This window comes from Pogona vitticeps, chromosome 4 (assembly GCF_051106095.1).
Source record: "Pogona vitticeps strain Pit_001003342236 chromosome 4, PviZW2.1, whole genome shotgun sequence".
Lineage (NCBI taxonomy): Eukaryota > Metazoa > Chordata > Lepidosauria > Squamata > Agamidae > Pogona > Pogona vitticeps.
The window spans coordinates 18,485,366-18,546,313 of NC_135786.1; the positions used below are offsets into that span (position 1 = coordinate 18,485,366).

At 42.7% G+C, this 60,948-nt stretch overlaps 1 protein-coding gene across 1 annotated transcript; it reads left to right on the forward strand.

Moving 5' to 3' along the window:
* Positions 1-17,564: 17,564 nt before the first annotated feature.
* CYP24A1 (cytochrome P450 family 24 subfamily A member 1) lies at positions 17,565-36,181 on the forward strand. The gene is made up of 12 exons (XM_020779539.3): positions 17,565-18,625; positions 19,484-19,674; positions 20,922-21,015; positions 22,933-23,029; positions 24,765-24,856; positions 25,864-25,975; positions 27,675-27,820; positions 28,305-28,471; positions 29,993-30,071; positions 31,816-32,007; positions 32,778-32,889; positions 34,948-36,181. Exons 1-11 carry the CDS (start codon positions 18,359-18,361, stop codon positions 32,886-32,888), a joined length of 1,548 nt encoding a protein of 515 aa, XP_020635198.3. The 5' UTR covers positions 17,565-18,358; the 3' UTR covers position 32,889; positions 34,948-36,181.
* Positions 36,182-60,948: the final 24,767 nt, after the last annotated feature.

The following is a 60,948-nucleotide window of genomic DNA, read 5'->3' on the forward strand; positions in this document are numbered from 1 at the left end:
GAGAGTTTGTGCAAACACACACACACACACACACACACAAACACACACACACACACACACACACACACACACACACACACACACACACACACACACACACACAACCTTCTCTGGAAGCCATAGATTTAATCTTCGACCTCACTCACTGCACAAGAATAAAGATGCCCCCACCGGTGCTCAGAGAGCATGGAGTTCAATAATCTATATGGCTCATAAGTTTGGGGTTGACTGACCTTGCAGGAAGATGAAGCGATAATTCTGTCAGCCTTTTTGTATTAGTAGTGTTGGAAGAGAAAGAAAGAGGAAAGGAGGGACAGAGGAGGGGAGGGAGGAAAGAGAATATAAGACCTATCTATTTATTTAGGAAACCAAAACTCTTACTCATGAGTTCCCAAACTAAGAGGAAGTAGGAAAGTCTCAAGAAAGTGGAGACAGAGTGGCGAAATTCAGTGATTCAATGATAGCAGAAAAATTATGTTCTTAAATTTCTCACCTGGCAGTAGACATTGCACCAAGCAGAATCCTGGGAGAGGGAAAAATCCAGGGCTGTTTTGTGAGCTCCATGCTAACGGTCAAGCTAGATGATAAGCTTAGGATATTTTTTAAAGATCCACTCCCTCAAGTTGTGAAAGATTCCTGTTTCTCATTGCATTTAGCGTGCAAAATTTGTGATGGGTCACTGGGAGGTAAGCACTGGGTTAATTGGCAAGTATGATTGCCAAGGCAGGTATATTTGAGGAAATCCCACTGGAGAAGAAAAATGATCAGAATTCTATTGCGGATTCATGCTGGTGAAATCATGACAAAATGGTGGTGGCTAACTGCTGCTAATAAATGAGTTGCTAAAGAATTTCTAGTCATATGTCGGTTATGTGCACAACTAGGAATGCCAGTGGCAACTAGCTAATTAATGGCAATTTGCCTTCACACGTTATGCAGTTACGTTTGCATCAGCATGAATCCACAAAAGAATTCTAGCTAATTGGTTAATCAAGGAAATACGCATTCCCTTTTATGTCAAGCTAGCCTGAATTCTTCTCTCAGTCAGCTGTTATCTGGTATCTAGAGGAAAAATTAGAATGTTTTGAAATGTTGAAGCCATTTGAGAAAAAAAACTGTTTTGTGCAAGAAGAACAAACATTTTGTGAAGAACTAAGATATCCACAATTATTTTTTTCATGTCAAAACTTACCTTATTTCACTTCTTTTGCAACAGTCACACAATTCTCTGTTATCTCTATTCACATGAAACATTCAGTTCTCTACATCTTGGTTCAGGTGTAAGCACAGCAACCATGCTGTGGTTCAACTCAATTTTTATCCTTTTTTTTTCTATCTGTAACATTGAACTAGCACTATCTCAGTTTGAAAGAAATTTTTTAAAAAACATATTCAAAATAGCACCACAGCAGCAGTGGTAAGTGTCTGTGAGAGTCAGCAAGTGTGAGGGCAGGCAGGCAGAGCACAAAGGCTGAAATACAATAATTCTAAAAGTCTGTGTAGCCCCCTCGACTGATATACAATACAATTCAAAAACAGATTAAAAGTTTTCCCAAGGGGACACACACACCAATCCTAAAACCACATGACTACCATGTGACTATAAACCAAATTCAAAAACTCTGATCCATCTCCCAATACATTTTCATAGCATAACCTCATTTTCATGGAATATTTTAATAAATCGCCTCTTGTCTTTGATGAGATAACAGAAGAACCTTCTCATTTTCTAGATGGAGAGCCCCATTCCCCTTCCAAATGCTAAATTCAACCTCTGAATTGTCTGTAGTCTGCTCCATATTCAGGTTCCCTGATTCCTTGGATGAGCCCTGTGTATCTGGCTTGTATTTGAATTAAGACTGGAGCAGGTACAAATTATGCCCTGGGGTGCTTTTCCAGCATAAAAGGTAGCCCAAAGCTCTTGAGTACACAAGTATTTCAAAGGCAAGGAGTTTGCTAGCTTATCACCTGCTTTATCATCAGTCTGTCTTTCTCAACAATACCCACAAAGATTGATGATCTCAGCCTGCTGTGGTTGTACAACATTAAAAAAAAATAAACAGGCTGTGTTGAGGTTATGTTTCATGTAGAATAGTGATGGAGAGTAGCTGGTCTTCACGTGAATGTCTTATAATCCATTAACCATGCCACTTTTTTTCCAAAACGCACATCGTCTGATGCAGCCCAGCCATGCATCTGGAAGAAGAAATAAAGATAACACACAGCTATGCCTTATTTATGCTCTTCAGAAACTCGATACTCACTGCAGGCACCACCAGCTGGATTCCAGAAAATGTTTTATGTGTAGTGGTTATTGCACTACTATCTGATGAAAAGTGGATCGAAACTAATCTGGCACAAATTGCCAGAAGCTCAGGTGACAAACCCTGCCAGTCCGTTATGCAACCCCTGGAAGTCAGCCTTGCTGCAACAAAGCATTCACAATTCCCTCAATGGCATTGCTTTTATGTAGCTTATCTTTCAGCAGAGTCACCCAAGAGCACTGAACTGTGGCTGGCAGCAGTGCCAAGTTACAGATAAGAACCCAGCTGAAATGCTCCGGTTATTTGGTTCACTATGGGGAGTCCCCCATTTCCTAGATAAAAGTTCACATTAATAGAAACAGCCTTTGTTCACCGTAACACACCACATACTTTGTGGCCCACCAAATAAAATGCAGCCCACTGTTTACTTACAGTTGGTTTTACTACTTTTTAAACAACAGCAATGTAGTTATTCAAAGTGCTCCCCAAAGGACTTTATAGGTCAATTTGGAGCTTATGAATGGCTCTTGGATCATTTGGGGGTGATCTGTGCCCCATATAATTCAGTTTGTACCACAGCTCCAATCCATTTGTATATTTGTAGAACTCTTGCACTGGAGACCCAGAGGAGCTATAATTTTTTTTTATTTAGTGCTGATATGCATGAAATTTGGAAACAGAATAGACCATAAATGGGGGATAAAGCTGCCAGACTAGCATCCAGGTTTGGGGAGGGGTTGCATAACTTTAGGGGGCATTTTTAAAATGTCGTACTAGACTGAAGTTATTTGTGTTCCATCTGATTCAGTGTGTGTTTGAGAGCTAAATGATTTGGTAATTCATTTCACTTTGCCCTAGAACTCAATGTATTCATTCCACTTTAGTACAGATCTCTATCCAGATCAAGATGATTCAGTTCAGAATTTGTGATATGATGGAATATGGGGTACACCCCTAATTTGAATGAAATCTTACTGAACAGAATTTCAACATTACATTCACAGAAGATTTCGCTGAAGAGGAATTTACCCTCCCCCCCCCTCCAGCTTCCTGGTTTCATCAGTCTTATAGTTATTGTACTTGATTATTCCAAGGCCACATCTACAATTAGACAGAGTGAGGAATGTGAATAATCTCCACAACTCTTTCCAGGCAAATTCACTCAGATCTTCTCTGGCTTCAATGCTTTAGTTGATGGAGGTCTTGTGGAAAGAGTTTGGACCCCTACTTATCCTATGATGATGGATAAATTTTAGTTTCTGCAGCCTGAAGATGTGGACAAGATCTGTAAAAAGGTAAGAGCCACCATGTCTTTTAGACCCCTGCCCTAAAAGCACTGTGGGTGTGACCAATCGGATAAATGGAATTATAAATGCTTCTTTGCATGAGGGCAGGGCTCTAGCATACCTAACGAAAGCAATACGTAGTAAGACCAGTGTTGAAAAAGCCCTCCTTGAATCTCATCATACTGGATAATTCTTAATCAGCCTCCAATATTTTGTTTTTGGGGAATGTACAGTGGATCCTCTACTTAAGGAATTAATCCGTATTGGAATGGTGGCTGCAAGTCGAAAAGTCTGTAGGTCGAATCTCCATTGACCTACAATGCATTGAAAACCGATTAATCCCATAACCAGCGGTTTTTATTCTATTTTTGTTCCATTGTGGGGTTTTTCTGGTCTGTAAGTCGATTCTCCGGCTGTAAGTCGAATCTAAATTTTGCAGCCAGAGAAGTCTGTAACTTGAAAAGTCTGTAAGTCGAGCCGTCTGTAAGTCGAGGGTCCACTGTATTAGAACATGTGATCTCTTCCTGGCTCCAATGGTTTCTACATAAGATGGATGATCTCGTTCATTGGCTCTCAACCTTGGGGAACTTAGATGTTCCTAGACTGCAACTCCCAGAAACACCAGCCAGTCTTTATCTAGATCCATTTCAGTCTAGTTTCAAGTGTGCGACAGAGATAACCTTGGCCACCTTGCTGGGCATCTTACCCACAGAATTTAGACAGATGGAATGTGTCCTGGTTGGTTTTGCTGGACATTTTTCCAGCTTTCAGTATCATTGACCATGGTATCCTTTCAGTCTGTCCCTGTCGGATAGGACTTGGAGGCACTCTTACAGTGGTTTTGTTACTTCCTGGAGAGCTGGAATCAAAAGGTGGTGCTGCATGACTTCTGCTCCTAGGTGCTGGCCTGTGGAGTCCCTCCAGGTTCTCTTCTGTCTGCCATGTGTTTAGTATCTACATGGTGCCTCTGGGAGAATTTGTCCAGAGTTAGCAGTCAGTCAGTATGTAGAGCATACTTAATTCTGTTCTTATTTTCCTTCCAAATCCAAGGAAGCTGTTTCAGTTCTAAATTACAGTGGGGTCTTGACTTAAGAACGGCTTGAGTTAAGAACATTTTGACTTAAGAACCGCTCTCATAGGAAAATATTGACTTGACTTACGTACTTAGATTTGAGTTAAGAACTGAAAAAAAAACCACGTGGGAGGCAGGGAAAGTGCAAAATTTGAACTTTCAGTTAACTGTTGGCCAGTGAAAAGGGTGCCTGTCTGCTTCCTCGCTCCTCCCAGCGTTTAGAGAGTGGATTGGGAGACAGTCTTCAGACTGCCTGGTACTGCCTGGACTGTATTTTCCCTGCCTTCCCTGAACCTTTCTTGACCTGAGAAAAAAAGAAACAAAATATCCCCCTCTAGTGGTCGAAGGCAGAATAGCAGCTTCCCATTAGTTTCTATGGACGGAAAAGAGCAGATACGGATCAAATGGTTTTCAATGCATTCCTATGGGAAATGCAGATTTGACCTGAGAACTTTTTGACTTGAGAACCGCCTTCCAATACGGATTAAGTTCACAAGTCAAGACCCCACTGTAACGTCTGGTGTCACTAATGGACTAGGTAAAGGTAAAGGTTGACATTTAGTCCAGTCATGTCCTACTCTAGGGCATGGTGCTCATCCCTGTTTCCAAGCCGTAGAGCCAGCATTTGTCTGAAGACAGTTTCCATGGTCACATGGCCAGCGCGACGAGACACGGAACGCCGTTACCTTCCCACCATGGTGGTGCCTATTTATCTACTCTCATTTACATGCTTTTGAACTGCTAGGTTGGCAGTAGCTGGGACAAAGCGATGGGAGCTCACTCCGTCGCATGGATTCGATCACGACTGCTGGTCTTCCGATCTTGCAGCACAGAGGCTTCTGTGGTTTAACCTGCAGCTCCACCACATCCCTATACTAGATGAGGACCCTGTACTAATGGACCTGATGAAGGCAAATAAACCGATTCTTACTCCAAACAAAACAGGAGTGTTCCTTATCAGTCTAAAGGCAGATAAGGGAGCAGGGATTCAATCTGTGCAGGATGGGTTTACCCTCCCCTTGGAAACTTGGGTTCACAGGTTAGGTGTGCTTCCAGATTCACCCTGAGCCTGGATTCCCAGCTCTCAGGGGTGGCCAGGAGTGTGTTTGCACAGTTAAAACTAGGGCACCACCTATGCCTTGAGGTATCTGATCGGGCAACAGTGACGCATACCTTTGTTACATTCTGTTTGGATTACAGTACTGTAAATGCACTTTGTAATGTGTGGCACAAACTCCTTCTTTGACCGGGTGGGCATGCTAACACCTTGGTAAGATAAGATACTCTTAGCATAATAAGTATGTAAGCATAAGATGTGACATGCAGTACCTTTCTGTTCTTATGGCTGCTGCTAAACTGGTGGGATGCCATTCACAAAACAGTGCATACATGTATTTTATGCAACACATTTCTATTCCAAACCAGCACTAACTAGGAAAACTTATATATTTTTTCCACTACAAATACTTTAAACTCCCAGGAGTATACCGGGAGCAGTAATTAAAAAAAAAATTCAAGCAAAAGAATATAGATTATTGGTTTAACTAGTATCATTCAGAAAACATATTTTAATATTAGTGGAGGAGGAGGAAAGGCTGGTGTCATGCCTGTACACCTGCATGACATCAGTATCTGCTCTCCACTACTGTAATCAGTTGCCTGGGTGGGTTTTCATTTCATTTCTGTTCTGGTTGTTGGTAATAGCATATGAATAGGATTAGTGTGGAAGTAAGGTTCAGCTGCCAGTCCGGTCAGCGAAATGTACAAGAGTACCATTGCACCCTTATCCAAAAAATGTTTCGGACTGATCATGGCCTGAGAATAGAAGATTCTTTCTTCCATGACTGGTCTAAACCCTCAGCAGACCACTTATAAGTAAAAGGTCCACATTAGTTGTGTTTGTGCAATTAATCCACATCTAGTTTGTGACACTAACATTTGTAGTATAGATTGTAGGATGCAGACTAAGTAATGTCTGCGGCTGCAAATAAATTGGAGCTTTGGCAACAGGTTTTGCAGAAGAGTTTATAGCAGTGGTTCCCAACCTTGTGTCCCCAGATGTTCTTGAACTACAGCTGCCAGAAATCCTGGTCACCACTATTGGTGGGAAAGGCTTTGGGGATGTTTAGTCCAAAAACATCTGGGGACTCAAGGCTGAGAACAGCTGGTTTAAAGCATATATACTCCAAAAGTGCAGATAGAATTGGTTGAATTGTCTACATTTTTCAAGGATCTGAAAGTTGTGCAATTATGCAAAGAGTTTATAATCATTTTCATCACACGTCTTCCTTAGTAACACTCCATAGAAGTCTGATACAGTATCTTGGCCTCCTGTCTTTGTTTACCTTTTTTGTTTTTTGTTTTTTAAAAAAGTCTCCACCAAGGACTGCCTGTTGCAATCTTTATGACTGAGATGAGCTTCTTCTGATTAAGCCACTGCCTAGTGTGTGAGGATTTTGAAACTTTTCTGCACTTTTCAGTTTTTCCTGCTGGAACCTGCTCTGGCTAAACTTAGCCTGTTTGTTCCATCCAATTACAGCATGTCAGAATCCAGTTCTCAAGCCAAAATCCTTCCTAGTGAGAAGGTGCCATGATTCAGCTTTTTTTATACCAGTTTTTAGCATTTTGCTGAGGTTATTCTTTGCTCTGCTCCATGTTGATCCTAACAACAGTAGTGTGAGGTGGTCCTGAGATTAGGTCTACCTCCATAACTGATGCACTGAGCAGAGGGCTGGACTCAATTGCTTTATAAGCTGCTTCCAACCCAGTTATTCTATGATTCTATGATACCTTACGCTGGTTCAGTAATTTCTGGGGTTTAGCATATGCTGGTTTCTATTTCTGTTATCACATTCACGGCAGCTATGGAAAACATCTATATCAGCCTGGATGGGTGCTTTAAATATGCATGTGTGTGTTTTAAATATGTAAAAGAAAGGGCAATTGAGACTTAGAAAAAAAGGCTGCAGTACAGAATGTGCAAGTCAGCCGTGCACTTTTCTACTGCTTTGTATTCCCTCTTACCCAGTGGTACTCAAACCTGGAGCCCCAAATGTTCTTGGACTACAACTCCCAAAAGCTCTAACCAGTACAGCCAGTGGTCAATACTTCTGAGAGTTATAGTCCAGGAACATCTGAGCCCCCAAGTTTGGGAAACACTGCTTTGCCTACCGTTCCCACTGCTCTGCATTTCTAGGGCACTGAGCATGCTAAATCTTCACTAGGCTGCTGAGAGGGCAGGATTCTGGATATTGAGCTGTTAATACCCCGTCCACTCTGTGTCTTTCCTAATCCTGTTCATCTCTGTACCTGTCCTCAGATTTAAAATATTTATTGGGAGTTCCAGTTATGGACATCCTCTATAACTTTTCATTCATTTATTTATTACCCCAAATCTCCTCTCATTTTCTCAGCTACCAAATGATGGCACATCTCCATCTTTGTTTAGGAGACATGCTCCTGATCTAAGAACTAAGAAAATAAAAATTGGAGGATTACAAGTGAATTCAGATTGGTTGCTTGCAATTCCAAGGCTAGGGGGTCAAAGTGCTTGAGTGACAGACCATCATATGAGCAGGTTGATATTTTTACTGCTTACACAACGAGGTATGCAGAGCCCTGCTTCACAAATGGAAGCTCAACAGAGATTACCAGTAGTCTAAAGGTAATATGTGTGCAAGGAGCAGAATCCTATGATATGGAATGGGCAGGGTTTTCCACTCAGTGGAAGTTCAATAGAATCCTGACCCAAGTGAGTATTGCTCCCAACCTTGCAAATTCAGCTGAGCTCAATAAAAGCTTGTTCCACCTTGGTTTCCTCTAATTACCCTACCACACATTTAGAGAGCATCAACAACACTGATGACAGCTGTTCCATAAGTGAGTTATAATGAATCTCCCAAATATAATCCTGAGATTACCCTTAGTTCATCATACAGCAGGCAGGCGAAAAGATGGCAAGATATATTTTCCTTCCGAGATGCCCTTGCAAAGTCTGAACACACCCTTTAAATACAAGATGATTTCCATAATGCTTGTGACTGCAGCAGGCACAGCACTTTGTTAAATTAAATTGTAATTGCCCACAGAGATGATTTGAATTCTTGTTTTAATTATTTATGGTTTTGATGGTGATCTCAGGTCTCAAATACTGCTGACATCTTTTCTTGCTGGGAAAAAAAACACAAAGGATTCTTAGTCCATCACTCTCAAACCAAATAAGCATTGTCCTGTCATTTTGTGCATCAGAAAAACAAGCTGAGGTAATCCAAATAGGAAGGAAAAGTTTCATCTATCAACCCATTATAAAAGGCTAGCATTCAGCTTGACTGGTGAGAGACCCAAATACACCTCAGACACAGCAGTCATTTGTTACACTTAGCATGTTTTTTCCTGCTGATTCAGGGTGACAGGAGGTTTACGATCAGAGCCCTTGATGTGATTTTTTTTTGCCCACTTGTTCCTTTTTATTACAGCTGTCAGACTCTCCAGTTATGGTTGGACTAGCACTGCTAAGATCATGGCCACTGGTCCCATCACCTCCTGGGAAATAGAAGGGGAAGATATGGAGGCAGTGACAGATTTTATTTTCCTGGGCTCCATGATCACTGCAGATGGAGACAGCAGTCACGAAATTAAAAGACGCCTGCTTCTTTGGAGGAAAGCGATGACAAATCTTGACAGCATCTTAAAAAGCAGAGACATTACCTTGCCAACAAAAGTCCGAATAGTCAAAGCTATGGTTTTTCCTGTCGTGATGTATGGAAATGAGAGCTGGACCATAAAGAAAGCAGACCACTGAAGAATTGATGCCTTTGAATTGTGGTGCTGGAGGAGACTCTTGAGAATCCCCTGGACTGCAAGGAGAACAAACCTATCAATTCTAAAGGAAATCAACCCTGAGTGCTCACTGGAAGAACAGATCCTGAAGCTGAGGCTCCAGTACTTTGGCCATCTAATGAGAAGAAAAGACTCCCTGAAAAAGACCCTGATGTTGGGAAAGTGTGATAGCAAGAGGAGAAGGGGACGACCAAGGATGAGATGGCTGGACAGTGTCTGCGAAGCAACCAACATGAATTTGACACAACTCCGGGAGGCAGTAGAAGATAGGAGGGCCTGGCGTGCTCTGGTCCATGGGGTCACAAAGAGTCGGACACGACTAAACGACTAAACCAGTGGTTCTTAACCTTTTTGAAAGAAATGCCCCCTTGAACCATTGAGGAAGTTATCACCCTCCCTGCGGTGATTATTTATTTATTTATTTATTTATTTATTTATTTATTTATTTATTTATTTATTTATTTATTTATTTATTTAAGGCACTTAAATCCAATGACCCCTGAAAACAAAATTAAATTCCAAGAAAATGAAATGCCCCCCAAAAAGTAACATTTAATGATTTAGTTGCAAGTGAATTTTAAGACGCAAAAAGAAATATTAAAAAGGCATAAAAACAAATGCAGGAACTAAAAATTTCAAGACAAAAAGTCTGAAACTAAATTAAAATTGGAGGAAAATATATATTCATGCACACTGTAAAAAGGCTGCAGCCATCTTCACAGGTTTGGCTTGCTCTAGCGCCCCCCTACCGCCCCCCTTCTGCTCCAGCGCCCCCACGCCGCCCCTTTTCGTTCCACCGCCCCCCTGAAAAATGAAATCGCCCCCTGGGGGGCATTATCGCCCACGTTAAGAACCACTGGACTAAACGACGAGCACTGCTTTAGGGGTATATAGCCCTTCCCCACACACTATTTCGCCCATCTAACACACATACACAGAAAAGGAGAGGGAGGTGTTAAGGGATCGGCAGGAGTGGGATAGAGTCAAGCTCCTTGGCTGCAGCAGTATCTAAAACAGAAGCAAGAGCCAGCATGAGATCAAGGACAGAGGGACAGGCTAGGAATCTGGAAACTTGGGTCCAAATTCCCGACTCAGCCATGGAAGCTGTCTGGAAGGTGGCAGCAGTAAAACCATTCCTGAAACCTCACAGACATTGAAAACTAGATCAAGGTGTTATGTGATGGCACATAACACACAAAAACAAAGGTATGTTTTTAAGTTTACTGGTGAGCTGCCTTGGGACCCTCAGGCCATCCATTGCAGCTGAACGCTGGGAGACTCTGGGCATCACATCATTAAACCCCAGAAGTTGGTGCCACAAGATGTAGTGATGACTGCTAGTGTGTGTGTGTGTGTGTGTGTGTGTGTGTGTGTCTGTGTGTGTGTGTGTGTGTGTGTGTGTGTGTGTGCGCGCACATGCGTGCGTGCGTGCATGCATGCGTGTGTATGTACGTATGTATCTATGAGAAACCTATACATGGGACAGGAAGCAACAGTTCGAACTGGATACGGAACAACTGATTGGTTCAAAATTGGGAAAGGAGCACGACAAGGCTGTATATTGTCCCCCTGCTTATTTAACTTATATGCAGAATACATCATGCAAAAGACCAGACTGGAGGAATCCCAGGCCGGAATTAAGATTGCTGGAAGAAATATCAACAACCTTAGATATGCAGATGATACCACTCTGATGGCAGAAAGTGAGGAGGAATTAAAGAACCTTGTAATGAGGGTGAAAGAGGAGAGTGCAAAAAATGGTTTTAAGCTCAATATCAAACAAACTAAGATCATGGCCACTGTTCCCATCACCTCCTGTCAAATAGAAGGGGAAGAGATGGAGGCAGTGACAGATTTTACTTTCTTGGGCTCCATGACCACTGCAGATGGTGACAGCAGCCCATGAAATTAAAAGACGCCTTCTTCTTGGGAGGAAAGCGATGACAAACCTCGACAGCATCTTAAAAAGCAGAGATATCACCTTGCCAACAAAAGTCCGAATAGTCACAGCTATGGTTTTTTCTGTAGTAATGTATGTAAGTGAGAGCTGGACCATAAAGGAAGCTGACCGCTAAAGAATTGATGCTTTTGAATTGTGGTGCTGGAGGAGGCTCTTGAGAGTCCCCTGGACTGCAAGGAGAACAAACCTATCAATTCTGAAGGAAATCAACCCTGAGTGCTCACTGGAAGGACAGATCCTGAAGCCGAGGCTCCAATACTTTGGCCATCTCATGAGAAGAGAAGACTCCCTGGAAAAGATCCTGATCTTAGGAAAGTGTGAAGGAAAGAGAAGGGGACGACAGAGGATGAGATGGTTGGGGAGTGTCACCAAAGCTACCAACATGAATTTGACCAAACTCCGGGGAGGCAGTGGAAGAGAGGATGGCCTGGCGTGCTCTGGTCCATGGAGTCATGAAGAGTCAGACACAACTAAACGACTAAACAAACAAATGTATGTATTTAAATACATACATGACAGTATGTATTTAACCGACTCATTAGTGCAAAAGCACTAGTCTGGGCAGTTTGCAATCAACTAAAACATGTAATTAAAAACAGCAAAATAACAATCAACACACCAAGTGGCCGAAATATAGAATGAAATATGGCATGGGCAGGAAGGAATGGGTCATGCAGGGGTTGCAAAAAAAAAAAAGCAGTGTTTCCAATGATCTTTTAAAGGAGGGGAGGGAGGGGTCCAGGCACAGTAAAACTATGGAAAATTTAGATAGTTTTAAAGAGATATTAGATGAACTATCATGAAAGATGAAAGTGGCTACTACTCAGATCAGGATGGCTATTGCCTCCGCTGGCAGAGTCAACCTGCCTCTACATAACGATTGCTGAGAACCAGGGCAGGGGGGGGGGGCGTGCTGCTGCTGGATTCATGTCCCACTTGTGGTCTTCCTGTAAGCATCTGGTTGATCAGTGTGTGAACAGAATGCTGGGACAGGCTTAATCCGGCCTTGTTGTTCCTGTGTGCAATCTAGTTGTTTCTGATTTACAGTGATTCTATACAAGACTAACTTCCAAAGGGTTCTGTCATTCACAGCCCTGCTCACGTTTTGCAAAGGAAATGTCAGAAATACTGAGTCCATCCATCTCTGCCTCTTTTTCCTTTTGATCATTATGCATGTGAACAATGCCGCCATCGCTTTGAAAACCCATCAATGTAATCATCACCCCTTTCTTCCCATTTTTCCCCATACCTATCCCATTTGCTCTGCCTATATAAACCTGTGTCCTAACTCTTATGTGCCATGTATCTGAAGAAGCGGACTGTGTAATCCAAGAAATCTCACACTAAACCAAATCTGTTGATCTTTAAAGTGCAGCCGCTCTGTTGTCATTGTAATTGTCATACAGGCTGAAAGAGGTTAACCACAGATCAAACATTATTACCAAGAGAGATTGACTCCTTTCCTATTAGGATTTTTGGTGGCTGGCAAAGCCCACACTGTTTGGTAAGCTTTGGGGTTAGGACAGTTCTGTCCTGTATTTTACAGCTGTTACTGTACCTCCTTATTTGGCTTTTGTAGCTTAGAAAAACCAGATATGGAGAAAGTGTAGGTCTTTGAGCCGTGTATGGCCTCCAGCATTTCTATAATGCAAATGCAATGCCTAGCATTTTCACTTGGTCATGTTTTTCACAGGTTTTGACAATTATTGCTTTTGTGTGCAGGTGCAGGTGGGTGTTAACTTTCAACTATGTTTTCAAAAAGTTCTTTTTCCAATTTACTTTAAGTTTCATTGAATTGTTTTAAAGCCACCTCGAGGATTCTGCTCATTCTGATCAACAGGCCAGAGTATAAGTACTTCAGTGGAGAAGTACAGAAAATTATACAAAAGGGCCCCATCATCTATTGTATAACAATCCATTATGTAGTCCGAAAACACCATCTCTAATGTGTCACACTTACAGTCTTTTCTGCATTTCTTGTTCTGCAGATGTGAACTTGCCTCGCAACCTGAGCCCTTCCCAAGGGCTTTTTGTCATTTCATTCAGCTGCATATTTTCAACACATACTGTGTTAATTAACAAGGCTATTATCATACAGATTTTTATCCTCTTCGACCCAGGCAAATGATCCTGCTGCATACATGCTAAAGTTCATCAAGCAACTCCCTACCCCTACGGCGTTTTATTTTATTTTATTTTTTCCTGGAAAACAAATGTTTTTGTCCAGCACATGTTTGCCCAGCACGTGGAAGGATCCGGGATGGATGGGGACTGATTAATTGTGTTTGAAATATTCATCATAGCATTGTTTTAGTATTATTATTTGTTTCAGAGCAAAACTGGAGGCAGATTAAATGCATAACTGAACTAGTGAACAGCAGATGTCCTGACTTTCTTGCCTGTTGAGTAACATCAGAAGACAAAGCTGGATTAAAATTCATTTTGCTGCTCCAGTAACATAAAAAAAACAGCTTAGGAAAATTATGAATGGCACGAACTTTAGGAAAGCAATTTATTCTCCAAATCATGATTCTCTGTGGATAACTACAACCCCTCTTAGCCTACTATATGCTTATTCCAATATAAAAGGAACAAGTCTCCAAACCAGTAACATTTATGTGTTCTCTCCTTCCTTTATACCCTTATTCAGGGGCTGGACTCAATTATCTATAGCAAGGGTCCCCAACCTTTTCCACCCCACAGACTGGATGGGGAAGGCGGGGCACCCCCTGCAATCTCGTGCATGTGCGAACGAGATAGCATGCTCTCACACGTACGCGAATGAGTGCACTCTCTCTCATGCGAACAAGCGTGTGCATGTGCAAACAGCAGCACAGCATTTGTGCGGGTGCACTTGTGCACAAACAGCAGAGCAGCACTCACGTGCTCATTCGCATGCACAAACAGCAGCACAGCACTTGTGCAGGCATGCTCACCCTTGTGCGCAAATGGCGGCGCAGTGCTCACACGCACTTGTGCGCATGCACAAACAGCAGCGCAGCACTTCTGCGGGCACACTCGTGCTTGTGCGCAAATGGTGGCGTGGTGCTCATGCAGGTGCACTGGAGCACAGACACATGCATAAATCAACTGTGCGGGGGTGAGTGCATGTGGGGGGCAGGAGGTCAGGTTGGGGAACCTCTGATCTAGAGGGTCCCTTCCAGCAATGCGGTCACATGAGCCGAATGTTGCCTTCCTATCCCCCATTGGGTTTGTAGCATAAATTTGCAGTCACATGACACACAGCCCTTAGTGAATCATTTACCCCATGAGTGTGTTAACTGCGGATCATTTCTCACTCGGCCAGAGGCTTCCACTTTTGTTGTTGCCAATCTTTTTAGTGTGTTTCTGAGTGTGTGAATGGTCTTATCGCAACTTTTTTGAACTACTGCCACTGTGCAATGTCTTCTAAAACTGTTTTTTAATTTAAAAAACAAGTCCGTGGTGTTCTGTCAATGCATCAGGTGACTTTTGTCAAACAGTGTCAACGAGAAGGTCTAGGCGCTTATTGAAATGTAAGGAAATGATCTGGTAACACAAAAACACATTGGGACACACATTCTGGAATATACACCACGTGACCGCAAAGCACGATTAAAAGTAGCGCAACCACAGGGGGGACATTTTGCAGGTGTGACCCCAGCACAAGGTTCTCTTCACTTCCAGCACTGCAATAACAATAGATTCAATTATATTCAAGTACTTGTAGTTGTATCAAGGGAAATGTTGATTAAACATCTCATGTATAATTTCCCCCCTGAATAATTTAACAATGCTTTTCTCCTAAACTTTGAATTAGACTCTGCTAATTGTTAAACTCTCAGGTAGGCAGTACATTTATTAGAATCAGTGGTCAATGCACTAAAAAATACAATACATTCCAGTCCAAGTCCAGTTCGCATCATAGCATGGAGACAGCATTGGTCACCCTGCAAGATGACCCTTTGAGGGAGACCAATAGGGGCAAAACATCCTTGTTGGTCCTCCTTGGCCTATCAGCAGCCTTTGATACTGTCAACCACAGTATCCTCCTTGGGAGGCTTTCTGAGTTGGGGATTGGTGTCCGGGCCTTGGCCTGGCTCTGGTCCTTCCTGGGCGATAGTCCTCAAAGAGTGCAGCTTGGGGAGATGTTGTCCACCCTGTGGACTCTCAACTGTGGAGTCCCGCGGGGTTCAATAATCTCTCCAATGCTATTTAATATCCGCACAAGGGCTCTGGGGGAAGTCATCAGGAGTTCTGGAGCTTCGTGTTATCAATATGCAGATGACACCCAGCTCTATCTCTCCTTCCACCCTTCCCCAGTGGCTGCTGGTCCATCCCTTGAGCGCTGCCTGGACGCCATGCTGGGATGGATGAAGGACAACAGACTGAGGCTGAACCCAGACAAGACGAAAATCTTGTGGGTGGGGCCCCTTTGTGTCTGCTGTCTGGGTGCCTCCCTTTCTTTTGGGGTGGTTTCTCTTGCCGCAAGGGTTGAGGTGCACAGCTTGGGCGTACATTTGGACCCAGCACTATCAATGGAATCTCAGATAGCATCCATGGTCCCCACCACCCATCTCCATCTAAGGCGGATCACTCAGCTGTGTCCCTACCTTGACACCAAATATCTCACCACACTGGTCCATGCACTGGTAGTCTTGAGATCCAACCCTGAGAGAGGCCCGGAAAACAGTAACCTGAAACCGGGCCTCCTCGGTGGTAGTCCCACAATTATGGAATACTCTCCAGCCCAATATTTGTCTAGTACATTCATTGGAAACCTTTAAGCGATTATTAAAAACATTTCTATTTAGACAGGCCTTCCCGGACGCTACAACATCTGATTCCAAAGCACTAAATAACCAGAATTCGCTAATCTGCACTCTCCACCATGCTTTCTTTCTTAATGTTCTATTGATATTGTTTTTACCTGTTGATATTGTATAAAAGGTAAAGGTTCCCCTTGACAATTTTTGTCCAGTCGTGTCCGACTCTAGGGGGCGGCGCTCATCCCGCTCTTCAAGCCATAGAGCCAGCGTTTTGTCCGAAGACAATCTTTCTGTGGTCACATGGCCAGTGTGATTTAGACACGGAACGCTGTTTACCCCCCCACCGAGATGGTACCTATTTATCTACTCGCATTTGCATGCTTTCGAACCGCTAGGTTGGCGGGAGCTGGGACAAGCGATGGGTGCTCACTCTGTTGCGTGGATTCGATCTTACGACTGCTTGGTCTTCTGACCCTGCAGCAAAGGCTTCTGCGGTTTAGCCCGCAGCGCCACCACGTCCCTTTGATATTATATAGATTGATTTATTTTATTGTCTGCTTATTGTCTTTATATTTTGTTTTATGGTATTATGTAAACCGCCCAGAATGGCTTGGGTTGCCAGATGGGCAGTATAGAAATAAAATTAATACAAATAAAATAAATGTTCTCCTTAACTCTTTATTGGGCTGGATGGCCATGCCCTTTGCTAGCGTCCTGTTTTTTCGCCCTCTGTTTGAGCTTCATGGACAGCTGTAGTGGACCTGCGCCTATTTTGTGCACTGAAGGTTTTCCTTGTACACCGATTTAAATGCCTGCCACTTCCCCCACACGGATGAACAGGAGTGAGCTATAAAGAACCGGTCCTTTTTAAGGAGAAAGGCGGGATGAAAATATTTTAAAGAAATCAGTTCAACAAATGTCCATTAACGATACGATCGCGCGCTAACGATCACGTAACTGGATCATGTCCTTTATACTGTGCTTTACGGGGGCGGAGGGGGTTGTTGTTGTTGTTTTAAGTTGACATTGATCTGAAATAGTTATCAGGCGAAGGTGCAAGGTGCCTTTTTATCACGCGACCTCGACCCGGCTGGTCGCCTTCTTGATCGACTGGCTACAAACCTGGGGATCGTTCAGATTGTTCAGCGCCCAACTTTCGATCTCGACTCCAAGGAAAACGATCGGGACACCTGGCCCGAGGAGAGATCCCAGGCAGGTGGCTCTTTTCTCTCTCGGCCAGGCGCCAAACTTTTTTTTTTACACACACACACACAGAGAGAGAGAGAGAGAGAGAGAGAGAGAGAGAGGCTTTTCCTCCTCCTGCTCTGCGATCCGGCTTTCTCGGGCAGGCAAAGGAGGCGGGAGCGGCTTCGAGGGGCCTCTCGTGGAAGTCCCGGGATCCCGGCCGCGGCTTCCCCAGAGGGCCGCCTCTGCCGGCCCCACCCCGGCCTGCCCGCGGCTCCCCACCCCTCCCGTCTCATTGGCTTGGCGGAAGACTCCGAGCCTTATATATACAGTACACACCTCTCGCTCCCGGCTTGTCTATGGAGAGCCGGAGCGTGGCGGCAATTATTACCCGGGCATCGGTAGTTCAGGATCGCTGCGGGAAATAATCCCTTTCGTGTCCCAGCGGGAGAGCCGCGGAAAGCTTTCCACATCGGATTTTTACCTGCCATTTAACCCGATCCTAAACAGCTGAGGTCCCCACGACCCCGGGCTGGGTCCCCTCGAAGAGATCGATCTGCTCGCAGGCACGTGCCTTCGTCAGCGTTGCAGCAGATTCCTTCATTCCTCCATCTCGAGGAATATCTGTAGCAGCCCCACTAGGGATCGCCCCCTCCCCTTGTGACCTGTGCGACCGCATCAGCCCCTTTGCTTCCCCTATCTCCAGGCGAGATTTCCTTCATTGGAAAGGTAAAATCTACCTGCAGCCAGGTCGATCCATCAGGAGCACCTGGACAAGTCAGGTTATATCGAGTTTAGATCCGTGTGCCGGAGAAAAGTGACTTTCCCGATCGTTTCCCGTGCTGCCTGCAGAAGGGTCTCCTTTCGCCCTGCCGGCGCCAGCGGAACTCCGCGCCACTTGAGGCTCCTCCGCCCCCGCTGGCTTGCAAATCCTCGCTCCTCAGCCAGCTGCGAGCCCTCTTTTCTCCTCGCAGCCGCCCGATCTTCCAATCCCCGGAGTCGTCATGAGCGCCCCTCTCAAGCGCGCCCCTCTGCTCAGCTCGCTCCTCAAGAAGCGAGGCCCCGGGAGCGCGCCCGCGCACCAGCAGCAGCTACTGCCCACCTCCTCGGTGTGCGCCTTGGAGTCGAAGGCGGAGATGCCTTCCGTGTCCCCTGGGCCACCTCGTCCGCACTCGCTCTCCGCCATGCCCGGCCCCATCAAGTGGCCTCTGATGGGCAGCCTGCTGGACATCCTCTGGAAAGGCGGCCTCAAGCGACAGCACGAGACGTTGGTAAGAAACCTCCCGGATCGGTACCTTTCAGCCCTTCAAAGCCCAATCTGACGACAAAGCCAGCCCAAAGGTAGAGTTTGGGAAAGTGCTTCCCTTATATATTTGGATTACAAACCCCAGAATCCCCAGCCAGCCTATAATTTCTGGGAATTGTAGGACAAAACAAAAAGGAATCTCCCTACCTTGCTTAGCTCCATCCCAAATACCCCACCCTACTACATGGATCAGTCTGGCTTCACATTATATCAGCTGCATATATTCATGGGACTGAATTAGGACAATAGGAAGGGACTGCCATGATCATCTAGTCTGTCCCTCTTCCAGGTGGCCACACAGCCCCTGTTGAACAACCTCTAACCAAGGTGAGCCCATCACTTTCCAAAAATGGATTTTTTTTCCATGACTGAATGGTCTTCCTATTTGGTCAAAAATGGTCCCTCCCTATATGTACCTGCCCAAGAACTGTCGTCTGCAGTTTGTGCCCTGTCAGTGTCAGTCGCATCTTGGTGGAGATGGAAGATGAGTCCTTTTTTGCTCTGGCACCCCAATGGCAGAGTGTGGAGGCCCAACTGATGCCAACATGGACTTCAGCTCATTGCTAAGCCAAAATGTAGGCATTCCTTAAAGTCTTTGAGGTTTAGGATCTTGGCTTTGGGGTCCCTTCCAGAGTCTGCAGGGGTCATACAAGTGCAAAAATCTGCAATTAAGGGGGTCCTTTAGCATTCTTTAACTTTGGGGGGGGGAAACCTGGCAGAGGGACTGGGATCTCTCGGATTCTGATTCAGACAAAAGGTAAGAAATCAGCAGCACAGGTTTCTGGTTTGCCTCCTTATCCTCTCCTTGTACCTCCTTCTGCAGGCAGACTACCATCGCAAGTTTGGCAAGATCTTCCGCATGAAGTTAGGTGCTTTTGACTCGGTACACATCGGTGCCCCTTGCTTGCTGGAGGCGCTCTACAGGAAGGAGAGTGCTTACCCACAGCGTCTTGAGATTAAGCCCTGGAAAGCCTACCGGGACTACCGTAAAGAGGGTTACGGGCTACTTATCCTGTAAGTAAGGATGAGATGGAGATGCAGCTGTGTATGTGGGGGGGGTGGAATTCATGTCTCATGCTGCACCATAAGCATTGCAAAACTGTAGTTAGATCAATCTGCCAATGCATTTCAAACAAGACTAAAATAGGGATCTGAAGTCCCCATCCTTATGAATTGCTGGGAAAATGTGCCATTCTCGAGGGTCAATGAGGGGCCCCTGAAGATGTTCTGCTATTTTTACTCCTGACCTTTAAAAACAAGACTCTTTCTGCTGCTGTTTATACCCTAGTTAAAGTGGGGTTGCAAATCAATGGCATTGCATAGGACTTATTGGAGCCTTTCCTTCCATGCCATTTTCCTGCTTTGATTCTAAGTGGGAAAAGGTTCTAAGAGGAAAAAACTGCAGGTACAGCAGGAAGGAGACATTTGTAAATTAAATAAATCTAGACAAGATTTAGACCACTGCCGTACTCATAATTCAAACTGGAAGAAAAGTACTGTATAGACGTGTAAGATCTTTGTTTAAGCATAGCTTATGAAAACAAAAACTGATGCCTACTTTTTAATCACACGAATAGTTAGGTAAAGGTAAAGGTTCCCCTTGACAATTTTTGTCCAGTCGTGTCCAACTCTAGGGGGCGGCGCTCATCCGCTCTTCAAGCCATAGAGCCAGCGTTTTGTCCGAAGACAATCTTTCCGTGGTCACATGGCCAGTGTGATTTAGACACAGAACGCTGTTTACCTTCCCACCGAGATGGTACCTATTTATCTACTTGCATTTGCATGCTTTCGAACCGCTAGGTTGGCAGGAGCTGGGACAGGCGACGGGTGCTCATTCCGTCGCGTGGATTCGATCTTAGGACTGCTTGGTCTTCTGACCCTGCAGCACAGGCTTCTGCGGTTTAGCCCACAGCGCCACCACGTCCCTTATAGTTACACGAATAGTTACCTTTAGACATTTCCTCAGCTTTCCTCAACCTTAGTTCAGTACTTTAACCTCTATTTTGTCCTAGCTTTGATGTGTAAATTTCAAAATTCTAACCCATGGGCAAAGGGGCAGACAAAATATTTCATGAAATGTAACAGCCATCAGATTTTTTTCTCTTTTTTTTACATTTCCCATTATCATCTTATATCTCTGGATCTATCCCTGATTAATTTAAGTAGACAAAAGGTGCCAGGATTTGCAGTCTGTGACATTTTATATAACTTAAAACAAGCTCCTCATTTCATTCATTCCATTTTTTTAAAATCTCAAACAGGGAAGGCAAGGACTGGCAGAGAGTAAGGAGTGCATTTCAGAAGAAACTAATGAAGCCTACAGAAATTGTCAAGCTTGACACCAAAATCAATGAGGTACTCCACCAGAATTTGCACAGTTGTCATCCCATTCAAGTGTTATAGATGAGAGAACACTCACCATGTGCAGAGGGGGACACTGTAGCCCCATCCCCTCAGTTGCTGTTTGTGTTGCTTTCCTGTACATGAAGCATACTCATTTTGAATGCTTTCCCATGTATTTTCAAAGCCCTGCATGTAGAAGTGTTGTACATCAGAGAGAAAGCTAGATTAGAACTTATTTCCTGAAAAGCTAACTTTCCTCATGTGGAAGATCTGTTTGTACAGGTGGAAGGGAGGCCAAAGGTCATCTAGTCTACCCCCTGTAGACGTCAGAAAACCAGCTGCAGGAGAGAGCCGTCCAAATGCTTTCCCTCACTGTCAGTTTCAAATGACTGAGTTTAGGAAGGATTGGACCATTTTATTTCAATGAGTACATAGCAATGTGTTCAGCAGGAGCTGTGTTCCCATCCTTGCCTTTGGCAGTCACTGAAGTGGTGGCTAGAGATTCTGTTTTCATCAGATCACTTACTGTTTCAATTTGATTCCCCCCCCCGCCACATGGCAACTGCAGTGATCATTGATCAATGAAGAAGAAGAAAAAACTCAATAGCCCAAATCAAATTCTGGGTCTAAAGGTGAATTTCCCTAGTTCTTTCCTGGCCTTTGATTTCTGTGCACCTTAAAATTTTTAAATTCTCATTTCACTGAAGGCTTTTTAAAAAATTATGGGGACTTTCATTTTTCATCTTTGAAAGTATACAGCATACGGGCCAGGAGTAATGATCTGTTCCATTTGCTCACTTCTGGACAGTAACGAAATGAACTGAAGACCTGTTTGTGTGTTATATTTGAATATCTGAATATGTATAAGGGACACAGCATTGTATGTATCAACTCTACCTCTGAGTGTAGGTTGTCTTTTTGCTGCTGTTTTTTAAGAAGCCAAAACAGGAAGCCAAAGAAAGATTGGACAGTGGTTTAAGGACGGGAGCTCTAACTCTTGACTCCCACAAGGTTTCGATTGAAATGGTCTGTTCATGAGCACAGAACATCTGCTGTTGACCAGCTGGTGATAGCTGGAAGGTTTTTCCCATTTCAGATAGCAGGTGCGGGAGACAAGCAGTTCAAATCAGGACTAGTGTGAGAATAAAAGATAATCTACAGTGCTGATTCAGCTCCTTGCAACCTCAGCACCAGATTTTTTTTAAAAAAAGGATGCAAAGCAACGGTGAGGTAACCATCTGCCAGGAATTGTGGTTTTCTGCCATCTACAGGGGGTAGACTAGATGACCTTTGGCCTCCCTTCCACCTGTACAATTCGGTCATCCTACAGTTCCAGCTAGACATTACGGGGATAGTTCTTCCTTTCCTTCCACAGTGTCATTCCCTTCATGTCTTAGATGTAAGAAGAGACAAGATGTAGCGTTGACTGCCAACTCGGACGGATTCCAAGGGAGATTAGGCAAATTCATGGAGAGTAGGGTTCCATGGTGGTGAAATACAATACAGCCTTCGGGACCGATGAAGGCACTACATCTTGTAGCAGCACTCTAGATGATTTAACTACATTCTCTTAGGAAGAGGACTTCCTTTCACCCACCACTTAGGTTCAGTGGGTGGTTGTAGGCTTTCCCTCTCTAGATCTTTCGCACCTACCTATTTATACACACTTCTACCGTATGCCCCATTATTTGTCCTTTTTCTGAGCTAGACAGACCTGAATATTGAAAACTTCCCATAAGAAAGTTGTTTTCCCCCCACACACTTTTTGCCCCATTTCTACAACATCCTTTTTGAATGTGAGAAACGGCTATAGTCCAAGTGTCACATGTGTAAAATAACATTGACAGTTCTAGTTTTGGTTCTCTTCCTGCATAGCCATATGAACAAGGTCTATCCTGATACTCACAAATGTTTTGATTCCCTTTACAGGTCCTGGCTGATTTCATGCATCGGGTTGACACACTTTGTAATGGGAAAGGAGAGATAGAAGACCTGTATTCCGAACTGAACAAATGGTCATTTGAAAGTAAGTTTTGCCCACAGTGCATAAGCTGAGGTCATCAGTTCTTTGCCACTGCCTCCCCGCCCCCAACAAGTGGCAGCATCTTCCCAAGGTGGAATTGAAGTGGGGATAAGGGGTTGATACCATCCTTTGCCTTGGGTGGCAAAATGCCTTGGGCAGGCCTTACTATTGCATCCAGTTTGACTTAACTTTCTAATCTTCATCCTCAAACAAAACTGGCTTTATGTGCATATTGTTGGATTTGTTCATAGTTATTTCTTCCTGTTATTCTTTTTTTTTCTTTACACCATTACCTTGCCTATACTGTATATAAGAATGGATGTTGCTTAAACAAGGACCAGGGTGGAGGGACCATATATATGGGGGGGTGTACGTACGTGTACATACAGTGGTGCCCTGACTTACGAACATCCCGACATACGACCATTTCGAGTTACAACCAGCTCCGGCTGCAAAATTTTGCTTCTTTTTGGGATCGGAGCTTTGAGTTACGATCAAAAAAAGGCAGGGAAAAAAGGCGGGGAATTCAAATTGATACCCGTTGGTGGCGAAGAGGCTGCCTCTATGTAGCTCTTTGTCCCCAGCAGTTAGAGAGTGTGTGATTGGAGGAGGCTTTGGACTGCCTGATACGGTGCTGCTTTCTACTTTTTAAAAACTGTTCTGGGTGGGTTTTGCAGTGTGGTTTTGGGGTGGGTGGTGGGATTATGTTTCTATGCTGTGATGGGTCTTACATGGTTTGTTTGTTTTTGGGGTTTTTTTCCCCATTTCCGGTGGGTCTTGCAGGGTTTGTTTGTTTTTTGGTGGGGTTTTTTCCCCATTTCCGATGGGTCTTGCACTCTCTGTTTGCTTTTGGGGTTTTTTCCTTTGCATTTCTGATGGGTCTTGCACTCTCTGTTTGCTTTTTGGGTTTTTTTTGTTTGCATTTCTGAATGGGTCTTGCACTCTGTTTGCTTTTTGCTTTTTTTTTCTTTGCATTTCTGATGGGTCTTGCACTCTCTGTTTTTTGTTTTTGTTTTATGCATTTCCGATGGGTCTTGCAGTGTTTGTTTGCTTTTCTGGGTTTTTCCCCCTTCAGCAGGAACAGATTAATCATGTTTCCAATGGGTCTTGCAGTGTTGTTTTTTGGTTGGTTGATTTTTTGTTATTTTTTTTTCTTAAGCCAGAACAGATTGATTACATTTAAATGCATTCCTATGGGAAAAGGTGCTTCAACTTACAACCATTTGAAGTTACAACTCTAGTTCCAGAACCAATTAAGTTCATAAGTCGCGGCACCACTGTATATATACATATACGTATGTATGTACACATATACATATATGCATATACACATAGATACATATATACATATATATTCCCCTCCCTTTTTTCCCCTCCTCTTCTCCCCTGCCCCTTTCCTCTTTTCACTCTGGGTTTATATGATTAGTCAGTACCATCAGTTTTTTTGGGGGGGGGGATTATTATTGCTGCTTTTAATGTTTCTAATTTTATTTTTGTTCTTTGTTTTCTACTATATGTGTTGTTACCCCTCCCAAAGTAGACTCTCAGCACTAATGGGAGCAGTATAAAAAATGAATGAATGAATAAATAAATGAATGAATGAATAAATGAATAAATAAATAAATAAATAAATAAATAAATAAATAAATAAATAAATAAATAAATAAATAAATAAATAAATAGTATGTGTGCATGTACACATTCATACATATGTATCAATTACTTTTTTTATTGATAGGTATTTGTCTGGTGCTGTATGGGAAAAGGTTTGGACTCCTGGAGCAGGACGTAGGAGATGAAGGCTTGAATTTCATCAAGGCTGTAAAAACGGTATGAATAATGTTTCATTCTGTAATCATGTTAGCCATTGGATCCTGTACAGGAACAGAGCTATTTGCCTCATTTTGATTCAGACCTGTGGGATATCTAACTTTACTACACCAGGGTCGAGAAACCCTACACTTTGGGGCTGAACATGAACCTCTGGACTCCCAGTTTGGCCCTCTTGGCTTCCACTTATGTCTACACGTGCACACGCGTGCGCATACACACACACACACACACACACACACACATACACACACACATACCTTTGATAGGTGTTTTCTGAGGATTAGGGGGCATCACACTAAAGTAAATGGATACTTTTGTCCCCACCCATTTGCCTTTGGCCCCAACCACCACAGAGTTATACAGTTGGAATATTTTAGAACAATGTTCATTATGGGCACCATTCATAGGCACCTTCCTGTATGCATTTTGTACTGACGCAAGTGTGTCACTCATGGGAACACTGCAGTCACAGGATGATGGTTGATGTCAGAGCTAGGTTTTTGACCACTGCAATAAGAATGAGTACTTATTGAGAATGAGTTCCACTGACTGACCCCTTTATCCATTGGAGAAGAAGTCTGTTAAAGCTAAAATGAGGGGGGAAATGCCACAAAGTAGCTGTGTATAATCCAGATCATTGATCTTCAAGTGGTGAGGTGTAACAAAGCTAGGAAAAGTTACTTCTTTGGACTATAGCTCTGAGAATCCCCAGCCAGCATGACTGCTGTGTGTTGTGGTCTAAAAAAGTGACATCTCCAAGTTTTGAGATGGAACCCACAAATAGCTCACAACCTGATGTAATTTATATTGTGCCCATGTTTATGTACTAAGATGGAATCATTCAGTAGTCATGTCAGGTTCTGAAGGCAAGAAGCTTCTATAGTCCAGAGACTAAACTATGGTTCTCTCTTATAATGAAAATATTCAACTCCTTCTCCTCTGTTCCCATTTTACATTTTGTTACATTTAAGAAAACCATTTTATCTGTTCATCTCATATTACAGATGATGGGTACATTTGGGAAGATGATGGTGACCCCAGTTGAGCTCCACAAAAGGCTGAATACTAAAGTCTGGCAGGCTCATACAAATGCATGGGACAATATATTTAAGACAGGTGAGTAGACACCTGTAGGGGCAACAACCATTTTCTGTGAAGCAAACTATTTGTATCTTAAATTTGACAACTTTTTCTTGTATCTCATTTGATGAAAGTAGCTGCTACCATCTTCTAAATGGAAGGGAATTTTAACTTGACTGAACACACAATACATTCATCCTTCAGTCCTAAATTTTTCCAGTTATACTGTACTGAAGATCTTCGTTGCGTTAGGGTCTTAAGCCATACTTTGCTGTAATTTATTAAATAATCTATAATCTATAGTTACTTATATACATTTAAGATCCGTTTATCATGCTTACTCTTCTTTGTCAGTGCAAGAAATAAAGACTGTATCCCCCAACAGCTTCCTGATGACAAAAGGGATTGCACAGGAGCCTTAGGGCATTCAGGGGAGAAATCAGAAATGTTTAATCTCCAAAAAAAAATAAAAAATACCACAGATGATGGCATTATACAGTGTACCGTACATAACAGGATTTCTGCCAATATATCTGGAATTAACCAGCTATACTGACTATTCACAACAATCTTGTGACATTCGTTAGGTTAAGATAACATGTGTAAACTTGGGCAAGGCATCAAACCACATAGTCACATGCAGACTTGAACCCACATCTCCCTGGTCTACATCCAACCTACCCTACAAGAGGCATCACTAGCTTCCTACACTGCTTAGCTCCTTACATACCGCATTATAAAGTGAGAAACAAACTGGCTTTTTCATGCTGTTAGTTATTGATTGTATGGATGAAGTTCACCATGAAAAAAGTGAAACAATATGGTAGAAAGGACAAGCAGGTTGAAAAAAAGGTTGATATCAGATTGCTTGGCTTCTCTACCTCCTATAGCTGACCTTTCTATATTTAGATCTTTGATGTGACCACATTTGCATCCCAGGTTTCCTTCAGGAGTGTTCAGAACAGCACATTTTTAGTTTCACAACAACCCTATGAGACAAAGCAAGCTATGAGATAGTAGGAGACCAAACAGGGTCTTCATAATTGAGCAAGGATAAGAACCATATTTTCCCCTTTTCTTCTTCTTCCTGATCTTCATAAACAAAAAGTAAGGTGGAAAGTCTATCTCTAGACCATAGTATTTCCAAATAATAAACAAATCCCAGAATCCCACATCTGGCATGGCTAGTCTATGTTAGTTGGGATTTCTGAAAGCCATCATTTTAAAAAGTATCACTTCCAAGCTTTGAGCATTTCAGATTGCACATGGATAGCGCTAGGCTAAAAATCTTCCATGAATGATCATTATCCTGTATGTAGCAAAGTTGCAAGTCAGGTAGGGAAGAGATGAAATTTCAACTAGAAGTGTGGGAAATTGTGCTTTTAGACTACAATACTCAACTGCCTGGGGAATTCTAGTGCAAAAAACACAAATATGTACATAGCTCTAGTTTAAATTTAATTTTTTCCCTCCCTGACTTGCAACTTTGCTAGGCTTATGATGATGGTGATAATGATTTTGCATGGAAGATTTAAAAATCAGGCCCTGTCCATGTGCAATCTTCAGTCCAAAAGCATACATTTGCACATTTCTAGTTTTTAACTATTCTCCTACAGTATATGCCAAATAATATGAATATTTATGGAATATCTATCTCTCTCTATATATATATATATCTCACATACAAGCTTTGATTTTCTTCCTTGCTCATTGCTTTCTCCTTTTTGTCCTTCAGCAAAATGTTCAATTGATAGCAGGCTGAAGAAACACTCTGCCAACCCCACAGAGGATTTCCTCTGTGACATTTATGTTGGGAGCCAGCTTTCCAAGAAGGAGCTGTATGCTGCCATCACGGAACTCCAGATTGCAGGAGTTGAAACGGTAAATACAAGCTCCCTTTTCCCCCATTTGTAAAGAGCATTTCCCTGGCTGACATTCATCCAGAATCCAAACCTTGCTATATCCATTTAATCAAATCTCATTGACCTAACTGGGTTTTATCTAATCTAATCTAATTCAGTTCTATTCCTCTTGCCATGTAACCACCACCACCATGGGTAGGGGCTTGCAAAGACAGGTGGAGAAAGCTGCTTTACAATATCTGCAGGATCTTCCCCAGGGAATGGTAATGTTATGAAGAGAGAGCATTATGTCCTAGCCCCAAACCCTTTATGCTCCTCTCTTTTGTTCTATGAAGCATTATTATACATTCCTCTACTAAGGCAAACTTATTTTCATAATCTACAACAGAGAGCTATGAATATATAACATACACTGTTTTCTCATCCGGAAAGATTGTTGGCTTCTTACTCATGGTAATGTAACAAAACAGAAAGAGATAACTTATTATCTGTTACCTTTTCAGACTGCCAATAGTTTACTCTGGGCTCTCTATAACATCTCCTGCTACCCGGAGGTCCAGGCAAAGCTGTTTGAAGAAATAAAGAGTGTAGTTCCAGATGGGGAGAACCCAACGGGCGAACATCTGAAGAAAATGCCCTATTTAAAGGCCTGCCTGAAAGAATCTATGAGGTAAAATACTTTGCATACCTGCAGCTCAAAAGTTGGGAAAGTGAGTTTTGAGGATAGCAGCTGTCCATGTTGACTTGGAGAATTGTGATCGGTAGGTGTGGATTTAAAAGCAAAATAAAACTTTTCCAAACTATACTGAAAATACATAATTTCTCCCTCTCCCTCTGAAGTGATTATCGTAAGCTAAAAGTTATTGTCAATGGAATGTTCGTTGTTTGCAAGAATTCCTTTCTTTGAAGTGAGAAATACTGTTAAGGTTGCTTTACAGGTGAGACTAAAGGAACATTTGACTTCAGAGCAATCTGCTAGTGACAGGAGGATTCAGCATAATTTTCCTCATGGATGCCTCCTCCTTCTCTAGTAAGGCTACTTTCCCCTAGGGTTTGGAAAAATCCAAAGTTATTTTCTTAGTGTTACAAATAAACAAAGACAATCAACTGAGAATTTAACTCCATGTTTCTCACAAGTAACTAAACTAGTTTACTTTTTTTTTTTATCTGAATACTATAAATTGCTGGCATCTGGTAGAAAACACACTCTTGTCCCATCTATTTCATTGACACTTCAGTATCCACAACACAGCAAGAACTAGAAGTTGGAACTTCAGCCATGTTCCTCCTCTACCATTTTAATGAAGCCACATTTGTAGAATGAGAGAAATCGTTAAATTTGCAAAATTGTTCAAACTTTACTATAATGTATTTATGCTTTAATTGTTGGGGAAAGGACTTAGCAGCAAGCAACTAGCTACTTCCAGGCTGTACTTACTGCTGCACAGTTCACTGTGCATACAGAGCAAGGATAAGGATAGTTGTAATACTGTCATCAGACAGTCATTGCTGTAATTGCCTGCAGTGGCCTGGAAGCATTAAGGGTACTTATAGTGGGTCTTTTCAATATTCAAGTGTCCTCACCAGTCAGTGCAAAGAAATTTTCAACAACAGCTCTCTGGGGCAGCCAGAGGATATGGTAACAATTTACTATATTTTTTTAAGCTCTAAACATTAAAGCCATTGTGGTTAATTCCATCACAAGAGTAATGATTAAGGTCTGACTGTGTGACAGTTGCGATGGAATTAATCAGTGCCCATTGTCTGTTAAAGATGTTCTTCACTCAGCACTAACACACCATGTTCTTGTTCTTCCCAACACACCCTCCTTGCCAACAGTTGTAAACTCTTGCCCCCATAGACACGGCCAATCCATTCGTCTGACACACAAAAGCTTATGAAAAAGAAAAACTAAATCAGTCTTCAAGGTACCTCCAAGACTTCTAGTTTCCTTTTTGCTACAATAAACGGAAAACAGCTACTGGCTAGATTAGCTCTAAATATTGTTTGTTTTAATATTGTAAATCACCTTAGATCCTCTTGGATTGAAAGATGGGGTACAAATGATAAAAATGAATTAATGCCAGCTGCTGATGCCAACCAGCTGCCTATTTTATACTCTCTGTTAATATTATGTGCTTCATTGATTGCCCTGCACAAAGAGTAAAGTCGGTTATTCCTTTTGTTTTAGAATAACACCATCAGTGCCATTCACAACCCGGACACTTGACAAAGAAACAGTGATTGGAAATTATACCCTTCCTAAAGGGGTAAGTATAACTCCCACTGACAATAAACTTCCAATTTGTGTAGCCCCCTTTCTAATGGTTTTTACTCACTGGAGGAGCAGGGATTCTTCTTACGAAGAAAAACATTTTTAGTGACGGTTGTTGTGGGTTTTTCGAGCTCTTTGGCCGTGTTCTGAAGGTTGTTCTTCCTAATGTTTTGCGAGTTTCCGTGGCTGGCATCTTCAGAGGACAGCACTCTGTGCTCTGGTGTCGTTGGCTTGGAAGTGGAAAATTTATGGCTGTGAGATGGGCTTTTGTCTTTTTCTGTAGATGGGTGATTAGTGTGTATTTTTAGTGACATTTGTGTGGCCAGGCTGTCATTTGATTGTCTTGGTGCCCGGCCCACTTTTTGCAGTCCTTCAGTGGTGTGAGATGAGCATAGAGCAGCAGTTCTGCAATCACTTTCAAACAACCACACTTCACACATCACAACCATAGCCATCTTTTCAGGATAGTGTGGCACCAGAGTTCTTGGACTGAGCCCCCACTGGGACACTATGAAGCGCAGAATTAAGCAGCGTGTGAGTGCTATAAAGCCGCTATAGCAAGTTGGAGTACTATATGTGTGGAACGGGGTGGGGGATGGGCTTAGATCCTCAAGGTAATTTACAATTTGATCAGTTTTTGTTTTTTTGAAAGAGAGAAGTACTTGAGCACTGTCTTGTTTGGAAAAACAAACAAATCAAAAAAGTTTACTGTCTTTTTTTCCTGACATGGCTCCTGCGCCTCTGATACTGATAGGAAGAAATTCAGCCAATGGAGATTTTTCTCATGTGGGGGGAAATATCATGGAAGGAGAAACAGGAACTGTTGGATCCTTCCCTTTTGTGCCACATTAAAGGCACAACAGGGTAGCTGGATGGAGGAAAGGCCTCTCTTAAGTTCCTTCATCTAAATTCAGATTGCAGGAATTCTGCAATTACGTAAACGGTTCATTGTTTTTGATAGACTGTAACTTCATATGCTGCAGTTGTGAGTGTTGGCATTAAAAATGGGTTGCATACCAATGCCTGTTGAGACCTGGGTTAGATCAAGCTCTGTTTATTTGGAAGCATTCATGGTCCTTAAAATATCTGCCAAGAAAAAAAAATACTTTCCTTTTTCCTCTCACTGAGCTTAGAGGAAATTTATTTGACAAGGTTGAGCCTGCATCTTTTCAGAGCTGTAACTAGAGTGGAGAAAATGGTAACATGCCCCAAGGCACAAGAAGTGAAAGGGCACCAAAAGTTAGAGGAGAATCTGAGTTTTAGAGAAATAAACTGTTACGCTTTCTGGTCCACTTCAGTGTCCTTTTAAAAAAAAGCATGAAGTTTCTCTTTATTTGGGGGTATTCCACATTCACCTCCCCCATTTTCAAGATGTATGTCTTAGGATAAGGTAGAGAGGTATGTCTCAAGAACCATTCCTCCAGTGTCTAATGGGCTAGTTATGGCTCTGTTCTTTTTGCTTGTTTTTCTCAGAAATATTTTTGTTAAAAAAAAAATCCCACTCCAGAATTCTTTCAGGAATCTTTAGGACAGCTGTGCATCAGTAAACTGTTGCTCTCTTTTCTGCCACCTGCGAACCATGGCAGCCTGTGATACAACATTCCCATTCTTACAGAGAAAATTGCCTTTCCTTACTCTGCAGCCCTTTTTTCCATTGACATAATAGGATTTGCTATTCCATCTTCATCAACTGCATCCAACTGACTTTCCCTCCCTGTGCTATTTGTGTGTGTTTATAGACAGTGTTGATGATCAACAGCCATGCTTTGGGGTGCAATGAAGAATATTTCAGTGACTGGAGTCAATTCAAGCCAGAACGTTGGCTTCAGAAGAACATCAATCCTTTTACTCACGTCCCCTTTGGCATCGGGAAAAGAATGTGCATTGGACGCCGTTTGGCAGAGTTGCAGCTACAATTAGCTCTCTGTTGGGTAAGCTTGTAGTTACAATATTTCCCTTCCTCCAGCTCTATTTTAATAACTGTAATTCTCAATTTCATTTTGAAAATGATAAATGTCACTTAGCTTTTTTTGTCCTTTCATGTAGAATTTTATTTGAGTGAATTCAGAGTACGGTGGTAATTATAACCAATGGTTAGGGTTTGGACAGCTGCAAAATAAAGATCATTAGGAACAGCAGGAGCAGGGCAAGCCTCAGCAATCCTGGGCCTTATATGTTTCTACCATCTCCAGTGGGGCTTCAAGTTCCAGTTGCCTTTTGCTGAGACAGATCATTGATCCATTTAGCTCTGCATTGCCAACTCTTGACCGGCAGTCACTTTCAGACATGTCAGATGAGATTAGAATTCTTTTGTAGCCACATCTGGAGATCCCTGGTGGTCAATGGTCCAAACACTACTAAGACCGAACTCTGCTTAGCATCTGAAGTTGAGATCCCATATGGTCTGGTGATCTCATGAAAGCTTATGGTTCCGTTTTACATTAACCACAGTTTGCTAAGTTGTCCAAATCCAGGAAACGATGATTAAGATTAACTACAGTGTGGGCCGGGTATTGGGCAACTTCGACAGGCTTTGAAACTTGTTTTTCAGCCCACTGGGCAGATTCCAAGGATTACCTCTGGTCCAGGCTAAACCTTGATTGAAAGTTGGAAAGGTCTCAAAAAAAACCCCTCCTTCCTGCAGAGGCTGATTAGGACAGAGCTAACTCTTTGCTTCCTCTTTATCATCTTTGCATTACAGCTCATACGGAAGTATCAGGTTGTAGCGACTGATAACAAGCCGGTAGAAACTCTGCACTTAGGAATACTCATCCCCAACCGAGAAGTTCCCATTGCATTCAGGAGACGTTAAGGTAAGAAGAAACGCAGACCAAAAAGTACCTTCTTAAAGTTCTGGGCTGTGATGATCCGAGAAAATGATGATCTAAATGATTAAGATGATTCCTTTTGTATTCGCGAAGGCATTCACGGCCTGGATCTAATGGTTGTTGTGGTTTTTTCAGGCTCTTTGCCCATGTTCTGAAGGTTGTTCTTCCTAACGTTTCGCCAGTCTCTGTGGCTGGCATCTTCAGAAGATGCCAGCCACAGAGACAGGCGAAACGTTAGGAAAAATAACCTCCAGAACACGGCCAAAGAGCCCGAAAAACCCACTACAACCATGATTCCTTTTGTTGGGACAGTTTGTGCTGAAGAAACCACAGCAGCTTTTACATTTCACTTGGGAGCTGCTTGGAGGAAGAATGCTTACTAATTCAAATACTGGCATCTACTTTATCAAAGAGACTGGCCCAGTAGATTTTTCCTGGCCCACTCTTTCTATAGCATTGTGAACTACCGTGATGGGCAATGTATGGCCCCTTGTCACAAATCAGAATATTAACCTGTGCAATGTCTGACTGCTGGATAGCTCACTGGTTTAGTTTCTTGACTTTGGAGCCAGAGGTTAGGAGTTTGATTCCCCACTGCGCCTGCATGACAGGGGCTGGACTTGATGACCCACAGGGTCCCTTCCAGCTCTGCAGTTCTAAGATGATGGTGATTATAGCTCTTTGTGTGTTTTCAAAATAAGTTTCTAGTCTCTGTGAGTACAGAGAATGCTTTTTTAAAAAATTAACTAAAAGGCAGATAAGCAAAGATAAAGCTGCCCTTCACACTGTACCTCAGAAGTATACACAGTAGAGATGGGTACGAGCCACAGGTTGAGCAATTCGGTGTGGTTCGTTTCCTGGCCAAACAACTGATCCATGGTTCGGTCCCCAGCCCCCTCTAGTGGGTGCCAATCCTGCAGCAACACCTGGAGGAGTTAGGGCAGGGTGCTGCTGCTACTGATTGGGTGCCCACTGGAGGGGGCAAGGCGCCAAACTGGGGATCAGCTGTTCAGCCAGGAAACTAACTACGCCAAACCGGCAGTTCATTATCATCTCTAATGGACAAACTATTGACTTGTCCAGATGGAGCACTTGTTGCTTTATATACACCTGATTGATAAGCTGATATTGATACATTGGCAATTTAATAAAGGGTGTCCATAGGTACCCACAGTGACAAAGGGTGTCAAAAACCCTGGCTTTGAAATTGTTGGTGTTTGGTTTGGTTTAGTTTAAAATCTAGCTCCTCTGTGTGCTTTACTTTAAGAAACTGGATTTTTGGAAGAAGTTTGGAGAGGAATTTCAGTGAACTCCATATTCATTCAGCACCGGGCAACAGAGGGAGAAGAAACAAAGGCTTAGTTTGGATGGTCCATATGCTAATTCCATGCATCAGGACCATGCTCCATTTCCAGTGTTGACTTTCATAGCGTCCAGCTCTAAATGCAACACTACACTACTGTAATTCTTGCTAATTTAGACATTTCCCCATTGAACATGAAATTCACAGCACAGTGCTGTGCATGTCTACTCAAGAGTAAGCCTGAATGGCTTTTCAGGAGTCCACTCGGAAACAAGATTCCATTCAACAGCCTCCCAGGCCACAAACTAAAGTTCAGTTCCATCCAGCCGGTCCCTGAGCTTTAAATAGCTTCTTTCTTTTCTCCAAGCCATTGATCAGAGATGGAAGGAGCTTCCAGCCAGGATGGTGATTTAAGCCTCCATGGACCAAATCAGGCTACGAACTGGAGTCTCACTGTTGCTGCATCACAGTATAAATCCCTTTGGTTTCACTAATACAATCCCAGAGATGCAGATATTTAAAAACAACAACTTTAAAACAGGGTGTTTTAAAGATGGTCTGCTTATTCTGAGTTTAAATTGATTTTTCCCCATACGAGATTGCTTTTATGATTCCATTCTTCAAAATCCAAAAAAATAAATAAATCCATAGACATTTTAATAAATAGATTGGATAACAGCATCGCCATCTGATCTTCCCGAGAACTACAGAATTAATAGATGCTCTGTTTGCTTTGGCAGTTACTTCTGAAGGAATCGGGTGGCTTCTTGGCTGCTACTTTTTTTTCCCGGCGGACAACAAACACCTTTGAATGTTGGAAGCTTCGACCTCCAGGCATGCTCTGAGCACTAATGAGTGGAACATCCGAAGCTAGTTCTGACTTTGCTTTGGAAGCCAATCTGTGGTTAGTGCACCTGAAAAATTTCATAACGAATGCTGAAACAGACCTTGCCTGTATGAAGAGGAAGGTTGGCAGGGCTCAAAAAGACGGGGAGAAGACCAGGAATCTTTTCATGCAGGTCTAACAAAAATCTGTTTCTGTTCACCTGCCAACATGCAATCCATCAGTTGCTGCTCAGGAGACATCCCTCCTTTTACAGTGCTGCAATTCTTTAAGTTCCATGTCACAATGTAGGGCATGGGAGCAAGGAAGATGAGTTTTGTTGCCTTACTCCCACATTTTCATGAGCCTGAATGTTTTTTGTGCAATGATTTCTATGCAGGGCTGGCTTATTATTTATGCAGTCTCTCTTTCCAGGGAGATCAGTATGAGTGGGGAAATGGAGCATTCTCTAAGGGTTATTGTGTTTAGATTTTTTAAAAAAATAATAATGGGGGAGCAAGCAACAGTGAACACCACCGATCTGTCTGTCATCGCTGAGAACCCGGGTACAACTACGTGGAAATATTTGCCAATGTACCATGTAGAACCCTGCATCCTAAGGGTTCAACATTGGAAATGCTGTTGGGATAATCCAGTTTTAATGGATGTGCATGTATTCTCCCCATTACTACCACCAGCAGTTGTAATGCAGTCTTTGGCAGACAACACAGCAGGGAGAACCGGAATGGAGAATATTTAACTTATTGGACTTCAGCTCCCAGAAACTGTAGCCACCCTTTCCAGCAGTAAAAGATTGTAAGAGTTGTAGTCTAGGAATCTGGAAGGTTAATGTTGCCCACCCCTGAAGTAGACTGTAAATATTGTATATAGTTTACCAGTATTTTTGCCCATTTCTGTATATTAAAAAGACAATGTTTCCCTTTTTTTAATGGTTGTATTTTTTACATGAATTGTTATTTTATACATTTGAAAATATTTGTAGAAGCCTTTTAAAAGACAGTTGAGTCCTGCATACTTTGGAGAACTGTTGACGACCCTATGTACTCAATTTCTTATTTTTGGAAAAAGTTTAAATTTCTGTTGTTGATGGCTTCTGAGAATTTTCTAATAAAATTATAATAAGAACAGAATTTTCTGATATGGTGTCTCCTTTCATTCGACACATCTGTGCCCTGCATCTCTTTTGAAAACCAGCATCTATTGGGGAGGGGGGGGAGGAGAGCAATTTCTATGCAAGGAGTTCATTGTATTCCACACACACACACACCAGCTTTGGAGACGAGCAGCCACTTCGAAAATGTAGCATTCCTGTCTTCCATTCAGTAGGGCTTCTAAAAAATCAAAAAACAAATGGGGTATGTTTTTAATTAGCAGTGGTTCCCAACCCTGGGTCCACAGATCTTCCTGGACCACAACTCCCAGATATCCTGGCCGGTACAGCTAGTGGTGAAGGCTTCTGGGAGTTTTAGTCCAGGAAGATCTGGGGACCCAATTTTGGGAACCCCTAAATTAGAGCAAGAATTGCTTATCAAGTTCACTTGCTCCCAGAGGCTGCTTCAAAGTTATCCCAACTGATGCTTACATAGCGATAATTTTCTTCACTACTACCATGTCAGTCTCTTATCACAATGCTCTAAGGTAAAAACTCTATTTCCCCTACCTTAACATACATGATTCCTCTGCTAACGTCTTCCATTCTTTCCCCTCTTGAGGTTAACTGCATCTTCAACTCAATCCACCCCTCTCTCTCTTCTCTCTCTCTCAATCTCTCTCTCCCCCCCCGCCCCACCACCACCTCTAATCTCTGCTCAAACCTGGTGTCTCTTCCCTGTTTCCCTTAAGTATTTTGACAACAGGACTATAAAACAAACATAGGGCTAATTACTGCATGCAACCAATAAACATTTAGAATGTGAAACTGATTTTTTTTAATACATTGCATTCTGTCTCTTAATGTCTGATGAAGTGGACGTGTCCACTAAAGCTTACATTAAAATATAATGGTTAGTCTTTAAGGTACCACATATTTTTGTGGGGTTTTTTTGTTTGTTTCTTCAGATTTTGCCTGATATGCTTACATAGCAATGTAACTATATGCTCTCTAAGCTATAAAAATGAAAAATCAAGGTGAAGAAAAGAATAAGCATTGCTAGACAGTGGATCGTTGCTATGGAAGCATTTATCAGCCAGCGTGATTTCCCTCCGCTTGCTCTGGTCAAACTAAACCACTCCAAGAACAATAAATCATTGCTGAGTGATAGGATACAGTTCCAGGATAAAAAGTCTAGATAAAAGAATATTGTTCCTTACATAGGCATTACCCCCTAACTAGTTTACTCAAGCAAACAAATGTTGTGAATTACCCCTGGTTCTTAACGAACTTTTAAAATAAAATCAAAAAGATCAAATATTGTTTTATTTTAAAAAATTACAGGGATATATTTCAACAGTATTCAAATGTTTAAAGTGCCATTAGAAGAAAAGCAGGAACCTGATGCTGGCCCTTGTGCAATTATTGGGCCACAAGCAACCATTTTGAATGGCAGGTAAAATTAGCTAACACCCCATTAGAATGAACAACTGGGATCAGGTGCAAAAGGAATCTCCACCCTTGGCAGAAGCATTCATGGGCAGGTTGCCAGCTAGCTATCCTTTTCTTCGGATGCTAAGGGATTAATCGAATTCCACTTTCTTTTCTGACTCCTACTTAAGGTGAACTTTTTTGTTGTTGTTTAGTTAAGTCGTGTCCGACTTTTCGTGACCCCATGGACCAGAGCACGCCAGGCCCTCCTGTCTTCCACTGGCTCCTGGAGTTGGGTCAAATTCATGTTGGTCGCTTCGATGACACTGTCCAACCATCTCATCCTCTGTCGTCCCCTTCTCCTCTTGCCTTCACACTTTCCCAACATCAGGGTCTTTCCCAGGGAGTCTTCTCTTCTCATGAGATGGCCAAAGTATTGGAGCCTCAGCTTCAGGATCAGTCCTTCCAGTGAGTGGTGAACCTAGACTGTGCTTTTATAGCTTTTTGATGGCACTTTTTGATGGCACCTTAGCTGCCAGAGTTGCATCACGCACAAAATCTTTGGATTTGTCATTTCGTGAGGTACTTGCAAATCCCTACTAAAGAGTTCTACATGGTGTTGAATTACAGCACTATAGCTCTCTACTTGAGAAAATTAAAGCACCTCACTCAACTACAGATCCCAAGAGTCCACTAAGTTGAAGTGGTAATACACAGATTCCACAAGACGTAGTACCAGTTAAACGGGCACCAAACTGCTCACATAGCCACACCGACTGGGTGACAGAACTCTGGCAGATGTCAACAGCAAAAATAAGTTTCCCAGGCTCTGAATAAATAAAAGAAATTGGACTAGGATGACATAACTATTGAATAGCTCACTAGTTTAGTTATCTGGCTGCAGAGGTGGGGAGTTTGATTCCCCACTGTACCTCCTTGATAGGGGCTGGACCTAATTATCCATAAGACACTTTCTAGCTCTGAAATTCTGAAATTATATTATTGTGGTATATTGTATAACTTTAGAGCTGTCCCAAATATTAACTGTTAGAGCAATGTGTTAGCAGCATCGTGCTGTTATTATTAAAAAGTTTTTACATAAGATGTTTTCAAGATTTGTAAACTCTCTTGTGTGAACTCCTGAAATGCATATTTTACAGCACAGGTAGGTACTTGCCTTATTCCTTAAGATAACCATCTCACATTAATCATCTAAGTGTGTTATGGTTATTTGGAACAAAAGCCAAGTTGGTGATATAAAAGATAAATAAACAATCATATTAGCACTTGTAAAAACAACTTCCAAATTTAAATTTTGTCTGCTCTCAAAATGTCTCTCTGAGATAAGAAGCTAGTGAGTAATTGGAATCATCCTGTTATGATCTGTTTTTATTGTTGGTTCACAGACAAAAATTGTATAAAATTGTGGGGGGTTTCTATTAAAATGGCACTTGTTTTTAATCAGATGTTTGTGTTCTTACAACCTTTTTGATTTTCTATAAATTAAAATACATCTTTACTGGCAGAAAAAGGTATTTTAAATGCTGCCATACTTTTATTTTGCTTTTTAAGATCACATTTTTGAGGTGGAGCGTTGTGTATGTTAGCATATATATAAGAAACCACCAGCCTGTGGCCCAACTAAAGTCCTTCATCAAATTATAAATCCAAGGACTCGTTGGGATGGCGCTATGCCAGTTAAAGTAATTTGAAAATGATATTATTCTATAGTACAGCTACAATGGAGCAGAGGTAGTCACCCGGATTCAATCCAGTATTAATGTTTGTGGAATGTTGTGTCTTGTTAGTATTCAAATTTTTTAACTGCATTCCTAAATATATTTTGGGGAGTAAATCCCTTGAACACCCCTGAATTTTTGAAAAAAAATGGGCTTAAAACAATACAATTATATTTGGCAGGGATAAGGATCTTCTGATCTTCCAGTTATTACTGGACTCCAGCTCATATCAGCTCCAGCCACCATGGAGTCAAGGTCCAAGGTCAGGGGAGACAACATCTCCGCTGACCTTGACTCCCCAATAGTCAAGGTCAGGGAAGATGTTGTCTAGCAACATATAGACAATTCAGTGCACCCACACTATGCCCACTTAAGTGCATATTCAGCGACACCTATTTTTGCCAGTCATAGTATTGCTCTGAAAATTATGCTCTTCATGACTGTGGGTATGTCAGGATCTGGGTGGCGGTAGGTCTTTCCCTGCACCACCACCCTGGCAGTTGCCGGATCGGGGCCAGCTTGGTCCCAGGAAGAGCCAGCATTTGCAGGATCAAGTCTTGCCAGGGCAGCAGCTGCCAGGGCTCTCATGCAGTCTACCAGGGAGGGAAGGTCTACTTAAGGAAGGACCCTTCCTCTCAGAAGCTGCCTCAGCAACATAGGACTATAGTGCTCCTGCTCCAGTTTCTGGTCCTGCTCTGAGCCCTGGTATTCCTGACCCTGCATTCCTGCTCAGTGTTCCCACTCCTGCAATCCCAGTTCCAATCCCTGAGCTCCGGTTTCTGCTCCTCTGCTCCTATCCTGGCTAGTTGGTCCATGTGTAAGTTTGGGGATGGCACACTGTGCTGTCATCTGGGTCCTGGTGCCCTTGCCCCCACTGTTGAAGGCAGCTTTGCACAACCTGGACCCTGGAAGAATATTAGAATAGATCATTATTACTGCTAAATAGGTACATCTTGGTTTTACAGCACATAACCTTCCTTATATGCCCCGGAAGAAGGTTGTTCTCCTTTCTCCTCAACAACCTGATATGGGGCAAGATTTGTGCTAACTAGAGACAATAAAACTGGATTATGCTTAACCAGTTGCAACTGTTTTAAAAAAATCAGTGAAATGATTTCAGCTTTCCAAACCTGCCCTTCCCTCCAGCTGTGTCTGAGTTGTTTTTCATTGCTAAGAGTTACTTCAGAAGAATCCCCAAGATGAAATATGCAATGTGTCAAAAACCAGCAACCAGTTGTTTTTGCATATCTGTCGTTCTAATAGGTCCTGACACATGTTGCTCTAAAGCAGTGCTTCCCAACCTTGGGTGCTCAGATGTTCTTGGAATGCAGCTCCCAGAAACCCCCACCAGTACCACTAGCGGTGAAGGCTTCTGGAAGTTGCAGTCCAAGAACACCTGGGTTACCAAGCTTGGGACCCCATTGCTCTAAAGCAAAGGTAGACATCCCAGAGCCCATCAGGGATTTTCTGCTGCAGCTCCCTAAAGCCTCAGCCAGAATGGACAATAGTTAGGAATCAAGGGAGTTGTAGTCCAAAAACTGGATGGCACCCAGATTCCTTGGTCCTGCCCAGAGAGATATGCTCTAGCGATTTTTGCATATTAAGGAAACTTTCCGTTGCCCCTAAGCATGCTAATATTTCCCATTTGTTTCACAGTGGCCCTATTTTAGTTTCATGTCTGCTGATATCCACCAGCTGAGTTTGCTATTAAAGGGCGTGAACTCCCAGTTCTTTATTTTCCAAACAGGTTGTGTTAGCACTAAATCCTGAGAAACTTCTTTTCACCTAAATTGAATTTCAGAGGTGTTCTTGAGGGCAAGAATCCAATGGCTGGAAAACAAGGCAAAATGAAAAAAAGGACAGGACCTAAAATATGAGCACCTTTTAGCTTTACTTTTAGCCAGTAACTAAGGAGAAGTCTCTCAACCTTCGCCTTGGTCTATAAATCAGTGAGTTAGGTGGCTGTCTACAGAGTCAGAAATCAGGAGTTTGATTCTCCACTGTGCCTCCTGAAAGCAAAGCCAGCCTGTGTGGCCTTGGGCAGGCTGTACAGTCCCAAAGCATACTCAGAAGAAAGGAATGGTAAGCCACTTCCGAGGACTTTATATCTAGAAAACCCCCAAAAAGAATTGCCATAAACTGGAACTGATTTGACTTGTTGTTGCAGCTGATGTTTAACTGGATAGCTCAGTAGTTTAGGTATCTGGCAGTGGAGCCAGAGGTTGGGAGTTCAATTCCCCAATGTGCCTTCAGAGAGAAGAGCCAGCCTGTGTGGCCTTGGGCAAACTGCACAGTCCCAAGGTATCCCCAGAAGAAGGGCCTGGAAAACCACTTCTGATTATTCTCTACCTGGGGAAAGGTCACCATAAGTCAGAATTGACTTTATGGCTCATGATGGTGATGATGATGAAAGCCTCAAAAGGTGGTGTACAGAGGATGTGGTCCTCTGGAGAAAGCCAAGAGGCTCAGAACTCAGCCCTGGGGCCTGAGGTACCACATCCATGCATTAAATGCTCCAAAGTTTTCATTTTTCAAAGGTAGTCCTTTCCAACATGCATGGCATTTAGATGTCCATAGACTTCTTTCTAGCTACGTTGTGTCTACACACATTGCTGCTACTGACACAAGACCACTCTTTTAAACAATGAGTGTTCCCACTTCCCTCCCCCGTGATTCTTCTCCCCTGCTGTTTATGATGCTCCCCTGCTGTTTATTTCTGTCTCAGGTGTGAAAATATAGTGCCTCACTATAGGTACTGTACAATATCACCTGATGTTGGGAGAGAGAACTGGTATTCTGCCTCAGGCATCAAAATGGTTTGAGTCATTTCTTCTAAAAGAGATCCATAACAATAAAGACATATTATTTATTATTTTATTATCTGTTTTGTTTATGTCCTACCTTCCTCCAATGAGCTCAAGATGGCATATGTGGTCCTCCTTTCCCACTCAGTCCTCACAACAACCCTCGTGAGGTACAGTATGTCAGGCTGAGGGAGTATGGCTGGCCCAATGTCAATTTAGCTTTATGATCAAGTGAGGATTTTAAATCAGATCTCCTGACTCCGGGTTCAACAGACTAATTGGTATACCACATTGCCTCTTGAAGGAAACTCCAGAACATACCGTGTTTCGCCGACAATAAGACAGGGTCTTATATTACTCTTTGCTCCAAAAAAACACATTAGGGCTTATTTTCAGGGGCTGTCTTATTTTTATTTTTTTGTACAACAATCTACATTTATTCAAATACAGTCCTGTCACCTTCTTCTGGTTGCTGCACAATGGTGGAGGGTGGGGTTTAACTTCACTGGGGCTTATTTTGGGGGTAGGGCTTATATTACGAGCATCCTGAAAAATCATATTAGGTCTTATTTTCGGGGAACAGGGTAGTCACCAGGTAGGTCTACAACTTACATTCTTAAAAACATTTGCCAACTCTCTTTTTTTACTCCCAACTCTGCTGTAGTTCCACTGAAGCAATATTTGGAAAGAGAGGGGGAAATAACCTGGCATCCATTTCCGATTACCGAAATCAGATTACAAGACCGAAAGCTCATTCACACATGTCCCCTGCCTCCCACCTCATCCTCCATAAATCTACTCAGGGAATTCTCCACTTCTCCCCGTAGGCAGACAAATGACGCTACAAGTATGTTCATACAGTTAGCAAAAAAACTGATCTCAAAAGATTGCCCTACTCTACAGCAGCATGTGCCAGAGAGCGTGGGTGGTGCTAGCCATGATGTTTTGAACAAATGAATTCCAGATCCAAGGTCTGGAATGCATCTTTTTTTTTTCCAACAAGTGTTATGAAACTGAACTCAAAACCCTCTGGTTTAGTTTCTGCTCTTGCATTGTTTTGAACAAGTGGTAAACTGTGAGAAAGACAGAAAGGAAATTCATTGTTCTCAATCCATATATCTGATGTTCAGCAGGCTGAGAAAAAGCACACACACGCCCCCAAAAAGGTGCCAGATGTTATTTAAAAGTGGCATAAGGTACACACAACCAAAGTTCATGGACCTTTTTCATGCAAAACTGCTGGAGGTTATACCAGTATTAAGCTACATTTGCAAAACAGCATTCTTGTATTCTGTCCTAATCTAGAATAGTACCTATGTCATTGGTCTATGCAAAGAAGAGCACAAGTCTGAGCCCTAATTTTACTTACAGCTATACTGAGTACCGTGGGTGGCTTCTTGGACTAGGACTGACTCAGAAAGGGTTTCTCGTGCATTCTTCTCTCCATGTTCTAGTTCATCAATCACACAGAAATTAGGACTGGCAGATCTCGGGACACTGGCTGAGGTCTTAAGGAACTCCTACACTTCTCCAGGCAAGGAGACACCTCCAAGGGTGAGCAGTACTGAAAGAGAAGGAAATGTGGGTTTTTAGGCATGAGGTTGCTTTAAAGCCTGGATTTCCATAGGGTGCCAGGGCCCACTGACTCAGCCTGACAGTCTCTGGATAGGCATTGTGCAATGCCGCCATGCCAAGTAACCAAGAGCAGTAAGAGAGGGCTGGGTAGACCATGGTGGGACATGTATTGGGGCCCATTTTGACATCTGGAGCTGCCTTGGGTTCTTTTGAAGAAGAAAGGCAGGAGAAAAAATACTTTAAATAAATAAATAATAAATAAAGGCAGCAAGTAGAATTCCACACTATGATCCTGGTCACAACAAGCCTAGTAAAAAATATCCCATGAGCTACCAAACATTGATCTTTTCCCCTTGGCTTGGGATTGCCATAATAGCAAAGTGGCTTAGTTTTAACCTGGATTCTGAGTCATTTAGCCAGATTCCCCTTATGCATGTTACCACAATCTGCTGCTCAACTCTTGTGTGCCTTACCTACCTGACCTCACAATGGCTTTCACTCACTCACACTCACATAGTCTCAGGTTCTTGAATCTTATGGAATCAAATTCAGCTGAAGGGACAGTCCCAGTTGAAGCACTTACCTCATAACACATGTCATATGGATTCAATCTGTCATGATCAAAGGATAGTAAAAGGATGGATCCTTCCCCCAACTTGTACAAACCTCATTTAAACGTTGGAGAAGGACTGTCAGGAAAAGGGAATCTCCTAAATGCACAGGTTTTTGTGGTCTTGTCATTGCTACCCCCTAACTAATCTGAACCAAAATTCTTTATGGCTAAACCAGGACTGACCCGAGACATTTGCTATCTGAGACAATAGAGTAAATGGTGCTCCCTCCGTGTTATGTACAGAACTGGTTTGAAAGATGTATCCTGCTTTAATACTGGCAATGGGATAGTGTCCTGAGGACAGTGGACTAGTTTATGGGGTGCAGAATAAACTATGGGTGCACACAACTTTGTCCTCCAGGAGAAGAGACTTACTGCTTGGGAGGAGCTCAAAAACAGCAGCTGTAGGGTTGCAAATACTACTTCCAACATCTGTTGTTTTAAGTCACCTCACGTTGCCAGATATTAGGGCTGTTGCTTCTATGTTAGGGCTAGTCCTGGCTAAAGCTTACACACAGTTCCTTACTTGGTGCCAATGCCCACGGCGATCACACTGAAGACAAACAAGCTTCCTGACAAAACTAACCTGCTTAACTCCAAGAAATAGTCTCCAAGAGGTAGAACTGTCATTCGTTCTCTGTAAAACCACACTCAGCTTTCTTGGGCTTGTTCCTGCTGACAAGTTAGAACAGCCTGGCACATAACTATCAAACATGCCCACTGAACAGTTCTGTGATGAAGCAGTGGGGGCAGTTTGGCTGCCGCACAAAACACAAACGAGCAAATAACTCAGAGCTTTGGGTGCAGAAAATTGACAGGATCTAATCATTTGATTGTCCATTTGCAGCTGGTCTTGATGCCCTTTTTGGGAGCATGAGAAATCTGCATGTCTACCAATCACAGAGTCAAGGAAGAAAGTAAATTGTGCCACTTATATGGTGTTCCTGTTTATTCCAAACAGTGGGAGTTAGAGTTGCAATATATTTTAAGCTGCAATTACATCCGTGCTTTCCACAGCTAATGCATAAAGAGCAGACAACAATCTGTGCATGCTTAAGCATCCGTGTCCATGTCTCAATGAGTCAGAGTCAGCTCCAGAAAAACATACCTGGGAATTTAAAGTCATACATCTATCTTTCATACAGTATGAAGCATGGTTAAGAGAGCTGGGCATATTGAACCGAGAGAAGAAAAGACTGAGAGGTGACATAATAAGCCCAATTCAGATACAGTATTTGAAGCGAGTCAAGAAAACATGGAGGAAGCTTGTTTTGTCCAGCCTGAGATGGCAAGACTCAAAGTAAAGGATCCAAATTACAGAAAAGGTTATTTGGACTAAACATTAGGAAGAATTTCTAACAGTTAAAGCTGTTTGACAATGGAACAGACTATCTTATTTATTTGTTTGTTTGTTTGTTTGTTTATACCCTGCCATTTAGTGAACATGCCACTACTCTAGGCTGCTTACAAAATATTATTAAAACCATATAAAACATATAAAAAGAAAACAAACAATCCCTATACCACCCCATAAAATCACCCATCCGAGACATAGGATGGGAGACAATGGGCCGGCATAATTTTATGAAAGGGTGGTGTTTGGGAAGGCTTGGGTAAAAAGCCAGGTTTTCATTAGCTTGCAGAAGCTCAGGAGGGTGGGGGCCAGTCACACCTCCACAGGAAGAGAGTTCCAGAGCGGAGCGGCCACTACTGAAAAGGCCCGGTTTCTGGTTCCTGCCTTCCGGGCCTCTTTTGTAGTGGCCGCCTGCCACATTAAAGACTGGGGTGTGTGGGTGGGATGGGAAGATGACCTGAGGGAGAGGCACTCTGACAGGTAGCAAGGTCCTAAACCGTAAAGGGCTTTACAAGTTAGCATCAATACCCTTGAATTTGGCCCTGAAGCATACTGGCAGCCAGTGCAAGTGAGCCAGAACAAATTTAGAGGTATCAGTGACGAGTCTGGCTGCTGCATTTTGCACCTGTTGCAGCTTCTGAACCACCTTCAAGGTCAGCCCTATGTAGAGAGCATTGCAATAGTCAGTCATTAAGACTACCAACGCATGAACCAGTGCTATTAGGGATCTTCCTATCGAGAAGGGGATGGAGGTGTATCTTGGGAGATGATGGATTTTCCTTTGTGGGAGTTGTTAAGCAGAGGTTGGATGGCCACCTGCCAAGGACACTCTAGCAGTGGATTTCTTATTTCTCGAGGGTGTTGGCATCTATGACCATTGGGGTCTGTTCCAGCACTACAGTTCCACGACTCTATGTAGTAGTTGAAGGCAGCTCTAGTGCAACACTGTTGCTCTGCACTGTGGACATAATTGTCATTACAATTATGGTGTCATCCACAGAAGGGACATAAGAGGGACAGAGGAAATGGTGAAAGATTTGCATTGATAAAAAGGTAAAGGTTCCCCTTGACAATTTTTGTCCAGTCGTTTCCGACTCTAGGAGGCGGTGCTGATCCCCGTTTCCAAGCCATAGAGCCAGCGTTTTGTCCGAAGACAATCTTCCGTGGTCACATAGCCAGTGCGACTTAGACACGGAATGCTTTTACCTTCCCACCGAGGTGGTCTCTATTTATCTACTTGCATTTGCATGCTTTCAAACCGCTAGGTTGGCGGGAGCTGGGACAAGCGACGGGCACTCACTCCGTCGCTTGGATTCGATCTTGCGACTGCTGGTCTTCTGACCCTGCAGCACAGGCTTCTGCGGTTTAGCCCACAGCACCACCACAAATTAGCACCTACATTAACATTTTAAGTTCACCACTCCCAGGACTCTGTGTCATGTCCTCTTGCTTGTCTGTAATCTTGAATACACATGGTAGTCATGAGCAAAGAAGAACATACAGCGGTAATTTGGCCACTCCTTAAAAAGCCTAACCTGGACCCAGGGCTGGTGGTTAACTAGTGACCAGTGGTGAACCTCCCTTATTTGGGCAAGGTGTTGGATCAGGTTGTGGCCGGGCAACTCCAGGCACTGCTGGATGAAATGGATTTTCTGGATTGATTTCAATTGGGTTTCAGTCCGGGCTTTGATACGGAGACTGCCTTGGTCACCCTGTACGATGACCTTTGCCGGAAGAGAGACAGGGAATGTGACCCTATTGATACTCCTGGACCTCTCAGCAGCTTTTGACACCATTGACCATGGTGTCCCTTTGGATAGGCTCGGTGGGTTGGGAGTCAGGGGCACTGCTTTATGGTGGTTTCACTCCTTCCTGACTGACCGTGCCCAGAAGGTGATGCTGGGGGACAGTTGCTCTGCCCCATGGGATTTATGTCATGGGGTTCCTCAGGGCTCAATACTGGCCTCATGCTGTTTAGCATCTACATGAAACTGCTGGTAGAGGTCATCAGGAGGTCTGGGCTGAGAAGTCAGCAATAGGCTGATGACACTCAACTCTGCCTCTAATTTTCCACCAATCCAGGTGAGGCAGTTTCTGTGCTGAACTCGTGTCCGGACCTGATAATGGACTGGATGAGGGTTAATAAATTGAAGCTCAATCCAGACAAGACGGAAGTGCTGTTAGTGGGTGCTTTGCCAGACAGGCTGGAGGGTCATTTCCCTGCCCTGAATGGGGTTACACTCCCCCTAAGGGACAGGGTCCGCAGCCTGGGGGTGCTCCTGACCCCAGTCTAACTCTTGAAGCCCAGGTAGACTCGGTGGCTAGGAGTGCCTTCCTTCAGCTGCGGAAATTATACCAGCTACGGCCCATCCTGAATGAACAGAGTCCCATGACAGTGACATATGCACTGGTGACATCCCGTATAGATTACTGCAATGCACTGTAAATGGGGCTGCCTTCGAAGACGGTCTGGCAACTGCAGCTGATTCAGGATTGAGCTGCGCGGCTGGTGAGTGGTGGGGCCACTCGGGAACACATCAGGCCAATTCTGTTCATTGGCTACCAGTTGCTGCCCAGCTACAATTCAAAGTGCTTGTTTTGATTTATAAAGCCCTAAACAGCTTGGGCCCTGGATACCTGAAGGATCGCCTCCTTCCATGCGAACTTACCCGCAATTAAGATCTAGCCAGGGGGCCCTTTTGAAAGAGCCATCCCTCAAGGAGGTAAGAGGGATGGCTTGTAGACAAAGAGCCTTTTTGGTAGCTGCCCCCAGGCTGTGGAATGCCCTCCCGACTGAGATTCGTCTGGCACTGACGCTGATGACATTTTGGCATCAGGTCGAAACCTTCCTGTTCCAGATGGTTTTTAATTGAAATAATATCAACTGTGGGTCCTGATGGCAATTTTTAGAGCATTGTATTTTTAATTGTATTTTATTTGTGTTTTTATCTTTTTATTGAATTCAAATTGTTGTAAGCCACCCGGAGACCTTTGGGTAGTGTGGGCGGTGTATAGGTTAAATAAATAAATAAAATAAAATAAATAATAAATAAATACAAGGTACCCTGATGGATCAGACTCAAGAACTATCTAGTTTACTTTTTTCTTCCAGAGGTGCCAAGCAGTTGCTCATGTGAAGCCCACCAACAGAACATAAAAGTGCCAGAGCAGAATGCCCCAAGATACTTTATTGCATCAGGGGAAGGAGAGGATGTGCAAACCCCTATTCCATGCATAGAAACCTGTAGCCCTGGCCTGGCATGGGGGGGTGTCTCACCTTCAGCATTGGCAATGAGTCAGTTGCACTTGCGGGCTAGGGCTGCCAAGTTAGTAGAAACAGTGCAAGCTCTCTTGCTAGCCAAGGTGAGAAGAGATGTGCTATCCCATTGCATGGGGCTAGACCAGAGGTCCCCAACCCCTGGTCTGTGGCCCGGTGCCGGTCTGTGGCCTGAGCCAGACCAGGCTGTGGAGAGAGACTTCCCCCACTCCCGCACACACTCCCCCCCGCAGAGACCGTTTGCGCCTGTGAGTGGGCGTGAGCATGCCCACACAATTGCTGCCCTTTGCGCATGCATGCATGTGCACCTGCACAAGCACTGTGCTGCCCTTTACGCACGCACACATGTGCACCCGCACCAGAGCACGCACACTCCACGCATTCGCATGAGCACAGAGGGGTGTCCCATCTTCCCCAGCTGGTCCGTGGGGCTAAAAAGGTTGGGGATCACTGGGCTAGATGACTCCAAATGTTTGGTAGTCAGTCAGGTGGAAAAAATTTACCTAAGAGCCAAGTTATTTATTTATTTTTATTTAGCACAGTAGGCAACAGGCAATCCCACTAACGCCTTTCCCCATCACGGGCAAAGATAACTATTAAAACTTTGCTGCAAGACCAACAAGAAGTCTTGTGACAGCCTAAAGATTAACAGGTTTTATTTGGCACAAGATTTTCTGAAGAAGTTCACCCTGCTTCTTCAGGTGCAGTTTCAGGACATACCAAGCCCAGGGCCTGCGGTGCCCTCCTTGCCGATGTTTAATTGTTAGAACCACCCTTGGCAGCTCCTCTCTTAAAATCTAAATCTTCCTGCAAAGACTGAGGAGAAAACTGACAATCAGAGGGAGGATGAGAAGGTATTGTTGAGTGCATCTGGTTTCTGATATCCCCACGTGTAGAACTTAACCATCTTCCAATTTAAAAAAAACAGAGGATATGTTTGTATTAAAGAGTTCAAAGAGCTGAGGTATCATAGGATCATAGCATCATTGAGTTGGAAAGGGCCTAGGAAGCCATCCGGTCCAACCCCCTGCTCAATGCAGGAATCCAAATCAAAGCAGATCTGGTGGTTGAGCTTTTTTTTCTTGAATGCCTCCAGTGTTGGAACACCAACCACCTCCCAAGGTAATTGGTTCCATTGTCATACTGCTCTAACAGTTAAGATGTAATGTAGATCTTAAACCTGCCATGTTCTCAAACCATCACATAAACCACATAGTAAATTTGGAGTCGGTTTCGAGTTTCCCATTTTGATCCAAACCTTTTGGCTTTTGAGGTTTGGTTTTGTAATTTTTTCTCTCGCTCTTTCTTTTGCTAGCAGTGCAATAAAACACTGTAAGGTGCACAACCTACAGTCCCATTCCAAGGAACTGTATCAGAGCTTCATCAGGATACTCCCAGAAAGCCAAGAGCACAGCATGATTAATCTTGCGCTTTGTTACAAAAACATGCACCTTTATTCCTTTGTACTAATTGGACACCTTAAGCCTATTATGAAATCATTATTAGCAGATGCAAGAACAACCTTGCCTTTCAGGAATTTACAAGCACTTGGCACAACAAAAAGGGGCCTTTTTAATCATTAAGGGATAAATCCAGGAACACATTTGATTTTCCAGCCCTCTAATCCTGCCGAACTGGCATTATTACAAAAATCTCCCAGCAACTTCAAATATTTCAAAAAAACTGAGTCCATCTCTGGGATTTCAGAGTAATAGTGAACCTTTTACAATATCAAATCTTTAGATGCAGAAGACAATTGTGTTGCTACTGCTATACAGCCCCGTAGTGCTTAAAGCACACCCTGGGCAGTTTACAATTTAATTATGCAGGCTGCACATCAACCCCTGACCCCAGTGAGCTGGGTACTCAGTTTGAACTCAGATTGTTAGCAGAGTCTTGATTGCAGTACTGCAGTTTAATCACTGTGCCACAAGTTATTGGATGCTTAGCCAAATTAATTGTTCTCCCTTTCCGAGACGGAATAGATTTGATGCATTGCTCACTATCGCCATACAGAACTAGAGTGCTCATTATTATAGTTTACAATCACAATAATTGTAGCCACACTTACAGGGTTTTATTGTCAGCTGGGTCCCCTCCTCCCCCCAAAAAAATTTGTTCTTAGCATTGCCGTTAGGAACCAACCACTTTGTAAACTATGGGTAGGTAATATTTGGCACTTCAGATATTTGGAGGTACAATTGCTATATTCCTCTGCCATTCACGAAGTTGGGTGGGCTTTGAGGAGTTGAAGTCCAAAACATCTGGAGGTCCAAACATTCTCCACTCTTGATACAGCCATTGGCCATTCATCAAGGAGGGGGCACCACTGAGATCAAGTCAGTTCCTCATAAACCAATCTGATGGGAGTTGGGGCAGGCAAGATCCATTTTCTATGAGCTGCACAGCAGAAGTTCATCAAGCTGTTTAAATGTCTGCATGGTAGCAATTCAGGAGGGAAGGCCAACACTGAAAGCTGGATCTTAGCATCTGACAAAATTCTTCTGCCTTATTATTTTCTTATCCAGTCAGGATAAAAGATGCATCTCAATTGATTACTGATCACTTCTTTTTGCCACACTGGTAACTGACAATTGAATATCTAACAAGCTTAGAACTGCAGAGCTGGAAGAGACCTTATGGATCATCTAATCGAGGCACTGTGGAGGAAGCACAGTGGGGAATTGAACTCCCAACTTCTGGTTCTGCAGCCAGATGCCTAAACCACTGAGCTATGTACACTGGATCCACTGGAAAGTATCACTTGTCACTATGGTGTCATACAGTCAGTCTACAGAGTTAGAAATGCAAAGCCATAATCTTTCAACAAAGTTATTATTGGATGGTTGTTGTGGGTTTTCCAGGCTCTCTGGCCGTGTTCTGAAGGTTGTTCTTCCTAACCTTTCACCAGTCTCTGTGGCCGGCATCTTCAGAGGACAGGAGTCAGAACTCTGTCTGTGCTCTATTATCGGATATTGCACTCCTCAAATTCTGAGAACAGTGGGGCGAAACATCCCCAGGACTGTATTTATATGCTTTCGTTTGGTACATCATGGTAAAGCAACGAGACTGAAGGCTACCACTCCCTGGAAATGTTATGTGAATATATTTTATGGTGAGGAAAGCACACTTAATGGGGCCCCAAGAGACTCCCAGGCTGACTGGATTGCTTAGTAATTTAGATATCTGGCTGCAGAGCCAAACATTGGGATGTAATTTCCCCCTGTGCCTCTTGGGAGAAGAGCCAGCCTGTATAGCCTTGGGCAAGTTGCACAGTCTCAGGGCACCCCCACAAGAAGGGAATGGTAAACCACTTCTGAGTACGATCTGCCTGGAAACTGAAAAGTCACAACTGACATGACAGCACATGAACACTGTATTAGTAAGAGTCTCCCAGATTCCCTCTTTATCAAAATATGTGATTCTGCTTGTGTCTGTCTCCCACTAATTTCAAAAGAAATGTCCGACTGTCAATATTAAAGGCAAAGCTTTCACTCATTTTAATAGAGCTAGGTTACACTCCACAACACACACACACACACAAAGAGAGAGAGAGAGAGAGAGAGAGAGAGAGAGATTTAACCAAAACAACTCATCAGAAAATTTGGTTTTGCAGTCACTGGGTTCTTACCAAGAGAAGGAAGGAAGGAAGGAAGGAAGGAAGGAAGGAAGGAAGGAAGGAAGGAAGGAAGGAAGGAAGGAAGGAAGGAAGGAAGGAAGGAAGGAAGGAAGGAAGGAAGGAAGGAAAGTGGAATTCTTTTACTTGCATTTCAATATTAATTCTTTAGTCAGGGAAGAATAAGATTCCTTGTGAGATATTCAATACATGAGTTTGTTTTCTGGGTGAGTGCAAAGTGTAGGAGTGTGTGACATTTGGACAGGGGGGAAAAGGGAACTGCAGAAAGTAGGGAAGCCTTCGTGCAAAATGGACAAGGATCATATTTGTACTTGGCTAATGAGCAATTCCTAACCTCATTTCACCTAGAGAAACGTCCCAATTCAGTTATATTTGATGATACATAACAGTGCAATCCTATACATGTCTATGCAAAAAATAACTCCTACTGAGTTCAATGGGTTTAGCCTTGTACTCTGTTACACCTCGCACCTTCCAGGTTCATGTGCACCTGCAGGTTGGGAACCTTTGGCCCTCCATATCTTGTTGGACCAGAGCTCTCATCAGGTCTAGCCAACATAGTCAAGGGTGAAGGACCATGGGAACTACAGTCCAACAAAATCTACAAGTTGTCCCTCCTCATTGTATACCATTGCAGCCAAACAGTTGTTTGCTGTCTTGGTTTTTTAAATGTTTTTAATTCTGCAATTATACCATCCTCATTGAGCTAAAATGTTGCAAATAAATAAGATATATAAATCCACCAAACTTTGCAAATATTTCATCTGAGCTTATTTGTGACCTTTAATTTTTTTTTTCTCTTTCCCTATTACAGGAATATGCCAAAATGGCAATAAATTCAACAGGTACTTTTGACAGGTTCAGGGAAGAGTAAAGCCAATAGCCATTTTTTTATAGGTAATAAAATCTGTATCCCCCTCATGGCTGTGTGTGTATGTCTGTGAATAATATGCTAAAAAAAAGGATAATCAACCAATGCTAAGAATAAGAATATTCAAAGAAAGTAATTTTGTAAAGAATTTTTTGGCTTTCATCCACATATCATGTGAATTACCATTTGCCTCGGAGAACTGAAACTTTCAAAGTTCAACTTGACCTTAAGCACTACTCTTTGAAAGTGTTCCAAGACGAGGGAGTACACAGAGTTTGAGTGGAAGATGTTGCAAATATTCCAGATAAATCTCCTTCTTTCAATAACCAGATAGATAAATAAATAGTAGATGGACAAATAAGAGAGGTGACACCTAATATGTTTTGCTGCTTGAAGTGAAAAAATTAGACAGTATTTCTTTCTATTCCATGGCAAAAGTTAACTAGACTAGTAGATGAATTATTCTTTAAGTCTAGCAACAGGTCTGGGCCTTCTACAGCATCTAAAGATAACAGATTAGTGTGATGGGTGCAGGGTGGGTCATGTGCCATAGCATTCTCTCCTCCAATACTTTGCCACTCCCAATATCTTCCAAGTATGGGAGCTGCCTCACCTTGAGCGTTTTATATGAGTACAGGAAATGCACAAGTGTTGCTTTCTGGTTCCATAATGTCAAAGGATCTATTGCTGTTCTGGTATGTTCCTGTAACGGGGAGAGAGGGGAGGGGGGATTAAAGATCACAAATAAGCTTAGATGAAATATTTGGAGACCATTGGAAACCTATATAAGATAACTCTCTGTGACATACTCTGTAATATTTTTAGGGCCTCTAATGGGTAGGGTGACTAACTTGCAGGAGGAAATGTAGGAAGCCAGCATGGGATGCAATCTGTAATTTGTGGATTTATATTCCTTCTTTATTTGCAGCTTTATTTAAGCTGGTTTTTCCTCAAAGGATTTCTTGGAAAGTCCCCCCCCCCTTTTTTTTTTTCCTTATTCTTATCAAGAACATCCTGGGAGATTAATTCTAATTGGTAGAAGATCACTTTACTAGCCTGTTGTACTCTGCTAACATAATTACGACATGTTCCTACACAGATGGAAAACTGAAATGTGGTGTTGCTTCACCTCCTACTCTCCCCTCAAAGACAAGGTACCTGCTATTTGATCTGGAAGGAAAACGGATATTGCTGAAATCACCAGTGTTGTAGTCGCATTTTATTTAGGAGGACCGAAGTAAAATGGAACCCTTTTCTTCAATGACACAGTTCTGATCTGGACTGGGTTATTTAGGAAACAAGAAATAAACACATCAGGGCCTATTATGTGCTTCATGTCACACTCAGTTTGACCCCGGCACAGCCCATTCATATATGCAAACTATCTACCATTTATATATTACAGATTGCACCCCATGCTTGCTTCCTACATTTGCTCCTGCAAGTTAGTCACCCTACCCGTTAGAGGCCCTAAAAATTGGCTTCTGATTGTTGGAAGACTGACCAGAACACTACAGAGTACTGTATGTCATGGAGAGTTATCTTATATAGGCTTCCAATGGTCTCCAGATATTTAAAACTATATCTCTCTGCTCAGCTCCAGCCAATGTGGTTGACGGTCAAGGTGGAATGAGTTGTCATCCAAAGCCAAAGAACTTGGAAAAATTTCTTCTTTAGACCACAGGTGGCAGAGTCCCCCAGCCAGTATGATGAGTAGCCTAGCTGACTGGGAGATTCTGAAGGCGTATTGCTAGTTTGCATTCTTAAATATAAATTTACATTTATTCTCTGTTCTATCTCTTTGGCTCCAGAGAGCTTCATATTCTAATGATGTTTGTGTTTAGGCTGCCCAACACTCTTGCCTTTCTGAAAGGAAGCATCAATATGCCATATTTTTCAGTGTATAAGACTATAGTTTTGTCTAAAAAATTTACACTAAAAATTGAGGGGTGTCTTAGAAATAAGCTGAGGAGAGTACAAAAACAAGTGGAGGGGAAAGCTCTCTGCTTGCTAGGTCCCATGGAGCTTAACAAAAGGAGAGCGGAAAGAATCAAAGCAATCCCGTGGCTGTATAAGGGGGAAAGGGATCAAAATAAGTTGCGGGATTGCTTTGATCCCTTTCCCCCTCCTTTTGCTAAACTCTGCGGGGCTTAGCACAAAGGGAGAAAACAGGGATCAAAGCACTGCAGGATCGCTTTTCCCCCCTACACTTGCTAACCCCCAATTAGATTTCTTAATTTTGGATTAGAAAAGTGGTGGGCATCTTATACATGGGGGCATCTTATACATGGAAAAATATAGTAATTCCTAGTCTTGTTCACTTCACTGCCTTCAAAACTGTGTCCAAAGGACTATGGAATGGTCCCGACAAGAGCCTAGAATTGTTTTTGCTGTTCCCTTATGTCATTCTGATTACTGGTAGCATGTGAAAGATACAGAGTCAGCAGTTTTGAAAACTTGGCTGCTTCATTATACCACAAATAAGAAGCAAGACTCTTTGGCAATACAAGGATCCATACTAATGTGCACATTAATTCTGTGAAGTATGCTGATGGCATAAAATATGACTGGAGCATAATAAATATGCATATTTGAAATGAAGTGTGGTGCATAATAATCATGAATACTGAGAACAGAAATGCTATCATTCAGCAGTTTTACTCCATGGTTTCATTTGTCATCAGGTTTGGAAAAACAGTGACCCTGTTGCTAAGCATGATACGGGAAATAATAATCTCAACTTCCACCTTCATTGCACCGCCTTTATTACATATCCTTCATACCTCGTGTGGCACGTACTCAAGCTTCAGTTAAACTCCTTCAACAACATCTGCTACAAGCAATAAAGCAACTCAGAGAATATCACTTGTCCATGAATGCAGTCATTGTCTGATATAACATTCCCTCATTCATGCCAACCATAGTCATGTTTAACCTACTTATTTAGAGGATAAATAACTTGTTTCCAACGGCCTCATGATTCACAACTGCTTGAGGCAGGAGGAATGTCTTGCAGATGTTTGGTTACTCGACAACAATAACATTTTGGAACTCCTGAAACATCCCAAAGGCTTATTGCATAAGCAACCTCTTTAATTTTCCTTTGTTGCTAAAGGAATCCTCCTAGAATCTTCGAACTGGCCTGATTCCCTCTCTGAATGCCTGTTTATGTAACTCATCAGCCAATCAAACAAGATGCTTTCTACTCAAAGTCTTTTTGCGCTCTCAGACACAGATAATCAAGAGCTTAAGCATTACTCCATGGCACATGAGTTAAGTGCCAACATTTTAAGCTATAGAAACATAGTGCAGATTGTTGTTACTGTGGCTGGTAAGTTTTTTGGGGAGGTATTTAAGATGTCCACTTATGTATTGATGAAGATGAGGGTACTAAAGGATGCTTTACAAGAAGACTCTTCTTGAGCAGACCTTACATCACTAGAATGTTCCTGGTCTACAGCTAAGGATGCCCTAGTCTCCTCCCCAAAACAACACACACAGAGACACCACAACTGAAGTAAAAATGGCCACAACTTTATTAATTACAGCAGCAGTTAACCTGGCAGGAATTGGGTTGTATCCTACGCATCAGAGGAGGGGGCGAATTCCATGCCATCTGTGACTTACAGGGGCCTGTCAGCCAAAAAAGAGGATACAAAAGAAGATATATATTTGTGTATTTGTTAGAATTACGATAATTTACTATTTATTTAGTAACACACGTATGTCCCACTTTCTATCTAAATATCTCAGGGCAAAGATTTATCAATAAAAGTTGATTTAAAAACTTTAAAGGCAGTCTAAACAATTTAAGAGCAGTTTGAACAATTTAAAACAGTTCAAAATTATCAAAAACGAGGAAGAGAAGAAAAGGAGGCTTTATAGCTGCCTTTGAATATCTGCTGGATCCTCATGCTTTATTAAATGTTTTGTTATTTTCTTAACTTGGTAATTTATTGCATTTTAGTCTAACTTCTTTTAACCATTGTGTGTCCTTTACTAGAAGAAAGGCAGCTAGAAATTTAAAAAATAACAAATGAAATGTAGCCAATAGAGGAGACTGATGTATTGTTAGGCAGTGGTAGAACCTGAGGATAACAATTGCTTAGGAACACAATGATTTCAGCTATAGATCTGTAGAATTTTTTTTTAATGAAAGGAGGAAACTGACAATGTTACAGACACATGTGGGAGGTGGTGAGTTCACTTTCACCTATGCACTTAAACAGAGGTCACACCACCTCCATCAGTGTCAAGGATATTGTAATTCAGTGACTGACTTGTACTGTAGAACCTTCAATGAGCAGAGGGTTGTATTAGAGACCCTTTCAATTCCAAGACCCTGTGCATTTTATAACACAGACATGCATGCATGTGTACACATGATGCATTATGGCACAGGATGCTTTGCATGCTTGCTGAAATTGCAAAGCAATGCTTTTTGTTCTGTGGATTGTAGATGCACCTGACTGTTTGAGTGCACATTTCTTGAATGCTTGAATCAAATAAACACAGAAGGTGGCAGTGGCTGCTACTCCTCCTGCTGCTGATATGTAAAAGGTGAATGAATGAAAGTCTCTCTTCTTCACCCTTATTTGCAAGAGATAAGAGATCGTGATGTCTGGATTGCTCAAGGAGAGAATGTACTGCTTTACACCATGCTATCAACCTGCCATTGACTGATCTTTTAATGTTGATTTCCTGAACCTAGAAACCTTACTAGCTTGGAAGTACGTGATGATATGATGTTCTTACAAAGATTACAGCTGCCTTCAAATGCATATATTCAGAATTTCTGAGTGATGGGTTTGCAACCACTGGCCAAGAGGCCCTCAGTGGCAATGCTGGCTGTGTTCAAACAGCATCATTTCTAAGCTCTCCACTGGCTGTTTTGGCTGTGCCTGTATTTAGCAAAAGGATTAGAGAGGATCTATGCATATAGCTTTATTATATGTGCCAACTGTGTACAGAAGCATCACATTACAGGAATAGTTCCAGTAATTAATTAAAATTAACTATACTTGCAAATATTTTATTGGTGAAATCATGTTAGGTGAGCCTCCATAACTAACCTCCTTTGCCCAGGTGTTCTGGGACAAAAACTCCCAGAAGCCTTCACAACTAGCTGTGCTGACCAGGATTTTTGGGAATTATAGTGCAAGAACATCTGGGGACCCAAGGTTGGGAACCACTGGTGTAGGATACTATTAATAGAAAGAGATTTTGTTCTCAATCTCATTGAGGTGGCTAATATGTGTTTGGGTCGGCTGCTACCACAGCTATATCCCAGAGACTATGAGTTTTTAACTTTTAAAGGGGTTGACTCTGAATCCTTTGTGTTCAGTTCTACCACCCCATTGCTAAAATAGAATCACTACCTGTTTTTTAGAGAAGATTTTGACACCTGTAATGGCAAGCATCCTGGGGATCAGCTGTACCTACTGGATGTACCCAGGACTTTTGGATTTCTTGAACTGCCACCCTTAGAATTTGCCAGGTATTCCCCTAGCCAGAATTGAAGAAGACGCACAAAAAAAAATCAAAGTCCTCAGAGATGTTTTTAGCACTCGTATGTGGTCTTGTCTCATGAGAAGACTCCCTGGAAAAGACCCTGGTGTTGGGGAAACGTGAAAGCAAGAGGAGAAAGGGATGACAGAGGACGAGATGGTTGGACAGTGTCATCGAAGCTACCAACATGAATTTGACCAAACTCCATGAGGCAGTGGAAGACAGGAGGGCCTGGCATGCTCTGGTCCATGGGGTCACGAAGAGTTGGACACGACGTAACGGCTAAACAGCAACAACAAAATGTGGGTCTTGATAAGCCTCTTCAGCAACCACTTGATGCCGAAGAAGGAGGATAGGGCTAGGAGTGAGCTCCAGGTGTGTTGCAAAGGATTATGGGACTTTTTTTCTGTTTTGAGAGGCACCCTAATGGAAAGAGAGGCTATCAGTTTCTATGGCTACATTTCCAGGAATTTCTGCTGAATTTTGGTGGTTGCACTGCATGAAATCCAAAAGCCCCATATCTGCTATTGAATTCAGCCAGGGCAAACTACAGAAAATTCAGTTCATTGTGAAGTGCTTACATAAAAGGAACAAACATTGTGTTTAAGAAGGAATCATTTGAGATAAAGAGTCTGAATGTAAAATTAAGTGAAGAGGGCAAGTAAGAAGTAATAAGAAATGCCCAGAGCTTGGAAACATAAATATTTTCGGACTACAACTCCAGAGTTTTCGAAGTCTGGATGTACCCTTGCCTAAAACTGTGAAAAGGTCATGCACATCACACTCCGTAACTTTGTTCATTACTTTGTCCACAAAGTGGAAAAACAAGTCTCTGTGGTCCAAAGGCAGGGGCATCCTTGAATATTTTTAACTGGGAAACACAGCGTGACAAATAGAAGCAGCAATTGGAGCTGCCAGCTTGGGTCCTCACACATCTCTTTTGTCAGGCATCAAATTTTATTTGTCTGGCAAAGTGGACCAATGCAACCTGTGGGAGATGGTTAGCTATTATGCTTGTTCTACAGTTTCTCCAGATGCTGAACGCACAGTGACCCCAAGTCATGTTTTCATTGGCCTCGCTGTCCCGTTGCCGTGCTTATTTTTATCTCAGCAAATTAAAGTTTTACCAGGCTTGGACTTTTGTCTATTTTTAACTCTTTTTTTTCATCAAAATGTGCCCTGGGTGAAACTCCACTACTGACTTCTTGAGACTGGTGTACTATTAATAGAAGGAGACTTTGGTCTAGGCCTCACTGAGGCGGCAAGAAATCTGGGTTTAGGTTGTACTATTGTAGACCGTAGGGAGAGCTCACAAAATGCTCCACCATGCTCAAATGGAAAGGGCAGCTGTTGTTATTTGTGTGCGTGCGCATGCATTTGTGTGTTTGCTTGCCCATAGGAAACATGTCTCACAGGAAAAACAGCTCTTCTCCCTGATGTCTGGTATTCTGTGTGGAGTAAGGGCATTTTTGATGCAAGAGCAGTATAAAAATATGAGCCACCCACCCTAGGAGGTACAGCCAAACTCAGTAAGAAGAACATCTTTCTTTGATGGATATTTAACTATAAGTCACAAGTTGTTGTTTAGTCATTTAGTTGTGTCCGACTCTTCATGACCCCATGGACCAGAGCACGCCAGGCCCTCCTATCTTCCACTGCCTCCCGGAGTTGTGTCAAGTTCATGTTGGTTGCTTCGATGACACTGTCCCACCATCTCATCCTCTGTTGTCCCTTTCTCCTCTTGCCTTCATGCTTTCCCAACATCAGGGGCTTTTCCAGGGAGACTTCTCTTCTCATGAGATGGCCAGAGTATTGGAGCCTCAGCTTCAGGATCTGTCCTTCCAGTGAGCACTCAGGGATGATTTTCTTTAGAATTGTCACAAAAAGTTCCATATAACGTTGTGCCCTTTGAATTCCTTTGGGAGATTAAAAATATGCTGTTTGCTACAATTTTAAGTGTACAGCAACAGTACTGCTGCTTGTGATTCATAATAGGGT

Coding starts and splice junctions, on each gene's coding strand:
- CYP24A1 (XM_020779539.3), top strand. CDS start 18,359: ATGAGCGCCCCTCTCAAGCGCGCCCCTCTGCTCAGCTCGCTCCTCAAG. Junction 18,626..19,483: donor AGCGACAGCACGAGACGTTG/GTAAGAAACCTC, acceptor CTCCTTCTGCAG/GCAGACTACCATCGCAAGTT. Junction 32,008..32,777: donor TACAATTAGCTCTCTGTTGG/GTAAGCTTGTAG, acceptor TTTGCATTACAG/CTCATACGGAAGTATCAGGT.